The sequence below is a fragment of the Gracilinanus agilis genome, chromosome 4, assembly GCF_016433145.1.
Source record: "Gracilinanus agilis isolate LMUSP501 chromosome 4, AgileGrace, whole genome shotgun sequence".
Taxonomy (NCBI): domain Eukaryota; kingdom Metazoa; phylum Chordata; class Mammalia; order Didelphimorphia; family Didelphidae; genus Gracilinanus; species Gracilinanus agilis.
The window spans coordinates 125,933,086-126,005,174 of record NC_058133.1 but is presented as its reverse complement, the minus strand read 5'-3'; the positions used below and the strand labels follow the sequence as shown (position 1 = coordinate 126,005,174).

General features: G+C 35.2%; 1 protein-coding gene across 1 annotated transcript; it reads right to left on the bottom strand.

The window, feature by feature from the left end:
• Positions 1–12,532: 12,532 nt before the first annotated feature.
• On the bottom strand, positions 12,533–59,496 carry RRP15 (ribosomal RNA processing 15 homolog). Its single transcript, XM_044671670.1, has 5 exons — positions 59,298–59,496; positions 37,775–38,046; positions 34,573–34,670; positions 32,148–32,349; positions 12,533–13,235 (listed from the first exon to the last, which is right to left on the bottom strand). Exons 1-5 carry the CDS (start codon positions 59,464–59,466, stop codon positions 13,119–13,121), a joined length of 858 nt encoding a protein of 285 aa, XP_044527605.1. The 5' UTR covers positions 59,467–59,496; the 3' UTR covers positions 12,533–13,118.
• Between the last annotated feature and the right edge of the window lie 12,593 nt (positions 59,497–72,089).

Genomic DNA, 72,089 nt, shown 5'->3' with positions numbered 1-72,089 from the left:
AGCAATTGCATCTTATCAGCTGCAAGCTGACCTGCATGACTGGGAAGAAACCAGCCATTCACAGGGTTGGGGAAAACAGTTGATTCAAAGGAAGCTTAAATCATGCCACCTAGAGGAATAGAGTAATAAGTTCTTCAGTGTAACATTTAAAAAAAAAATCCACAAACTAGATTGCATGAATTTTGTCAATGCTAGTTTACAAAACACGTAACGTAAAAATTATTTCTATGTATTTGGTTTAGATCTGGGGCTTCCCTGGGGAAGAAAATTCCTTGTGTGAAAACCTCTTTAATTAAGGCAGCAACTCAAAAACTTCATGGGGTTATAAATGGGGGAGTCATAGATTCAGAGCTTGAAGGGAATACAGAGAAAATCCAGAGCGGGGCCAACGGAGATAAAGAGGAAGAGAGATATAGAAACAGATATGGATGACTGTATTTCAATATGATTGATTTCTTTTTGTGATCATGTGTATTTCACCAGATTGCTGAGGGGGTCCATCACACACACACACACACACACACACACACACACACACACACACACACCAAGAACTGCTGATTTAGTCCAACACAATTTTACAGATGAGTCAGCAAGTCAGTAAACATTTATTAAGCACCTACTATTTGTCAGAAATTGTGCTAAGTGATGGAGATACAAAAAAAAAGCAAAAGAGGGGGCAGCTGGGTAGCTAAGTAGATTGAGAGACAGGCCTAGAGACGGGAGATCCTAAGTTCAAATCCAGCCTCAGACACTTCCCAGCTATGTGACCCTGGGCAAGTCACTTGACCCCCATTGCCTACCCTTACCATTCTTCTGACTAGGAGCCAATACACAGAAGTTAAAGTTTAAAAAAAAAAAAAAAAGCAAAAGATCCTTCCCCCAAGAGGCTAACAATCTACTGGGAGAGACAACAAATATATGCAAACAAGATCTAAGCAGGATAAATAGTAAATAATTAAGAGGGAAGACACTAGAATTAAGGAGGGTTGTGAAAAGCTTCCAGTAGAAGACAGGGTTGTAGTTGGGGCTTAAAGGAAGTCAAAGGGAGCCAGGAGGAGGCGATGAGGAGGAAGAACATTCCAGTCACTGTGTATACAGCTAGTGAAAACACCTGGAGTCAAGAGATGGGAGTGTTACATTCCTGGAACAAGGATGCCAGTGTCACTGGATGGAGGAATATGTGGAGGGATGGATGCTTGGTTTAAGAAGACTTTAAAGGTTGCAGGGAGAGACAGCTAGTTTAATAGATCTTTGAACATCAAAGAGGGGATTTTGTGTTTGATTCTGGAGTTGATAGGGAGCTCCCGGAGGTCACTGAGTAGGGGAGGTGACAGAGGTTTCATCTTGAGCTTTAGGAAAACTATTTTGGTGGCTGAATGGAGGATTGGAGTAAGGAGAGATCTGAGGTAGGAGGCAGCCCTACCAACAGGCTATTGCAGTAGTCCAGGCATGAGGTAATAAAGGTCTTGTACCAGGGAGGTAAAAAGAAGGAGGTGTACTTGAGACATGTTGCAAGGGCAAAATTATCGGCCTGTGCTACAGATTCAACAGGGGAGGAGAAGATAGTAAAGAGGTGAGAATGTGAGAATGGCGTCTAGGTTGTAAGTCTGGGGGGCTGGAAGGACAATGGTGACCTCAATATTAATAAGGAAGTTTGAAGAGGTCTGAGGGTGGAGAATGAGCAAACTGAGAAGTGACTGGAGAAAGGCAACATAAGTAGCCAGAGGCAGAGCTGGAATTTGAACCCAGGTTCACTGACTCCATAGTTAGTATTCTTTTGATTTGACCACACTTAGAGAGCTCAACATGCTAAGATGCTATCTATCAAATCACACAACCTAATTTCCGTTGGTCAATAGGTAAAAACTCTTACAAAGAGGACAGGTCTGCCTTACCTATGCTATTTGAAAATTATATTTCAAAGAATTTCCAAATATTGAATATAGCTCCTATATTCAATATAACTCTAGCATGTTATTAGTAAAATGTGAAGAGTAAGGAGGAAATAGATCATTTTCTAAATTCTTACTGGCAAGGAATCTTATTATCTCAATCTATGTAGACAATTTGCAGGTCTTTAAATTCTAACCTAATTGCAATTTGTTTCATTTTAGTACTAAATGTAAGAATAACAGCTAACACTGGTCATTTTTCACTAAATAAATGTTGACCACTACAGTGGCTATAGCAATTATACTATGTCAGAACACTCTGAATGGACAGTTAGAAGGCAAAATGGATAGAATGCTGGATCTGGTGTCAGAAAGACATCTTTCTAAGTTCAAATCTTGCCTCAGACACTTTCTAGTTATGTGACTCTGGGAAAGTCATCCTCAGTTTCCTCATATGTAAAATGAGCTGGAGAAAGAAATGGCGATCCATTCCAGAATCTTTGCCAAGAAAACCCCAAATGGAGTCACACAATTGAAATGACTGAACACAGAAAGATAAGTGGATGTCTTCTTATTTACAAAGACTATCCTACTTGCTTATCCTCTTGTTTGCTTTTTCTGCTGGCCATAAACTCAGGTTCCATGAAGGGTGATCCAAAATGACAAGTATCGTATATGTGTTTCCATATGTGTGCACGCATCAGGGTAAGCAATGGAAACACCAGGTCTCTTTATTATTCACTAATACACAGAATTATTGACACTTTATATTTGAGGCTACTCTAAGGTTCATTACTTGAATCTCATTTTATATTTTTCAGATGAAGAAACGGGCTCAAAACATTCTGACTTGGCCATGGTTACATAGCTAGTAAGTGGCAGGAGCAGCATTCAAACCCAGGTCCTATTAACTCCAAATAAAACATACTTTCCTAATGGAGCTGTTGGGTAGAAATCTGGAAGCATCTGGAGCTCAAAAGAGAGTCTGGCATTGGTAAGAACAGCATTTGTTCTTTGGAATGCCAGTTTCCAACACTATTCAAAGTGTCCTACTATTCCCACAGTGTCCTCAGAAGTTATTATTATTATTTTACCATTCAAGTGGTAGTTCTGCTTTTTTTGTTCAAGAGCACTGGACTTGAGAGTCAGGAAGACCTGAGATCAAAACCTTTCTTAAATAGAAGATTTGTGACCTTGAGTAAATCACTCAAATCCTCACAATTTTCTCATCTGCAAAATGAGGGGCTTGGACATGAAAGGCTCCAAAATCTCCCCTAGCAATGATCATGATTTTGTCATCTGTCAGGATATCTCAGTGGAATCTTAAGGCCCCAGAATGTACCTTTCTCCCTATTCCGTTATTTCTCTCCGGTACTACCTCTCAGTAACCCATGATCAAAATTTTTGATTTAGAAGGCAAGAAAACATAATCAAATAAAACTCATTTTAGTTACCAAGTCCCATCCATTGTCTCTGCAATCTTTCAAATTCCTTCTCTTTTTATTTCTATTGCTACAAACCAGGTACCAAACTTCATTATTACTTTTCTGAATTACAAATCTGTACTTCTAGTCCCTTTCTTGTTCAATTTTTCCCTCATATTACCAACAGAATTCCTAATGAATAGATTTGTTTAGGTCAATCTGCTTAAAGCTCTTCAAACGCCCCCTTCTGCCTATCAAGTCAAAATTCTTTAGCCACATATTCAAGGCCATCCACAACCTGAAGCCCCTCTTCCTACCTTCCTAGCTGTCAGACACTCCAAATCACCATAGATGGCATCATCCTTCAGTCAATTTTAGATTACTAATCTTTATGTATATTAACTAAATTCAAATAATTATCAAACATTTGTGTTCAATACACTGCAAAGGATTATAGGACTATAAAGACAAAAAAAAAATGAAAGTTTTTGTGCCTAAGCTGTTATTGGGGGATACATGTATAGAAAATGAGGTAATTTAAGAGGAAAATAAGAGTACTCATAAGCAGTTGGGATTCAGTGATTAAGAGCACTGGGCATGGAGTCAGGAGGACCCGAGTTCAAACCCAATCTCAGGCAAGTTGCATAATCTCTGATTGCCTGATGAGAGAATCCACTGGAGAAGGAAATGGTGAACCACTACAGTGACCTTGCCAAGAAAACTATGAATAGCTGTGGTCTATGGGTTCACAGAGTCCAACACAACTGAACAATAACCGGGTACTAGATGGGATGGGGGGGAATCATTTGTAAAGGTTTCACAGGAGATACTTTGATTCTTGAATCTACACTGATTCTTGAAGAAAGTCAAGGATGCTGAAGGCAAGATCACTTTTCTGGCTCCCTCTTTGCTAATGCCATTCTCTACACCTAGAAAGTGCTTTCCTCTATCTCCACTTTAAATAATCCCATCCTTCAAGGCTCACCTCAAGTATCACATCTTTTGTGGTTATTTTCCAAAAGCTTAATATATATTTCCCCACTTTAATGGAAATATATTTGTCATTATGGTTGTTGTATTATACACCATTATATAAGTTATATGTAGGTTATATCCCCCTTTTTAAAACCATATCTTGTCTTAAAACTGATACTGTATAGGCAATGGGGGTTCAGTGACTTGCCCAGGGTCACACAGCTAAGAAGTGTCTGAGACCAAATTTGAACCCAAGATCATCCATCTCTAGTCACCTAGCTATTCCCAGGTCATATCCACTTAACAGACTGCCCACTCCATAAAACTGTAGGGACTAATGTCTTAATTATCTTTGGGTCTCCCCTAGGGTCTTATAGTACTTGTACATAGGTAATTTAAAAATGGCTGTCAAAAGAATGAATTTTCCTTTCCCATTTTTAATTACAAGTAATTATGCCAAGCATAAAACCAATATCTACCTACAAGCCAGTATCTGCTACTGTATCTCCATCTTATCAAGCACTAAGCATTGAAGGTGAAAAAAAAGTATATGTGATATTCAACTACCAAAAACAAAGTAAAGTCAAAAGCAGCTTTAATTAAATTGTCTTTTAGTTATTCAATTTAATGACTTAAGGAATCATATATGTATGTATGTATGTAACTATGTAACTATATCTATCTATCTATCTATCTATCTATCCATCCATCCATCCATCCATCCATCCATCCATCCATCCACACACGTTGTTTTTCCCTCCAAACCTTAGACTTGCCTTTTCAAGTTGACTGCTAAGTGGTCTCTTGTTCAGTCAGGAATTTCTTCCTTCTCTTATTACCCAACCATCCACATATTGACAAAAATATAAATTTAATACTGAATCTATAATTTATTTCACAACTAAATACATAAAATCAATTTCCCTCTTACTTAAAGGAAAATATTGGTGTGGTTAGTCTATCTAGTTACAAACCAAGGACAAAATTCACCCTGAATCCTAAGATGAGGATGCAATTTTACTTGCAACATATTAAGGGGTCAAATATTTATATTTGTAAATATTTATATTTATATTACAAATATTTATAAATATTATACAAAACCATATATCACTTAGAAAAGTTCCTGAAATTGTATTTGGTTTTATTCACTGCTTCAGCCACTGCTGTGTCTGGCTGTTTCACTGCAGTTTTGAGAGTTGAGGTCAATCCATTGCTTCTATCAATTCCACGCTGGGCGATGAATTGACTTAAGGCCAAATTCTGGTTCTGCAAGAGCAAAGAGGCAACCCCCAAGCAGCTCAAGGATGGATCAACAGCTGCAGAGGCCACCCACGCATTGGGACACAGCTTTCAGCTGTCTCTCCATTCAGAACTCCAGTTGGTCCTGACCCCATACAAATTTGGTGTTCCCGCTTTGATATTTATGAACCGATTACATTAGAAATGCAGTGTAATGATCCAGGGGTTAGAGAAAATGTTATTTATACAAATGTGGTTAACACCTCATCACTTTAAGCTGGATAAGTTAATATTGCTCATTGTGCTTCTTGTTTTCTGGGGTTTCTCTTGCCCCAATATGTAACCCACATTTGTATTCCCTGTATGATATAAAGTGTGATGGACAGAGTGGAGCTGTTAGACAACTTGAGACACATAACTGAGCCAGCCTCTCAAAAGACCTAAATAACTATCTGTTGGTTCATATTCAACATGGGAATCCAGTGGCTTGGAAGGTAGTCCAGAAATCAGAGTCCATTATTCTATTGTATGGTAGCTCCCATTTACATTGTTTCTAGGAATAATCTACCTTTTCTGATGGAATAGAGAATATTTTAAGTTTGCCAAAGTTTCCTGGAGGATGCAGAAGAAAGATAACATTTAAATAAACTTCTAAGGTTCTTCTGGCTCTAATCTGTACCACATAGAAACAATGAATCCTAAAGTCTGAAAATTAAAAAACAATTAGCAAAAATTTTACCCTCTCCTTTTGACATAAATGGTAGAAGAGACCATAAATGTTAATACAAATGATAAAAGTTGCACCATTTAAAAAAAAAATTTGTGTCCCGAAACTTCTTAAGGGTTAAAAATCTTAAGAGGCACAAAATCTTATGTTTTGCTACCTAAAAAAAGTTTCTAACTGTATTTTTTCCATCATTTTTTTTTAATAGATACATATTAACCCTGTGAAGTAAGCAGTACAAATAGTATCCTCAATTTGAAGTTGCAGAAACTACTTCAGAAAGGTTAGATTTTCTGCTTTGGGTAGTAGCATGTTGAGTAAAATGTTGAGGCCTGGTGTCTCATGTTCCTAAGTCTAGTGCTCGTTCCATCATTCAGAGCCTAAAATCAAAACTGTGTACATAAGCAAATAATTTAAATGTATTTTAGCGCCTTAAAACTTTGTAATTCCATTAAACTTACTCTGACTATATGGGATGAAAATCAAATTTAAGAAAAAAAAAAAGAACATATGCCACAGATAAGGTAAGTGAACATTCATGATGCTTATTGAGTTACTACATCAGGAGAAATTAAGTAGGGAAAGAGTGGCAAAAGATGGATGAATTGGATAAAAGAATTCCAACAAAGACAAAGCACAAAGAAAGCAATCCTTTGTATTCTGATTCAGTCTATATCCGATGAAGAAAAAGTATTTAAAAATATACTTTTATTTCTTGGTCTTTGGGTCAAGGACCACCTTGGAGTGTGGTCAGGAGGAAAAACCTCAACCGAAAAGTATAAAAAAGAAAAAATCTATTTTTTAAGAGTTTCTTTAAAGGTATTGTTCCTAACTGTTACCAATACCTGAATGCTTCACCAAATTGAATTGAATAGGAAAATCATTCAATCTCCAGAAAAAAACACAAGATGCCAACTACTGCCTCCTGCAGCAATGATTTACATAAAATGTGGAGTGAAGAGAGGCAGAGGAGATACAAGACTAGAAATAGGCCATAATTCACTGATAGAAGGCTGAGGTTAGAACTAAATGCAATGATTTTTTGTGATTTTAAGATAGAACAAATTCTCTAGTTTAAAAAAAAGTTAAATGTTTTATGCTGCTAAAACATATAATTCTCAATCTTACTGTCTTGCTTTACTTTAAGAAGCTAAAATATCATTCACTTAAGAATCTTCAGAACATTCGATTTCCAAAGCTGGCTGGAGACATGCCGATTCGAATTTTGACTTCAGAAAAGCTCAACTGTCTTGCAGCAAAATATAACAGATTTTAAGATCAAGAGTAAAACTCACAGGGCTTACCTTTGCCTTGAATAGTCAGTAAGATTCATCTACCCAGCTGGCCATAATTCAGACTCCTGTTTTCTTGGGGAGGGAATGAGAGAGCTTTTTGTAGGCACAGAATGGTTCTCTCTTCAGTTTCAAAATTTAGTCTTACTGCCAATTCACCTCAAATAGTCTCTCATAATATCTGCAGGCCCTAAACTATTCCTCTACCTATAACTGACATGCAATATAGGGACATGTGTCAATCATACTGACCATTAAAATAGGATGAAGCAGAAAGTGAATGCTATATGTTTAATTAAGAATATTCCCCAAAGTAAGGCTAACATATGTATAAAAGGTTGCTACATGTCATACTTAAGTCATTCTAGTCCATGACAATCTGCTGTCTCCTGGTAACCCTGGTTCAAGTATAGGGCAAACCCCATTATAACCAATATGATTCCAACAAAAATCTCCCTTAAAGAACAAAAAAAACTTTCCAAGTTCCATGAGATGGTCTGTTGTTTATTCCATGTAGTCTTTGACATAATGAACTGCAGTAGAAATTAAGACTTAGGTCAGGAGACTTTTTTTTTTTTAAAGCAATTTAAATTGTGGTTAATGACTGAAAAAGAAATGAAAAGGTTCATTTTGGTCTTTATACGAGCAGTATGATGTAGTGTAGAGAACATTAAACTTTGGGTCAGAGGGCCTGGATTGGCCTCCCTGCTCTGCCACCTAAAAACTGTGACCTTGGTTGGGCAAGTGACCTAATGTCTCTGGATCTGAGTTTCTTCATCTGTAAACTGAAAGAGTTAGAGAGATGCCCTCTGAGGTCTTTTCCAGTTCTAAATCTATGATCTTGTGAAAATAATTTTCTTTTCTTCATCAGCACAGAGAAGTCTTCATGAAGAAAATTCCTTCACCAGGACATTTCAGTAAGTGAACTGCACAGGGTCATGCTGCCAGGATGTGTTCACAGCTGAGTTTCTGAAGTCACATCTTTCTGACTTTGAGACCAAGGGCCTCTGAAAATACTAACATACCAGAATGTTACTAGACCCCTTCTATGATAAAAAAAAAAAATAGATTCACCTCTTAACTGTGCAGTGAAACATTTACATATGCTTCAAACAAGAGACTAGGAAAGACTGTGAGGGGCTGTACCTATGCCAACATTTAAAAGAGTGAAAAGTAATTTTTTTTTTTAAATTTTATTTTAAACCCTTAACTTCTGTGTATTGACTCATAGGTGGAAGAGTGGTAAGGGTAGGTAATGGGGGTCAAGTGACTTGCCCAGGGTCACACAGCTGGGAAGTGTCTGAGGCCGGATTTGAACCTAGGACCTCCCATCTCTAAGCCTGGCTCTCAATCCACTGAGCTACCTAGCTGCCCCTGTGAAAAGTAATTTTAAAAGCTTTGTGAAACAATGACTTTTCAGTAGGGTTAATTGATGCAAATATAGCAAATCATAATCAATGTTTTAAGTTTTCCATGCAAGAAATATTAATATTAAATATATTTTCTGGCCCATGTAGAATTAGAAAGAACTTAATTTAATGTTTGCTAATTAGAAATGTTATTATAGCCAATATTAAAGGTCAAACAGTTGACATTCAATGAAATTTTTAATTTGTATTTGGGAGGCTTCCATTTTCAGTGACAGATCCTGTTATAAGGTACCATTGAGGGTCTAGACGGTAATCTTAATATATTTATATAAATATATACATATATATAAAATACATATTACATATGCAGGCATATATATGTGTGTGTATGTATATACACACATACACATGCATATGTGTATTTCCCATTAACTTTTGCAAATGATCTGGGGGGAAGATTACCTCATTGAAGGTCTTATTTCCAAACTCCATCTGGGCTAGACTCCTATCTGTGAGTAGAGAACAATTACAATGCAAATTTGTTCTTACTTTCCACAAAGGGTGGATCAGTTAAGAGGATGAGTAGGGATCCAAATTAGCTAAGTCTTAGAAAATAAACCCAAGTCCATTTCACTCAAAACATGACTAAATTTCAACAAAATTCTTGGTACCAATATTTAGAAAGAAAAATTTCATAATGAGGAAATTAATATATAGAGGGTAAAAATACATATGATTAAAATATGTATTTAGGTTGGTCAATGCCTTTTCTGATTATCCATAAATTTTAGCCCAATCTTCTCAACTTAGATACTTAAATTTTTGATTAACTTTGGACATATGTACTAATCTGAGGAATCTGAAATTAAAATTCAGTAATCCAGTATTTCTAACTATTCTGTTAAGTTTATGTCTTGATGGGGAACTAGAGATGGTCCAAGACCTATACATTTAATCTATATAGAGATTTTCCAATATGGAAACTGTCTATTAATGAAACTAGGCAACTTATTAGTAACTCCAAGTCTTAGAGAGATGCTTAAGGCACTAGAAGTTAAGTGACTTGCCCAAAGTCACATAAGTAACTAGTTCCATAGCAGAGATAGGGTCACTATGCTATACTTCCTCTAAATCTATGACTAGACAGGCTGCCACACTAGACAGTCAAAATGACTTGCTTGAAACATATTTCATGTCCAAAAAAAGCATTATTATTACTTAGACTAAGGAGTTATTGCTCTACCAGTAAGCTAAAATCAGTCAACTAACACTGAATGCTGAGAATGTTTCCCTGTAAATATATAGGTAACAGAATAAGAATATACCTATCCTGAAAGTATGGTTACTATTTCCTCTTGCTTTGTAACAACAAAATGAATCAGCCTCTACCAACATATTGACCTAAACATATACATAGAACTTTTAGTTCTAATATTATGATATTAAGATGAATAAATGACAATGATAATCTGCCACTGAAATGCAAGAATTAAATTGGATTTATAAAAGGTATATAAAGCATTAGAGGTAACTTAAGTATATCCTATAGAAAAAAAGAAATGCTGCCATTCCACCTTTTCCTCCCAACCATGAATAATGACTGAACTGGAATTACTAGCAGATAAACTTTTGAGGCATGGATATAGATGGGAATACGTAAAAAAGTCTATAGCTTTCCATTCCATAACAGGTGATCTTTCTATTTAATCTAACAAATACAGAAAACTTTCAAGGTAAAAACTGCCTATATATTTCATGTGTGTTTCGCCCAAGAAAAGTCTATTTTACTTAGTAGAGTTTCTATTTAAGTAGCAGATCAATTCTCCATTTAAAAAGGTAATTAAGGGGCAGTAGGGTAGTATAGTAGATAAAGCACCTTGGTTTAGTGTTAGGAAGTCCTGGATTCAAATTTGATCTTAGATACTTTCTGTGTGATCCTGAGTAAATCACTTAACTCCAACTGCCCAGCCCTTACTGTTCCTCTGTCTTAGAATCAATACTTAGTATCAATTCTAATACAGAAAGTAAAGTTTAAAAAAGGTATTTAAGAACCTAGACAATCCCGACATCAAAGTAGAGTCTATCCTCCTCTAGATTTCCAAGGATTAAGATCTGCTTCAAATATGAAGGAACAAAATTTCCAAATAGTAATCCACTCCCCTGTTTATGGATTGCACAGCTTGTGTCACTTCTAAAAAGGGAACAAGTTCTCGAATAGGGACATATCCCTTCAAAACAGGTTTTTGTTGAACAAGAAATTAAAGCTCACCAGTTTCTGGCACGTTAATGTGGTTTTCAACAATACTTGCTAGGGCTGCGCTTACTGTAAGAACTTAATGGCAAGAGAAACTATGAACTTAAAAGAATTGAAACAGACTAATTAAAAATAAAAATAAAAACTTCTGGGTGTCACAAGGAATGTGACACATAATCAACTATATCATGTTAACTTTTAGTAGGACCTCATAATTTTGCTTATTGAATTCTAATTATATAATTATGACAGTATATTTGCTTATGCTACACTAACAAGATACCAGTTCAACAATTTAATGATATATTAAGTGATCAGAAGTTAGGATTAATGAATTTTGAGCTTTGCTAGTTTAGCCACTTGAATTCTGGGTGTGTATGTTACTTTATGATAATAAATATCAAGACAAGTGCTAATGTGTCTTTAGATATCTAATATCTTTAACACTCAAATGAGCTTGAAAAAGTAAACATTTCTGCTATTAGCTCTGAGGTTTGTTTTTTTTTTTTTTTTTGAAAGATTAGGCTACAGTATATGCCAGATGCAAGTATGTGTTATAGATAACAAAGGAACTATTCTTAGTGGGCAATGATAGAGAATGGGATAGATCTTAAAAACTTGACCAAAGTTGTTAAGTATTTCATTAAGGAATTTTGAATCCTGTGACTTAATTTCTTTTTTTTAAAAAGTTGGTTGTGATGGTAAACAAACCATCACAAACTCTCAAACCATTCATGAAGTTCAATCTTCCATAAAAGCTAATAATGCAGAAGAGTAATTACTGCAAATTACACTCATGTATTGTGCTGTTTATCAAAAAGGAAAGTTATGAGCTTTAATTTTAATAATTTAGCATTACTATCCTATTTTAGCCCTACATTTGTTACCTATAAGTCAATTTCATATATTTTCAAACCACATAGATCAAGCCTTACTTAACATCTTCCATCACTGATAAATACCTGATAGTTAATATCAACCAAATTACTAATTTTTGCAGGTAATTACACCAACATTCTAGTTTTATATACATATAAAACTAGAATAAATGTACACTTTATAAGCCAAATCTACCCTCCCTTCCTCCAAAACCAAACCAGATTAAGGTAAAAAAAAAAAAAGAGCAGCATTACCAATACCCAAACCAAAAACCACCACCTACTCCCTACCCTTCAAAACATTATGTGATTTTTTTTTTTGAAAAATGAAACAATGGGAGTCCTGTCTCCAAACTGATTTCATGTTTAAAATAAACCTACAAAATAATATGAAAAAGAATCTCTGACTTGCAGGTTTGTAATTTTTTTTTTAATTAAATTTCCATGGCTCTCAAATTGAATCACTCAAAGCCAGAACCACAGTTCTAACTTTATGTTTTATTACCTATATTTTTTTCTTAGTTCTTCTAAAAGAAAAATGATACTGAATCTAAAAGGCATCTATAAATCAAAATAAGCATAGACATACTAAATTTTTACAATCACAGAATTTATGTAGTAAATATTTTTTTGAATAACATATACAATTAAATATTGGTCATCTTCATTACCAAAAAGTAGTGATATTTTTAGATGAATTATTAATTTAAAATTCAAGAATAACAAATTAACATTAAAACTTATCATGAACTTGGCAAAATATGCCAAGAGGCACAGTTTTGTTTTTAATATATAAAATGTTTTGGGGAAATGCTAAAAAGTTAATAATGGTTTTGGAAAATAGTTTTGGATTTTGATGTAGACTTAAAAAAAAAAGTCAAAGGACAATTTTAAAGTTGGTGAAAAATAAAGGCAGTCTGTTGTTTTCTCTTCAAACTAACAACTGCATTACCACCTCCATATAACAAAGCTCATTTAGATGATGAACAATTTACTCTGGAAAAATAAATTTATCAAGTATTCCAATTTCTAAATGTTGTTATTTATCAGTCACTTCTGGAGTTTCATTCTGTGTTATCAGGTCCATCACTCTCCTTGTCCCAGTCTTTCATTGTTGCTCCCATCATAAAATCATCACGCAATATGTTCCAGCCTGAGCCTTGCTCTGATTTCTCGTTAGCCTAAAAAGAAAAAAAGAATCAGAACTAAAAATGCAATTAAACCCAAACCACAAAACAAACTCTACTCTACCTTAGTTTTTACAACAGAAGTATAACGAAGACAAATTGTTGAAATTTACTTTATTTGTATCCTCTGATCACATGTGAAAAGAATAAAAAGAAGCTATATCCTAGTAAAACTTATTTTAATAATCCAATAAAAGACAGATGGAAACAAAACTCTTATTTTTCATGAATTAAAGAGTCAGACCTAGTAATGGCATCCTTTATTAGACTCTTTTTTGGCAACCAAAAGAGACTCATGATATCATTTATTAACCCTCTGGGTGCTAATTCACTAAAAAAAAAAAATTGCTGGCACATTATTTAAACAGAAGTATGAAGTTAATAAAGTCTTTTTAAATCTACTCCACATTAAACATTTTACATATTTTTTTGACTTATGAATTACATCTCCTTTTGTAAATTATAACCTTCACTACCTGAGCCAAACATATAACTATATGAAACAAAGCTGTTTTTAAAGGGATTTGGGGGGAGGTGTCACATTTTTAAAAAAATATTCAGCACCTCAATATTGGTATATCTCAAACTTGTTTCTGCTCAATGCTGAACTCTGAAATTACATCAATCTGAGATGAATGACAATATATGAAATAAGGACAATTTCTCATTTTCTTTCTACCATTCAAATGATACCTTATTACAGAGGCCAAGAAATCAGAAGAGGGACCATTTCATGATACAACAGTACCACCTTGTGGTGCTATTTATGAAATACAATTTATCAAGAATTTGGTAAAAAGAAAGCTATATAGGTTATGCTATATTAGGTACAAATTTGAAAGATTTTTCTAGGAATGTAAATATATATATATATTAGATATGGAGAGAGAGAGAAAGAGTGCTCTCTTAATTGGTACAACTTTTTACCCAAAGAAGTTAGTAAACAATTTTTTTCCAGGCAATTATATAAATGGGGTTTCACATGTACTAACATGTTTAATTTTAAATTTGTAAATGTAGGAGATGCCATTTGACATCTGACAAAAATAAAGAAGAGACAATGGTAAATAAGAAAAAACCCAGATTAACTCTTTTACATACTCTTCCTATGTCAAAGTCAAAGATACACATCAATGAAGTAGAACATTAAATGATTTAAAAGAGATATTTGTTTTTCCAAATACAAATTTTCTGAAACCAAATATGAAAATACCGAATGGCAGATAGACATTCCTGTAATCAAAGTGGTAGAGAGGGCAAGCCTTAAGAGTTTAAGAAGGTCTGGATTCAACAAACATGGTGGCTCACTGAGCAACTCATAACTTTTCACAGTGTCTACATGCAATTTTCTGAAAACAAATTTCATAAATCAGTACTGTAAAGAGTTTCCTTCTGGATTTGGAACTCCAGAAACTGATAAAAATCTTCAATTTGGTTCCTTCCCCCCACATTTCAATTTTGTATTTCCTTCAATTTATACTTGACTTAAAAAAAAAACTACTTCTACTCATTCTAAATACATAAATCCATGTTTTACTGGATTTCCACATTTCTAAGAATTGAGACTTGTGTATAGTGAGGCCAAACACTATAATGATATCTTGACAATTTATATTTAGTAACCATAGATACTAAAAAAAATATCAGAGAACAACTAGGCATTTAAGCGAGGCTATACAATTCAACAAATACAGAAACAAAAAAGCCACTGTACCTGTATCAGAAGAGGTTCATGACATAAATGAAGACTAAAATAGCAAAGCTCTCACATTTTACCTAGCACTGTGGAAAGAATACTTGAAGTCCAAAGACCTGAGTCTGAGTGTGGGCTCTGCACCTTATTATATATGGCAGATAATGAGGAATTCAAGTTCTTTTGGAAGGTAAATGAGAGGATAGACTTGATGGCTTCCAAGGTACCTTCTGAGGTTTAAGTTTTGTAAGCTTATGACTCATTTTCTCTCTTTAGGTTACATGATTTAGCTAATATTCAGATCAGATTCCAGTTCTCTTTACTACATAATTACAACAGCAAAAAATATCTTGTATTCAATATTTGAAGATACTTCATCCATAGTTAGTTGAGAGACAGGAAGTGTGTGGGTTCAGGTAGTATAAGGAAATGCATGAGAAATTCAAGTAAGGTGAATAAAGAGATGACATCTGAAAGGCTGTGTCAAGTGATAGGTACTACAGTTTAGGAAAAACATTAAGAAGCTAAAGAACTCTTAAGAGTAGGGCAACCAAAAAGACAAAAGTCCTTGAGTCTATTTAGATAGATCAATTAAAGAAACTGTAAATGTATAGCTGGGAGATGATATAGTCCTTGATGGGCAGGGCTGTCACAAGAAAGAGGAATTTAGCATTTTCTGTTTGGGCCCAATAGAAGCAAGCTAATAGAAGCAAGGGTAAAAATTGCAAAGAAGCTAATTTAGGCTTGGTGTCAGGAAAATTTTCCTATTAATTAGAGCTATCTAAAAGAGGAATGCGCTGCTGCCTCAGAAAATAGTAATTTTTCCATGATAGGGAGTTTTTCAAAGAGAGGCTGGAAGACTATTTATTGAGTATATTATAATTGGGATTCTTTTTTGGTGATGTTTATACTATGTCTCTGCTAAGATCTTTTCTAGGAATAAAATCTTGTAATTCTGTATTTCTAAGTCAGAGTAGGAGGAAAATGTACTGTACAATGACTAAAAAGTAATAAAGACTAATGTCATTTGACTGATAAACTCTAAAGAAATTTCTAAAGAAATATTTGTTTTCATTTTCTGCAGGACAATATGTACACTAACAGCCAAGGCAATGTAACTTCTGGCAAATGTAACATCAATTTAAACCATATGAGGCATATCAACATAGATAAATTAAGAAGTATACAAATTAATTGGCATCAGGCACATATGAACTTCAGATAGAAAGGGACCTTAGTAGACATCTATACAGCCTATACCAAAGAAATCCCCATACTCAACAAGAGTTATTCAATCTTTTCTTAAAGGGCTCCAAAGAGAGGTAAATCACTATCCAAAGGTAGTTCATTCCACTTTAGAATAGCTCTAACTGTTCAGAAATTTCATGACCTTAAGCATAAGTTTGCCTTTTCTGCAAAGTAAGTTACTACTAAGTTCTGCTATCTGGAACCAAATGAATTCCTCTTATAGAACATACAACAAATAGCCTTCAAAAATACTCATCTTTCCTTTTCCAAGCTAAGCAATTTCAATTCATTAAACTAATCCTTGTAGAGAAAACAGGTTGAGATCTATTGCCTAACATCATATCAGTAGTAAATAGAAGATCTGGCATTTTAACAAGTCTTCTAATTTTAAATCTATCAAGAGTCAAGATCCTTAATCATTTTGTTTCTCTTTCACTAGACCAGTGATGGAGAACCTTTTAGAGACCGAGTAACCAAACTGCAACCTTCACTTATACATGTGAGCCACTCCCTTACCCCAGACAGAGGAGGGAGGAAATACTCCCACTGGACTGCTGAGCAGAGGAGTGGATGATATGAGAAATGTCCTCAGGTGCAGTGGACAGGGAGAGGGGAGCAGCCCCCTCTGGCACGTGTGTCATAAGTTCTCCAATAGGGCTATAAACAGTTTCAAAGTTATCAATAACTTAACTGTGAATCCCAGAACTAAACACCATATTCCAGATGAGATCGGTCTATGCCAAGGTAGAAAGAATAAAAGAACCATTTATTAAGTGCCTACTACAAACCAGGAACTATGAAACTATTAACCAAATTCATTTGATCCCTATTTTAGAGCTGAGGAAACTGAGGGAGACTTCAGGTTAAGTGACTTGATACTAAATCTTATAATTATCTTGTCTGAGGGTAACCACAAGCACTCTTCTCTGCCTTGGAACTGTGACTAGGGTCACCAGGCTTCCCTATGGCTGCAAGTACTGGTGTGTGTTCTCCTTCTTCCCCTAAAAGCATGTTCCAGGATTGCTTCCTGGTTCTGCATATGGACAGTGTAACAAGAGTCCTAAACCTAGAACGAGCAAAGGGACCCCCACAAAATCTTTCTGAGCAGCTGTCAGATCTACCATATCATCTGTGGCTGAGAGTTCCAAAAGTCTTGCTGGGCTTCAGCTGTACCAAAGCCCATTACTGCTGCCTCACCTCAGAGTACTAGATCCCTTGGGATGGCCTTCTAAGTTTTTCTGGTCTGAAAAATTACTTCACCTCATTTTTTTGTAGGTTATGTGCCCCAGAATTCATTCTGAGGCTTTATAGCATTGGTCCCCAAATTTTTTGGCCTACCGCCCCCTTTTCAGAAAAAAATACTACTTAGCCCCCTGGAAATTAATTTTTTTTTAAATTTTAATAGCAATTAATAGGAAAGATAAATGCACCTGTGGCCATCACCACCCCCGGATCGCTGCAGCACCCACCAGGGGGCAATAGTACCCACTTTGGGAATCACTGCTTTATAGCATAGTTTTTTGGAAAATAATTTGGAAGAAATCAGCTAGATTCATGTACCTTCTCCACCATCTTGACTCCGCCTCTCCACAAAGTCTTGACAAGCAAGTTATGTATGAAAGCTACATGTATATCTTATTATAGTCTTAAAAAGAAAAGCAATCTAAACATTTTAGATTTTTCTAGTACAATCTTATTTTTGTGTTCTCCTAAGTATATGCAAAAAATTCATTCTATTTGGCATTTATAATAAAAAAGAATTTAAAAAATGTCAAGAGCCATAGATAAAATCATAATTTAACTGTTAAGTTGCTGTCCCCTTGATTAAATCAATTTACATATAAATTTAAAAAAGCTTATGTAGATAACTAATATGATATCTGATGGTTATTTTAACTAAAAAATTGATCAGCTCAGGAATATGGTCAGGACCACAATATCCAATTCATATCAATTTCCATGGGGGAAAAAAATAAATTTGACATATAGCAACATTTCCAGGAATCTAACTCCCCAAAAGAATAAGGATTGCTTAGGAAAAAAATACACCAGGGACAGACAGATGGCTTAGCTAAGTATAAAGAGCCTATTTCCTCCCCTGTTATATGTTGAAAAATATATGGGCATATCTTATACCACAAAAGGTTCACAGAGAGTGATGTAATAAAAAAAAGATGTTGTAATACTATAAAATTTGGTGAGAATTTCTTTTATCCTTCTATCCCTCATTTTTAAAGGAAAGGTTAATGTTAAAGGTAGGACCTAAAAGAATTAAGATTATTATATGACTGGCTACTGGCCTAGGAATTCTAAGAAAAATGACAATACTAAGAGCTTAAACCACATTGATATATGCTGCCATCACATTATTAACTAAGAGTAGATGGTTATGACGAAAACTTAGGAAGCCCAATAAGCTATGCTTAAAAAAAAACTACAATAATTCTCATTGACTTCAAGCAACCAATATGACTCTGGTGTAACATCAACTGAAAGGCAAACCCAGGCAGGACTTAAATGAAAGCCAGATGCTATAGGACTACAAAATAATAATGCTTCCCCTGGCCCTGCTTTATAAAAGTATTTAATTAAATTAATACAAATACTTTATATCTATTAAAAAGATGAAACTTTCCCTTCTTAAAAAAACTGTTCACCAAAGATACCCAGAATAATATTTTTTTACTTAATAATATAAAAGATTCTTATTTATATACCTAAATTTTGGCAAAGAAAACTCAAAACACAAATTTGTGCTTACCTTATTACTATTGTGAAGGGAGAAATAAAATTAAATGCTAGACAACAAGCAATAAATCCACTCCCATATCTAGCAATTGGCATGAGTTAAAATTTCATTATGTTTTCACTCTACAAAAAATGTTCATGCTTTTCACTTTTTAAAGTATAATCCAGTTTGTTTTAAATTAAAAAAAAAAACTACTTAATACTTGCTAAATCAGCTTTAGTACACTTTATAAGATTTTATTAAGTACTTTACTGCTACTGTCAAATTTAGCATCAGAATTTGAAGCCTGCTCTGAAAAGTCCCCTTGAGAAATTAGGAATATGGTACCCACTTTATTAACTACACTCATTTAAAAATGGCAAGTACACCTATATTCAAAAACATGATTATCAAACAATACAAAATCTCATTAGTTTAAAATGTGTAGGAGAAGTGTATCTGAATTACGAGAGAAAGCTGGGGGGGGGGCTTTTTTTGTTTCTATGATGCATGAAGATCTTATGTTTATTCAGATTCAGTAAAATGTTTCTATTGGAGTTCTCTGTGATGGTTTTCCAGTTGTGTTAGTCTTTTTCCTGTCTTTTTCTCCTTCTGTCTACTTTTAATTTTTGCCCTCTTGTTGCACTTAGCTGGCTTTCTGGGCAATAAGCCCATTCTGGCTTCATTTTTGTTTACTGTTTGTATAGCTTCCCAGATTCTATTTTAAGTTGACTAAGGTACCAAAAAAGATACAAAAGACTTCAGTAGATGACACCCTGTTGGGGACAGGGAAAGAAGGCCATGGTGCAGGTTAGAATGAGAAACATATTTTCAAATTATATCAATATTAACAGTACTTTAAAATATGTCTAAAAATAAAAATATAAGATGATGAAGTAGAAATTTCATGGAACTACAAATCAGGAGATTTGTAGTCATGGCCATGCTACTCTGCTTTCTAACTCTGGTTTAGTCACTGTCTCTCTGAAGCTTGGTTTCCTCATTTGTAAACTGAGGAAGTTAAACTAGAAGAGGTATGTTCCAGTTCTAAAATCTTGTGATCTTGAATTCTTAATATATATATTGCATTCATAGAAACTACCTACATTGTTCAGAATTCAGTACAACTGAAAAACTTTAAAAAAAATATGGATACAAATAAGAAAAATGACCAATTTCCACTGCTGTCTTTTCCTTCCTTTCTTAAAAAAAAGGGTGACAATCTAGGTTGTCATTGTGTGGATCATAAGTTACTGCTTCTCATAGGCACAGGTTCCCAAAGCTGACTTTCAGAAAACATCACCTCAATCCACTACTGATGATATTTTCTTAATAAGAATCACTACAGGTTGAAATGATCGAAATACCTTTCCAAAGTTATGTGAAATAGCTTTTGGGACAAGTCAAATATAATGCCAACTAAAACTTTTAAATGCCATAAATGTTTTGTCAATCTTAAAATTTGATGCAGAGTTTGATGTTGATAATACATTCTTTATCAGCCTCCTATAGTGGTTCTTTCATCCAAAAATGTGGAAGGATTGCTAGAAAGGAAGCACTTTCCAGGATAGTCTTCTTTTCCTTTGCTTTCCCTTTGTCTTTTTGCTGGTATTCCCAACTCATGATACTTGGATAAACTGGGCATCACCAACTTCAAGCCTTTCAGTAAATAGAAGTTTACCAGGCCTTATAATTACTGTGTCCTTATGTCCTCTAGATTCCTGGAAACAGTCATTTAACTTGCTAATACACCCTGAGGATTTATGGGCCTTTTCCTCTACCTTGCAGCTGAATTATTCACCCCCACCATTTTATTAATTTTCTCTTCTGTTATTCAATTTAATAAACATTTATTGAATAATTCCTACATGCCAGGCACTATGCAAGGCACTGGAGATATAAAGATAAAAAAAATAACCTTCGAAGAAGCTTACATTCAAGTAAAGAATACAGCGTGTACACATGTAAATATGAGATAATTTGAGGAGAGGGAAAATACTAAGATGCAACAAAAGCATTACTTTATGCCTTGTTTTAAGAAAACCTAATATTTAAAAATCCATATTTGCCAAACATAAATCAGCAGAGAACTACCCCTGCCCCCCCACTTAAAAGAGAATCTCTAATCTTATTAAGATATTATTCTGAAGAGTTTTCTCCACTAGAGTTAAATATGTGTTTTTTGAATAGAAACAAAGGATCATTATGGATACCTGTCACTTAGAGAAACAAAAGTCAACACGCACCTCAGAGAATACATAAAACACCTGGTAGTTAAAGAATCCTATCTTTAATATCCTCAATAAGAAGCTACCAAGTGGTCTCCAGTAAGAGGGTGGTTCCTTAAGATAGCTCCTTCCATGTTTGGCCTTCCAACAGGAGAGTCAAATATCCTCAGTCAGTTCAACTCACTGAAATGCATTCTCTCTCTTACCAATTTTTCGATCTTTTTTTCTCCCTTCCATACCCAAACTTTTTGGAATTAAGTTGTTTATATCTAAAGCCATCTTCTTCACAATTCATTGATACAATTAAAACTGAAGAGGACAGCAAAGTTGATTAGAAAGCTTTCAAAAAAAACCACACCTGAAATATTAAGACTCAGAGTTAAAATGATGTCTAGAGAAAAAATCTATTATACTTTAGCTGAAGTAATAAAGGGAAAAATGTATTTCAGACAATAAACATAGAAATTACATTTTATCAAAAGGTATCAAGAGAATGAACATCAATATTAAACACATATGCACTGAATGACATAGCATATAAATACTTAAAGGGAAAACAAAAATACTTAAAAGAAAAAATAAATGCGGTATATAGAGAAATATGGCAGTAAACCATAATAGTAGGTAGAGGACATTAATGTCTTCCTTTCAACCCTAGGTAAACCTATATGCAAATCCTCCCTCTCCCTAGATTGTAATTTATCATTCTAATCCTTACAAATTTGTAAGACAATTAAATCCTCAAACACCCTCAGAATCTAGGAATGTACAGTGCTTTCTAAATTATATATTTTTAAAATTCCCCTCTTCTTATTTTTAAAAAGGCAGTTTTGTTTTCCTTTCCTTCTAATTTTATTGAAAACTGAATTTCAAAATCAGTATAGTATAAGAAAAAGCATTTGGCCTTGGGGTCATATCTGATTTTAATTCTAGTTTGATGATTCCTTACTAGTTAGGTAAAGAAATGAGTACTTAACTTGAAATTAGGGGACCTGAGTTTGAATTTCAGCTCTGATATAGACTGTTTGGTAATAGGCAAATAACAATCTCTGAGTCTTGGAAAAATGAGGATATTTATATTACCAACCTCACGGTAATTGTTACAAAGTGCTTTTTAAAAACACTTACACTTTAGTAACATTATACTGTTGTTCAGCTGTGTCCAAAATCTTTGTAACCCCATCTGTGGTTTTCTTGGCAAAGATAATTGAAGTAGTTTGCCATTTCCTTCTTCAACTCATTTAACAGATGAGAAAACTGAGGTAAATGGAAGTGACTTGTCCAAGGTATCTGAGGCCAAATTTGAACTTGGGAAGATGAATCTTTCTGACTTGGGACACAGGTACTCTATCCAATGCCTTACCTACTTGCTCAATGCTCAACTGGTCTAGAATAACAGATTACCATAAAATACAACTCATCTGATTCTCTTTCTTCATTTGCATTATGGTAACAACAACTACACAACTAATCTCCCTAAGGCATGAAGAAAGCACTACATTAACAGCAAATGGAAGGATAGTTAACATACCATATCTCCTTCATACTGTACCCTTAAAAAAAGATCATACTTAAGTGTAATGTAATACCAACATTTTTGAATGACCTAGAGTCTAATGGAAACCTAGAAGAAGCTGAATATCAGTTAAAAGTATATTAAAAATCTAATATATAGTCATTTCCCAATCAGTGTGATTGGGTTGACTAAACAAGAACTACAAAACACCTCCTTAGATAAAGCATTACAAGGATAGTTAATTAACACATAGGAGTAATTTCATAAGGAAGAACTATATTAGATATAAGTGGAAAGAAACATTGTTCAGATATCAGGTAAACCAACAGGAACTGTAACCAAGGCAATGAAGGGCAAGGGGATAACAAAGATGAGACTGGAAAAAAAGTAAAAAATTAGGAGTTCTGACCCAAAGGGGTTAAGATGAACCTAGAGGTGAGAGTAGTAGCCTTCAGAAAGAAGAAAAAAGGAGTGTTTGTAAAAGAATGCGACTGAAATATGTGAAGCAGCATCTAAGTGGGCAGGCTTAGTCAGAGAAGTCATAGACAAAGGAAGATGCAATAAATGTTGAACAGAGTCAAGCAAGCCCTTACTAAATGGCCTGGGGGAAACCTGTGCAGGTTTTTGCATTATTAAAGTGCTTAAAATGAATTAATACTGCAACAAGATAATGATGAACTTAGGAAATTTCATGCAGAGTATGAATATACTTCTCTAATAAACATTTTTCCCTTCTTAATCAAAAGAAATCTTCCTTTCTTCAATTTTTCTCAATGGTACTTGTTTACTATCACTGGGAAGCTGGTACTATTTCTTGATTGAAGTCCTTAGGCTAGGAAGAAGGGGAGGAAAAGATGTGGAAAGTGGAAAGTAGGAAAAGTCAAGATGTGTAGAGTAAAAGGATGCAATGCAACTGAGCCTTAGTTCACAACTTTTCCAAACAGATACATAAAATGCACCAGATTTAATCCTGACAGAGAAATACAGAAAAAGTCATACTGAATAGTACTGAGTCCTTTGTCTGGCCTGGATTGGCCAGAGAGATAAAGACGTTTGCAAAAACTGGGACTGGGAACAGAGTAAAAGCAGAAGCACGCAACCCATGGGGAACTATATAGGTCAGAGAACAACTAGAAATCAGGAAAAAAAAAAAAAGGAGGTTCCAGACATATATTGAGGCACCTCCAGACCCATACTGAGGAAATGCAATGAGGATGGGTACCAAATGTTAGCTTTGTTGCCTACTAGTCAATCCTGTGGTGTTGCCTTACTTAGGAAGAGAGGCGTTAGGCAGTATATTAAAAAAAGAGGAAGTTTAGAAGCCAGCAGTAGCAGTGGTGTGGCTCAGACCCCAAGTTCACAGCAGGGTCACTTCTACCATCTAGTCTAGGCAGCAGAGGAATAGCCAAGGCAGGAAATCCAAACCCAAGAGGAGCCACTTTGAACCAACGGAGTTCTCCAGCAGGCTGAGAGAGGTTGAGTCTATCAGAACTCAATGAGTGAACAGACTTAAACCCTAGTCAGGAACTTCCAGAGGTCAGACCAGGGAAGCAGCAATCAGATTTTGCTCTGGATCATACCCCTTTGGGAGCACCAAAAGTATGCAAATCCCTAGCCTATCCCTGAAATCATGGAATAACAAAATACTAAATACTGTAAGAAAATAGCAATAGGGCCATCCCATACCGTCAAGCCTCCAGAGAGATTCCGCAGTGCCCAGCACTAACATCAAGTCCAAAATCAATAAGTGTACTAAAAAGTTCGGCAAACAAAAAAAGAACCCCGTAATGAGCAATGGCAGAGACTCTCAAGACAAAAACGTGGAAGAAGAGGATGACTTCAAAACACATATAGGCAATTCTCAGAGAAAAACATAGCTTGGGCACAAATTCAACTAGCATTCCCAGAAGATATGAAGCAAGAATTAAAAAAATAATTGTTCAGTAATATTTTTATAGGGCAGCAAAGGGGCTCAGTGGATTGAAAGATGGGCCTAGAAATGGGAGGTCCTGGGTTCAAATATGACCTCAGACACTTCTTATGTGACCATGGCCAAGACACTCAACTCCAATTGCCTTCCCTTGCCACTCTTCTACCTTCAAAGCAATACTTAGTATTGATTCTAAAACATAAGGTAAGGGTAATAGTAATAGTAATAGTAATAGTAATAGTAATAGTAATAGTAATAGTAATCGTAATCGTAATAATAATAATAATGCTTTTAAATGGAATAAGTACCTAAGTAAAAAAAAAGGAAAAAATGTTTATTGCTTGGGCAAGAATCTGAAAACCCTTGGAAAATATAGGAATAGAAGGTCCTTTCCTAAAAATAATAAACAGTACATATCTTAAACCATCAACAACCATAATATGCAATGGGGATAAATTAGAAGCCTTCCCAATAAGATCAGGAGTAAAACAAGGATGCCCAATTATCACCTCTACTATTTAACATTGTACTAGAAACACTAGCAGTAGCAATTAGAGAAGAAAAAGAAATTGAAGGTATTAAAATAGGCAATGAGACTAAGCTATCACTCTTTGCAGATGATATGATGGTCTACTTAAAAAATCCTAGAGAATCAACTAAAAAGCTAGTAGAAATAATCAACAACTTTAGCAAAGTTGCAGGATACAAAATAAATGCACATAAATCATCAGCATTTCTATATATTTCCAACACATCACAGCAGCAAGAAGAAGAAAGAGAAACACCATTTAAAATCACCCTAGACAATATAAAATACTTAGGAATCTATCTACCAAAACAAACACAGGAATTATACAAACATAACTACAAAACACTTTCCAAACAATTAAAACTAGACCTACACCAGGGGTCGGCAACATATGGCTCTTTCTGCAGGAGCCATAAAGTCAATTTTTTTTCAGGCACTGTTACAGGAGCGCTACTGTGAGCACTGTATGGTTCTCACGAAATTACATTTTAAAATGTGGCATTTATGGCTCTCACAGTCAAAAAGGTTGCTGATCCCTGATCTAAAGAACTGGAAAAACATTGAGTGCTCATGGGTAGGACGAGCTAACAAAATAAAAATGACCATTCTACCCAAATTAATTTACTTATTTAGAGCCATACCTATCAAACTACCAAAAACCTTTTTTACTGCATTAGAAAAAAATATAACAAAGTTTATTTGGAAGAACAAAAGTTCAAGAATATCAAGGGAAATAATGAAAAATAACGTGAAGGAAGGTGGCTTAGCAGTACCAAATATTAAGTTATACTATAAAGCAGCAGTCATCAAAACAATATGGTACTGGCTAAGAGATAGAAGGAACAGACTTGAGGTAAGTGATGTCAGCAAAACAGTGTATGATAAACCTAAAAAAAAAAAAAAATCGATGAATGAAAAAACTCCAAAATGAAAATTTCCGTGAATCAAAATCCAGAGCTTCCACGAAAGAGAGGAAAAAAAGCTTTTCCAAAAGAAAAATACTTTAAGCAGCCAAAAAAAAGAATTCAAGTACTGAAGAGAAAAAGTCAAGATCATACATATTTCAGCAAATGTTACTATCAAGCAAAGTCCACTATCACTTTTTTAAAGGCAAGAGGGATGGCCTTAAAGCAAAGAATAACAGCAGTAAAACCAAGTATAATTGTACAGGGAAAGAAAACTGACTAATAATTAATTAACTTAATAAAAATAGAGGACATCCAATCATTCCCAATGAACGGACAAGAGCAAAAGAGAAATTTCAAAGTTCAAACACAGGAGTAAAGCATAAAAAGGCAAATGAATAAAAAGCGATAAATAACTAAACACCTCACTCTCATTCTCATCTAAATTTGTCAAAAGGAACACAGATGAACAAAAGTCATTTCACTTACTCCAGGAAAATAGAAAACAGGAAGAAGAAAACTGAATGAGAAAAGAGAGATTAAGAGAGATTAAAGAGAGGATGAGTCCTCAACAAAACACACTCTGGTTATGCAAAATTATGTATAGCTTTTTCTGAGATGGTAAAAGAAGGGAATCTGAAGCTATACTATAGCTAAGTAAGCTATAGTATATCAATATGATGGAATGCAATTGTGCTGAACTACGACCAACATAATGAGCAACAACTATTCAAGAAGACTCATGATGGAGACATTGTATTGAGATGAAGTGAAGTAATAATGTCATTTTGCTCTTAGCAATTTAGTCAATCTGATGGGTGCAACATATCATTTTAGAATTCTTTTGGTTTTCATTTCCCTAATAAATGTGATTTAAAGCATTATTTCATATGCTTATATATGGCTTTGATTTCTTCATCAGAAAAATACCTGTTCATTTCTTCTACCGACTTATCAATTGGGGGATGGCTCTTATTCTCATAAATTTGACAAAGTTCTCTATATATTTTAGGTGAGACCTCTAATTTAAATATGAAAATTTTAGTCTGAAAAATTTCTCCAATTTTCTGCTTTCCTTTTAATATTGGAAATATTTGTTTTATTTATACAAAAAGTTGTCAACTTAATGTACTCAAAATTATTCATTTTATACTTCAGAACGCTTTCCATCTTGTTTCCTCATAAATTCCTCTCCTATCCTTATAGCTGATGAATAATATGTTCCCTGTTCTTCTAATCAGCTTATTATATCTCCTTTTATATCTAGATCTTATATTCATTTTGAACTAATATTTGGGGAATGATGTAAGATATTGATCTCTACCCAGTTTCTGCCAAACTATTTTCCAGTTGTCCCAGTAATTTTAACCATCTGCTCTTTTCCACTGACGTAGTATTTTTCTATTTTGTAGCCAATACCATATTTTTGATAATTACTGACTTACAATACAATTTAAAATCTGGTACTACTAAATCTCCTTCCTTTAAATTTTGGTTTTATCAATTCCTTTGATTTGTTGTTCTCATTATTTTTTCTAGCCTAATAATGCAAAATTTTTTTGGGTAATTTGGTTGGAATGGCAGGGAATAAATAGTTTTAGTTTAGGCAGAATTGTCATTTTAATTATATTGGCTCTACCCACCCATGAACAATTAATATTTCTTTAATTATTTATATCTGATTTTATTTGTGCAACAAATGTTTTATAATTATGTTCCTGGGTTTGTTTTGGCAGATATACTCCCAGGTATTTTATTCTATCTGTAGTTATTTTAAATGAAATGTATCTTTCTATCTCTTCTTGCAGGACTTTATTAGCAATATATAAAAATGATGATGATTTATGTGGGTTTATTTTACATCTTGCTACTTTGCTAAAATTATTGATGGTTTCAACTAACCTTTTACTTGAATCTCTAGGATTTCCCACATAAATCATTATGTAATCTGCAAAAAGAAAGTTTTATTACCTCTTTATCCATTCTGATTTCTTAAATTTCTTTTTCTTTTCTTATTGCTATTGCTAGCATTTCTAGTAGTATGTTAAATAGTATTTGTGATAATGAGCATCCTTGTTTCACTTCTGTTCTTACTGGAAAAGCTTCTAGCTTAACTCTGTTACAAATAACACGTGCTGATGATTTTAGGTATATGCTTTGTATCATTTTAATAAAAATTCCATTTACACTTATGCTTTCCAGTGTTATAGAAATGAGTGTTGTATTTTATTAAAGGTTTTCTGCATCTATTGAAATAATCATGCTTTTTATTACTTTTGTTATTAATGCAATCAATTATGCTGATAGTTTTCCTTATATTAAACCATTCCTGCATTGCTGGCATAAATTCTGTTTGGTCACAATGTATAATTTTTGTAATGTATTGCTGTAGTCTCCTACCTAGTATTTTATTTAGGATTTGTGCATCCACATTCATTAAGAAATTGTTTTATAATTTTCTTTGTTTTTACTTTTCCTGATTTAGTATTAGTACCATTTTTTTTTCATAAAAGTTTAGTAATACTGCTTCTTTACCTATTATTTCAAATAATTTACTTGACATTGGAATTAGTTGATCTTTAAACACCTGACAGAATTCAGTTGTGAATGCATCTGGTCCTGATGTTTTTTTCTAAAGAAGTTCATTTATGGTCTGTTCAATTTCTTTTTCTAAAATAAGTTATTTAGATAGTCTATTTCCTCCTCTGATTGTCTAGGCAGTTTATATTTTTGTAATTATTTTTCCATTTCTCTTACAATGTTAAATTTGTTAGTATGTAACTGAGCAAAAGAATTCCTAATAATTGCTTTAATTTTAAGTGCATTGGTAGTATGTGCACCCTTTTCATTCTGTTTTATTGGTGAATTCCTTCCATTCATGTTTAAAGTTATAATGATCAATTATGTATTTTGTTCTAATCTATTTTTCCTCAGTTTGTCCTTCTCTTCTTCTCCTTGGGGACATGTCCCTACTCATATGTTCAATTCTTCTATCCACTATCTCTCCAATTGGCACCCTTTATTAGAACCCCTTATTTTTTTAATTGGGGGTCAGAGGGAATGTGTAAATGGGGGGGTGGGAATAGGTCATACCAGTGTTTTCATGCCATATATATTGCCATACTCTTCATGCCAAAGGCATTTATCACAAGACACAATAAAAAATAGAAGATGGTACTGATTTTAAGATGAAAGGTAAAGGTTTTTAAAAAATCATCTAATCCAACCTTTCGCACTTTACAGATGGGGAAACTGAGGTCCAGAGAGGGAAAGTTATTTCAGTCATATGGATATAATGAGACCCCTGAGTCTCCCCTCACTATACCAAATAATGTACATCTAGGGTACACAGTGTTAGGGGGAGAGAGAGGAATTCCAAGGTTACTAAATATTAAATCAGAGTTTTTCAATCCTTTTCATTAAATAACATAGGTGTGAACCTTCTAAAACATACAGAGACACAAGGGTAGCAACATCAGGCTGTGAAGAATATGAGACTAAAGATAGAGAATTTGGATTTAAACTCCAGCTCTGCCACTTACTTTAGCTAGGTGACCTTGGGTGAGTCACCGAAATCCTCAGAGCCTCAGTTTCCTCATCCATAAAAAAGGGGATTTGACTTCATAAGGTCCCTTCCAGCTTTAAATCCACAATCCTTTAAAAGATATTCCTCCCTCTCCTTCCATCCAGTGTTGCACTTGGATTGAGAAGTCCTGGGTTCAAAAAATGGCTCTGATACCATAGAATCAAGGCAAATTGCCTCTCTCTTATCCTTAGTTTCTTTCAATGTAAAGTGGGAATGGTAATATTAACACTACCTATTTCTCAAAAGTTAATGTGGGGAGCTTTTCTTTGTAACGTATATTGTGCTGGATAAATGTGACTTTGTTATGATTTCAAAAAAAAAAGAAGATGGTAAACTTTGATTTGCAAATGTGACTCCAACAGTACCTTCTTTGGCTGTGGATAGCATTATTCATCATGGATCTCTTGTGGCTATCTTGGGAACTTGCTTTACTAATAATATCTTAGTTCTTCAGTTCATAATCACATAATATTTTTGATACCATGTATCAGACACTCCTGGTTCTGCTCACTTCACTTTGCATTAGTTCATATTAGTCTTTCCATTTTTCTAAATTCATCCCTTTTGTAATTTCTTATGGTGCAAAAGTATTCCATTACAAGCATATACCACAATTTGTCCATTCATTAACCTCTGCCCTCCCTAATTTGTTAATATATGTACTCAGTGATATAAATTTTCCCCTTAGAACTGCATCAAGTGATGGACAACCTCTCAATTTCCAGTTCTTTGCCACTACAAAAAGAGCTGCTAAAAATATTTTTGCACGGGTAGTTTCTTTTCCATTATCTCTGATCTCTTTGGGATACAGGCCCAGGAGGGGTATTGCTGGGTCAAAAAGTATGCAAAGAAATGAATTCTTTCAATGAATACTGTGATACGGTCACACAAATACTCCTGTTTTTAAAAATGTGATAAAGAAAACATAAGTAAAACCAGCAAGAATGAATTTGGTTTCTACTTCATGGATTAAATCAGAATAAAGTATCTGAGGAAGAAATGAAGGAAAAACTAGAAAAAGATGACCCTTTCAGCACAAAGCCAATATGCCTTGTTCTCAATTTTGTCCTGATCCTTGATACATTCCATACCATATTATACTTGTGATAATTTGGGGGAAAATATAAAGTAGATATTAAGGGAGGTATGCCCAAATATCCATGGCATAGTAGAACACAAAACAGTTGCTAGAGGCAAATCTATATTTTATAGCTTATAAAAAAACAAAACAAAACAAAATGGGGCAACTGGGTGGCTGTGTGGATTGAGAGTCAGGCCCAGAGATGGGAGGTCCTGGGTTCACTTCCTAGCTGTGTGACCCTGGGCATACAATTTTGTTCTTTTGAAATAAAAAAGATTGACAAGACTTTAAAAGCTGGGAAATAGATGCCAAAATTGTCAAATGGTAATTTAATCAAAGAACTTTAAAAACACTTCAACACTATGTGTGCATGAAATTCCTAAATGATCTTTGTGCCACATAGTGTTTCAGCATGCTCCACCAAAACATAAACAAAAACACGCATGACAAAAATACACAACAATGTCTGGACTGATTAAAGTACTTCTTACTGACATTAGACAGAACTTAGCTCACAGCAGTAGATTAGTGACAAGAGAACCATTTCACTATTACCAAACATATCAAGGTCAGAGTGAATGTAAATGTAAATATGTATAAAAAATGTACTAAAGCATTCATTTTATATAACTTACAAAGCAAATTACTAGGAATCAAATATTTTAAAATAATCAAAATTATATGTATTATGCCTTTTTTCCAACAAATCTTCACAATTCATATTGTAATTTTATGGCAAATGGATAAAAACTAACACTTTTCCCTCTGATCAAAAATCAGTGAAAATGCCTTATCCTATAAACTGATAAACAATATAGAACAACTTCTCAACTCCTCTTATTTTTCTAAGCTTTACATCAGGTTATTTGGTAAGATATTAGAAAATAAGACTCTACCTGGCCAAATGAACAAACTGCATAAGTCCATAATGTTGTCACTTAGCTTTTAAAATAGTGGTGAGAAATCAAATTGCCCTGCAATTCACAGATCTAAAGTCAGCTAAATGTCACTAGCTACTTCTACATAATTCTGACTAACTGCAGAAAAATAATCTCTCTAAAATGCAAATAAAAAAGTTTGCAATTTATTATGTAATCAGAAATACAAAAACTGAGTAGTCTCATTCTTTATAGTTTCTGATTATCAGTGATAACTGCTAGCATAGGTATTATGAATTCGCACTAACCTAAGGAAGAAAAGAGAGGCTTTAAAAATCAGATGCTGTATATGTTCCATAGTTTTCTCTACCATGCACTTTAGTACACATAGTTGAGAAGATAGTAATCATCAGAGTATTAATGATGACAATAAGATTATGTTTTCAATTGTTATTGAACTCACATTTATTAACAACATTCATCTCTCCAGGCTACCTGTATATATTAAAGGTGCTACTAAAAAAGAGGATCAAACTTATTCATTAGTATACAAGTGTTCAAATTAGGAAATAAGCTCTTCTTACCTGTTTGTCTTTTGAATTCTGGCCTGTGGGATTCTTGCTCTCTTTGCTTCCGTCCACTCCTCTGAGAACACTAATGAAATCTTTCTTGGTGACAGTTGACATCAACTTTGCACGTTTTCTCACAGAGCCTCCAACTTCTTTCATTTTTTCATCAACATTCTTCTGGTGCTTCCGAACAGCATTGAATAACTGTACCACACCCCTGCAAATTAGGTAATGTTCCCACCCCACCCCCCAATTCTTATTAAGTAATAATAAAAAGCAATTATAATCAGAAAACTATACTGGGTGCTTTTTTTTTTAATTCTAGCTACTATCTTTTCCAAGTCTAAATTTGGTACATTTCTGGTCTCAGACACTTCCCAGTTGTACAACCCTGAGCAAGTCACTTAACCTCAACTGCCTAGCTCTTAAGGCTCTTATGCCTTGAAAAACAAAAAGAGTTTTCTCTCATCTAACTAGATATGCTCCTATCCCCTTTGATGGGAGGACAATGTAAATAAACTCTTGATTGGTCCTTTGTAACTAGAACTATCCTGAAGATGATTGGCAACTGAAAGTCAAGATGGCCAGACAATTATCAGAGGAACCTCTTCCCTCTGTGGCTTCTAAATGACTTAACCTTTTGGACATGACCCATTTTATGTTCTTTACAGTTCTGTCATCTTTTTCACTCTCTTAAAATTGGGTTTAAGGAATCTAAACTCTTGTGATGATATCTTAGCAATGTCTCACAATATTTCTTGGCAGATTCCTGGTCCTCCCCTAAACACCTTTTTACTGTTCTTAGTGTGAAAAGATACAATCTGTCAATTTTCTCTGCAATGTTTTGCCAAAAAAAGTTAGCCTGTAAATTTGAATTGACCTGCCATGTGTGTCTGTTTGGCAAGAAAATATGTTTGCTGCCTGAAACAGTTAACAGTTTCTGAAAATAGCCTCCTTACAGTGATTTCTATATGCCATTGTTAAATTTCTCTAAGAAACTATGATTGGTGCAATGTAATAAAATTTTATGATGCTATCATTATCTCATCTTTATCCTTTTTCTGTTTTGCTACTGATTTTGAATTATGCTTTAATAGTTAGTTTGCATACATGGACAGCTAATTCTGAAACTATTCCTATCTGAGTAACCAGACATCTCTTGTTACTTTTACTTTTTTCATAATTTCGTTGCTTAGCTTCTCAGAATATTCTTCAAGAAAGCATTCATGTCAAAATATACTCTTGCTTCCGGGTAGTCTCCAAGTCTTTTGGTCTCTTTCACTTTTTTTATCCTAAAAATTGTGTTTTATAAACGTATCTTATACTATCCTCCCCTAGTCCCTACCTTCACAATGAAGTTACCAAGTATCAAATTAATGATAACTTAAGTTTGGAGAATCTTATCAAGTTCTTAATAGGATTTCTCCACTTAACTTCTGGTGTATGTTACAATTACATTCATGTCCTCTGTTTTAACTCTTCATTAGCTCTGCATGAGAAGGGCAATGTAATGTGTCACTGAGAACAGGGCTGAGTCAGTACACTAAGGATTTGATTCACAGTCCTGACACTTATTAGCTATGTACTTCATCTATAAAAATGAAGTTAATAATTTGTTATTTTCCAAGCAGCTAAGCAGGGTTGTTTGAAGAAAAATACTTTGTAATTTTGTAAACCTAAAAGTGCTGAACTATTATTTCAAGGTAAAATGACAAAGAAATTACTCTATTAAAAGGTGCTTCTTTTCCTTTCTGGATACACAATAAAACCAACTTTGTCAATCCAGTTGCCTATCCAAGAAGAAACTGTGAGTTGTCTTTCAATTTAGTTGCAACTTTAAGTCTTCTGGTTTCATTTATAACAAGTGTCAATGTGGACATGTTCTGCACACAATGTAAGTTGAGCCGTGGCTCTCCTGCTAACCTTAAACAAGTTGCTGACACTTCCTGGGCCTCAGCTTTCTTTAGTTATAAAATGAAAGGTTGAAAGGGATGAACTCTAAGGTCCCAACCATTTTTAAGGGGCTTATGAGAAAGATGGCTTTCACTGGTACAAAAATAATTGTCATTATACCCACAATAAAAGCAGTGTAGTATGTGCTTACTGTGAACATAATCCACAGAAAATAGTTAAGTAGTATGGGTTTTAGGGGAACTATTTCAAGGAAAATACAAAAACATGCTAAAAGGTAAAGAAGTGTTTATGTGAGTAATATTAAGCAAATTATATATTCTTCTCTAAACTCTTAATATTTTCATAAGACATAAGAAATCTTTGGTTAAATCTAGTACTAAATAAACAGACTGATGTATAAATCATTTAACTCCTAGTAGTCACTTGTTAAGAGTTAAAATTAATTAGAAACAGGTTATTTGCCCTAATTTATATATATATATATATATATATATATTTTTTAAAAAGCACAAAAACATTTTCTTACCTTGTAGCAATTCTCTGTAGATTTCTTTCTATTTCTTTGTCTTTGACAACATCTGGCTTCACTCTGCACATCATTTCCCACTCCCGCTTCTTATCAAGCTGTGTTATAAATATTGTTATGTGAAAGAACATTAGACATTTTTGAAAGTATAGCATACTTTGATATAATACTCTGAAAAAGGACAAAGGTAATAAATCACTTTGGTACAGTTTGTTGTTAGGGCTTTAAAAAACTGCATTTTTAGGAGTTCAGCTCACAGGGTCTGTGGTTAGCATTCAGCTGTGTCATACAAAGATCCCAAGTGAGTTTCTGTCAGGGCCTTTGCTTCTTTGGACAACAGGATCCTGGAGGACTGCCAGTATATTCAGCCATGCAAGGCTGAGTAGGGTGTGAGCTAAGTATCCACATCAACTCAGAAGCCTTCTGAATTGATCTGGGAACAGGACAGATAGGCCTACTGGAAGATCAAAGGCTATATATTCTTTTGTCAAAGTTTTAAAATAAAATAACATGATCAAGAGTATGTATAGAAAGGGCTTAAGATAGGGATCCTTAAATACTATGTATATGAGTTGGCTTAGCTCTCTACTTCTCATACTTTGATAGTTGTATTTTAATATTATTGGTTTCCTTTATATTTTATATTTTATTGTATGCATTTAAAAACATTATTTTGAGGAGTCCATAGTTTTTACCAGATACCCAAGAAGTTCATAACAGTTAATGAATAAGAACCCCAGACTAGACATTATCGAAATTCAACATTATAAATACTTAATGACACTGAAAACTGAAGTGATCTATTACTTCTCTGACTTGGAAGTTCCTGTCAACAATTAAAACTACACTCTATCCATGCCAGCTCATCATATGGGACTTCTGTCCTATAAGTTTACCACAGGGAGGTCCTTCAGTGTTCCGGAGACCTTTATCAATTCCTTCTGACATTACAAAGGTACCATTGGAAATTTCTGATTGTCTAGCTGTTCTCTCTTGCAAGAGGAAAGTCAATCTTCTCTTCCTATCATACATTTCCTTAATGTTGTTGTTTGCTCCTCTTCTTCAGTGATTATGTTTCAGCTTGCTCACCTCTCCATAGTCCTATGTAAACCTACCAAATCCTATGCATTATTGTCATATAGCAGGGACAGCTAGAATACTGCCATTAAACAGATGGGATCTTGTCTCCAAGGAAATTTGGGTTCGATAAAGGACTCTGCAATTTCCCAGAGGCAACTAAGCCTTCTGATCAACTCTGGCTGCACCTTGTTGTCATATCTGTACTGTCAGTTATCCATATATATATATATAGATCAAGCTCTATAAGTTGCCCATCCAAATATATGTGATGTGGGCAATAAAAATAATTAAAATTCTTCATCCACTAGGCCTTTTTTTATGTGGATAGTGAGGCCCAATTCTTTTGAACAGTTACACATTTCTTCCAGGAAAACAGCATTCCAGTTGATGTAACCAGCATAAGGTTACTCACAAAAAGGAAAAAATCCAGAGCAAAATCCTTTTCAACTTTGATTCTGCACTACACCTCCCTATCTGCCTGACCTCTCTGAAGTAGTGCACACCAACGCTCCACTCCCCCTTCTCAAAAAAAAAAAAATCACATTATTATCCATCTTAAGTGACATAGCATTCTGTGAATCTCCCTAACAGATTTGGTCTTAAAATCCTGTTATATTTAACAACCAAATTTCAATGTGTGCCTTAATAAAGGGATTAAAAAACTGTAAGTGTCAAAAATAAAATGTATTTTACTTTGCAGTGTTTTTCAAATGAGTAAAATTCTGTAAATTTGAGATACTTTACATTTAATAATTAAGTCATGTTACATTTAAAAAGCAAGCCACTCTTTACAAATAAAACTAAGAAAAAAACAGAAAACACTTTTCAGTTTCTTCAACCTGTCCCCAATTTTGGAAATCTATTCTTTTATTTCCATGATGAGAATAAACAAATTTTTTAGATTAATACAAAGCACATGGCAAAAACAGGGTTGTCCCTCATCCCTTTAACTTTGAAAACTTTCAAGTTGTTCTCACCCTCAACAGGATTTGAGGTAATAATGGATTCTGATAAACAAAACAAAGAAACCACCACGATGTTCTTCCAGCTGACAAGCAAAAAAAGATTCAGATTCTATTCCCATCACCAAGAACATAAAAGCAAAATTTGTTTAAAAAAAAAAAGCTACAGTGAAGACAATGAGCCAACAGTCATGTCTAAGAGAATAAGAAATTCAGATGGAAAATTTCTGCCACTTACACAGTCTTAAGTAACAGCAAACAGTATTATGAACAAAATATGGCAAAGGGCCTGATGCTTTATTGTGGCATGGAGGTCCTGAGTGATTCGTGAGCTTTCTAGTTTTCTTTTTTCTTTAAAATACACAGGGTTTTTTTTGGAATAGCTTTTTATATTACCATAGGGGACTCCACAAAATTCCAATGCAATTGTACAAAGCTGCCTTTCCCCAGCATAAAGGTAGTAGCATCTTTTGGAAAACTCAACATTTTACATAGTCAACTTTCATCATCAAGTATGAAAGAGATTTTTAAAAACCTTCATAAAAGTACAGTGTATTTGTAATAGCCACCAGAATATAAATTCATGAGTTTATGACCTAGTTTTGGCCTCTAATCAAAGAACTACATTTTTTAACCTTCTACTGGCATTGATGTTATGAAAGGCAGACTGTTCAAATTTATCTAGCAGTGAACAAGTCAAGTTTACAAAATTGCAAGCCACCTCTGATTTGTGGTACCCCACATATTAATCTTACAAAATACATTTTCAACTTAAAGAGTATCAACCTGCTTTTTTCCTTAGAATACAAAGTGTGTTCAAAAGGCCATTTTAAAATTGAGTTCAGGAAACATACGCACAACTCAATGAATAACTTATTTATTGCCAGATATAAAAATTTTAGTTCTAAACTAAGTCATTCATACTTTTATAAACTTAAAACTGATAAGTGTCAAGTTTCCTTGGGGTTTAATTTTTTGAATCTTGAAGGCAATTAAAGAAATCAATATAATCAATACAGTAATTTAGTTATGTTCAAATTTGTGTTCACTAAATAATAGAAAACTATGTTAACTGGAAAAACACTGCAAGAAATACTTGGGCATTGATAAGAAATAAAGTAGACCAAATGTAATCTACAAGATATCTCTGTAAGACTTACCTGTTTTCTTTTCTCCATTCTCTCTTGTTTTTCTTTCTCTTTTTCCTTCTCCAGCTCTTTGTTTTTGATGAGAATAGTAGGTTTACTTTTAGGAGTCTTTTTGTTAAGAATTTTAGCCATGGCATCTGCCCAACCAGCATTAGTCCCAACATTGGATTCTGTTGCACTTTCATTTTCTTTGTCATAAGCTATAGCATCATCTTCATTATCACCTTCATTTGCTTCATCAGAAGAAAAATTGTCTTTGGCACCTCCCCAGCTTGCTACAGAACCTTAAAAAAGAAGAAAACATACTAAACATTGATGTCCTATATGAAGATTGAGGGAATATAGCCTATGAAGAAAGAAAATGGAAGTAAACAGTTTGAGTTCAAGATCAGGAGTAGATGTAGCCAGTCTTTGTAGCTTAATTACTCTTTGAAGTTGTCCTACAGAGATACTTAGTAGTAATAGTTGAAAATGATAAAGTACAACTGGCAACAATGAGATATTATATTTCTTAGAGGAAGAGACTGCATTTCTGACCAGAAAATGAAAATACTTTCAAGGAAACACATTTTGCCATGTATGTTTGAATTTGCTGGTTTATACTAGGCTATTCTCATCATGTTTGTAAAAAATGAAGGTAGTTAGACATACTTTTGAACTTATTATTTACTGCTCTGTAATTGGTATGAAAGGGAAAGGGAAAGGGAAAGGGAAAGGGAAAGGGAAAGGGAAAGGGAAAGGGAAAGGGAAAGGGAAGGGAAGGGAAGGAAAGGAAAGGAAAGGAAAGGAAAGGAAAGGAAAGGAAAGGAAAGGAAAGGAAAGGAAAGGAAAGGAAAGGAAAGGAAAGGAAAGGAAAGGAAAGGAAAGGAAAGGAAAGGAAAGGAAAGGAAAGGAAAGGAAAGGAAAGGAAAGGAAAGGCTTTTCTGCCTCTTAATCAGCAAGGTCAAGTGATCCATTAAGAGATCAGGTCTATTATTTAAGGTACATTCTAGTGCCGGAAAGCAAAAAATCTCTGGCAAAAGTTAAAACTGCAACACTGACACCTAGTGTTTTGTCCTGATCAATTCACAAATGGACTCCAATAAAACTAGTCTTTTCCAGGTATAAGGCAAAAGCTGCTAAATATGTAATATCACTGACTGCTTAATTATTCTCTCCTCTCCTCCATCCTTTCCCCCCATTCCCCATTTTCTTTTCCTCTTCCAAATGAAAGCTATTTAACCTTGGGACATTGTGTATGGCATACCCCCACATGTTTGCATATTATATCCAAAAATTATGTTTTCTCAATAGATGTGAAGATAATAATAGCAGTTAGCATTTATATAGTGCTTACATGTACCAGACACTGTGCTAAAAACTTGACAATATTATTTCATTTGATCCTCAACATAAACTTGGGATGCTGATATATTATTTTTCCAATTTTAACAAAGAAATAGGCAAGGAGAAGTTAGGTGATTTGCCCAGGGCCACATAGTGAGGCTGAATTTGGAGTCTTGCAGACTCCAAGCCTAGTATTCTATGTATTGTGCCACATAGCTGCCCAATATATCTATAAACTAAAGTCATACTCTGAGGCTATAAAGTTAGAAAGGTATCAAGTATAGGCCTAGAAAAAGAAATATGTCAATCATCTAATAGCCAGTATAGTTATATTTGGAGAAGTCACCACTCAATAGTTGAAAACTTTATAACTGATTTTTTTCTACCACTGCAACTCAGCCTACAAAGACATAGAAGATTTACAATTTGTGTTAGTAAATACGCTTACATAAAAAAAATTATAGATCCTTGAAATATTTCAGTATTTTCAAAAGTCCAATTTGTAATTCCATTGCTCCATACTCCAATGTATACAATAACTAAACTATCATTTAGTCACAGTATACTTTGTATACAAACAGTAATTATTGCAAACAGTGACTAAATTATTGTTTCCTAAAGATTTGTTTTCCCAAAAAATGTGTTAGACATAAATAGTAGCCTCTTGCCATCCATTCTGGAGGACACAAGGAAATTCCCCCTATAAAAAGCTAGGTGTACTTCAAATGGGGTGGGAGTGGAGGGAATCAAAGAAGAGGGAGGTTATAAATTAGAAAAGAAAATGCTTATCTTAAAACTTAAACTCACTTCTCAAAAATGTATTTGTATAACATTTGTTGCATCTAGACTCTGAGCATTACTGAAAATAGGAAAAAAAAACTGAAGAGTTTATGCTTTGTTTTTTATTTGTTTGTTTAATGAGGTAAGTTCCCCATAGCCCTGCTCTTAATTTATATGGGTGCTGAGGAAAATTTTAAGCTCCTTCTGGAATTGAATAGCAAGGGGAAGGAGAGAGAAAAATAAGTCCAAACAAATGATCAGAAGGGAAGACATTGAAATTTTCTCCATGGAGAAAACAATTCAGCAAGCAACATAAAGTTTCATTCTGCTTTTCTCTGAAATTATATCATGGACATCTTCACTAAAAATCAGAGTCAGATGAGCAACTAATACCTAAACTAAGATTAAATGTTTTGCTAGTTTATATAACTTTTTAAATACCAGTTTTAAAAGTTGTTAACTTAAAAATAGTTTTGTATAACTAAACTAGAAAAACTAAACATAAAGACCTTCTACTGTACGCTAAGAACCGGATTTCAAAGAAACTGAAATGTTTGGAAAAGACCTTAGAGATCAATGAGTTCAATCCATACCTAATCAGGAATCCTGTCTATAATACCCCTAATTAAGTGATAACCAACATCTACCCAATGATCTGTTTAATCACCTCCCAATGTAGCCCATTCTACTTTTGGACAGCTCTATAAAGAGGTTTTTCTTTATAGGAGCCAAAAATCTGCTTCTCTTTAATTTTTTTACAGTTTGCTCACTGCTCTGGCCTCTGGGGCCAAACATAACAAGTTTAATCTTTCATCTAAGTGACAGGCCTTAAAACAGAAATGATACTGTTTAACAGTGGAAAGGCTTCAGATTTGAATGCTACTATTTAAAACATCGATGTATCTTAGGTAAGTTAACTAGAGTCAGTGCTTCAATTTCCTCATTTGTAAAGGGAGGAAGTCTATACTACCTCCACATTCACTTCTAGCTCTAAATTTAAGTGTTGAGCCACTATCAGTGACCCTTGAAAGCCCACAGAAACTAACCTGTACATACCCTCTAACTCGGTATTACTTTAGGTTTATACCTCAAATAAGTCAAAATGAATGCGAAAGGGCCCTCATATAATATTTATAGCAGTGATTTTTATTGTAGCAGAGAAATGATAAAAAGAAAATGAGTCTCCATTAAGTGAAAGAAGGGTAACTAACTTTGAACACTGGAATGTAATGTGCCATAAGAAACAACAAATATAAAGAATGACTCAGAAAGTTGGGAATATTTGTATAAACTAACGTAGAATGAGGTGAGTAAAACCAAGTGAATAACTTACCTGAAAGACAACAATAATGTAAAGGAAAAAAACAAATCTGAAAGACTTCAGAACTTTAAACAAGGCAATGACCAATCTTGACCCAAAAAAAAAACAACCCCAAAACTTTTAAAAGTTCTGAAGAGCACATAAACAGAGAACCTTTGGCAGTTCTTGGATTCATATGCAATCCTTTTTTATTCTTTTCATATTATTGTAAGAGTCAACACAAAAAAAGATAATTCAATTACTAAAAAAGACTACCATGTAACCCTGCCCTAATCCTCCCAAAAGATCACAGACAATAAGAGAGGTACTAAAGGACTGGAAAAGAGTAAAGGCTCCAGGTTTCTTCCCCAAATTAAATAAAGGTATGAGAGATATTGAGATCACTAACAGCTAAGAGGATCAGGAAAATTTTCATGGAAAAGGCAAAATATGAGCAGAACTTTGAAGGACAAAAAGGATTCTAACAGGCGAAGGTGAAGTTGTGCACTCTAAGCCCCAGGAAAGGAGATAGAGATCTGCAGGATGAGCAAAACGATCAATTTTGATAGAACACAGAATCCAGGAAGTGGAATAATGGGTAACATGGTAAAAAAGAAAGATGGGACTCAGTTGCGAAGGACTTTAGAAGCCAGAATTGTTTATATTTGATAGTAAAGACAAAAAGGAGCCACTCAAGTTTGCTGAGGAAGGGAATGATTTTGGTCACACCTACACTTTTAGCAAACTACTTCATCAGCTATCTATAGGGTAGACTGGAAAGGGCAAAGCCTGACAGGGATATCAATTAGGAGGCTCTTTCAAGAGTCAAGAAGAGAAATAATGAAGGTCTGAATTGGGGTGCTTTGGTGAGTAGAAAAACGGGAATAAATATAAAAGAGAGGTTGGAAATAAAGAAAACAAAATTAGTCAACTGATTTCATATTTGCTTCAGAGTAGGGACACAAGAATAAAGGCAAGCAGAAGAATCTAGGAACCTAGATGGAGTATCCTGGACAGAGTTCAATTTAAGACATCTTAAATTTAAGTTGTCCTTAGGATATGCAGTTAAATAAGTAACTGGAGACAAGCAAGGAACTCAGGAGTTAGGGCAGGACATAGAGACATAGGAGGCAATTGCATTGAGATAATTATCAGAATGCCAAATCAAAAAGTATAAGGAAAGAGCAGAAAAGAGAAAGACAGAGCACTGGTTGACAGACACCTACTGCTATGGGTATCTTTCTCAAATTTACGACACAAAACAGGGTGTAGGGGTGTGGGGTGTATGTGATTAATCCTTTGAATGATAAAATCACTTTAAAATATCCTGCCAGGCTAAAACACTGAACTAAAGTTAATATTATTAAATTTAATGAGGACAAATATAAAAAAAAATTTTTTTTTAATTCACAAGCTAAGGGAAGCATAATAAAAGTTAAGGCAAAAAAATCTGGGGGAATATAAATTCAATGAGTCAATAGTGTGAAATGGCAGTCAAGAAAAGCCTTCTTAGGTTGCTTCAAGAGAGAAATAATGTCCAGGAATGAAGTTATACTCTGTCCCCAAAACACCACCTCTAAAACCTTTTGCCCAGTTCTTAGCACATTTTAAAAAAGCTAATAAACTGAAAAGCATACTGCAGGGCCATAAGAACTGCGAAAGGCTACAAGTTCATGCCATATAAAGACTGATTTTTAATTAAACAGGAATGCTTAGTCTAAGAGAAGAAAATAAGTGTATATGATGGAGGTGTTCAAGGATTTGAAGAGTTATCAAAGAGTTAACTTTCCCACAGATAGCAAAACTAGGAAATGGATTAATTCATCTCCTCATACCCATTCTCCAATATGCTCTCCACAAAGCTTCCAAATGTAATTCCTAAAGACAGATCTGGACATGATACTTCTCTGCTCAAGAACTTCAAGCGGCTCCCTCTTACCTCTCAGATAAAAATATGAACTGGCCTGTTTGCTATTTCATATATACAATATTCCATCTCCAGTCGAGTTTTGGCTCAGGATGTCCGCTCAACTCTAGAACGTACTCTCTATTCACATTCTCTTCGGAGAGTGTTAAGTTTCCTTCAAAGATCAGTTCCAGTGCTATTTTGCCCAGGCTATTTATTCTGATTTCCACTAAGCTATGAGTGCCAGGCACATAGTAAATGTTTAATAAACGCTTATCAATCTCTTGCCCTCCTCTCCTCTTCCTGCACCTGCTATTGCCCTCACATCAGGATTACTTGATATATAATTTCTATTTTATTTTCAGTATTTATGTAGTTCTAGCCCTACCCCTCTAGTTCCCAAAAAGGGCTGTAACCTTCAAATCAAAAAGGGATTACTTCATGTCTTTATACTCCTAACACCTAGCACAATGCCTGGGGAAGAGCAGGCACTAATAAAATGCGTTAAATGTTTCAAACAGGCAAATTTAGATTTGATTTAAAGACAAAAAATGCTCACAATTAGAAATATCTCAAACTAGAATGGGCTGCCTTAGGAGGTAAGTATCTCCAGGAGGCTAGGTGGCTCAGTGAATAAAGTGCTGGACCTGGTGTCAAAAAGCCCTGAGTTTAAATCATCCTGCCTCCAACACTAACTAGCTTCATGGCACTGAGCAAATCATTTAAAACCTGCTTACCTCAGTTTCCCTATCTGAATAACAGTATTGTATTTACATCTCAGGTTGTTATGATTTGATCATCTTTCAAATGAGATATTATGTGTAAAAGGTTTTACAAGCCTTAAAATTATTAAATGCTAGCTATTATAGAGATTATCATTCCTGGGTTTTTAAGCAAGGCTATTTGACTTTCTTTAGGGGATTCCTCTTCTGTTAGATGTCTCTGAGGACTCTTCCAACCCAAGATTCTATGATGCTCAAATAATGGGATCATAGCTCTAATTCTATAAAAGACCAGGAAATAGGCTGAAAGAGGTTAGAGAAACTTGTTCAGGGTGACACCTAGTAACTATTTGACAGAGAATTCAAATTCAGTTCATCCTGACTCCAAGTCCAGCACTTTACCACTTGAGTCAACAAGCTCCAAGTTTAGCACTCATTTCACTACTAAAAGGGATCAGATCTCACTGCTCACAACTGGAACTAGAACTGAGAGCAGAGAACTTTTGCCACTGCATCTCACTACTACTTTCTATTTCTAAACAGAGTTCTCAGCAACCTTTTAGGTTTGATATACAAGGTATATATGAGATTGCAGGCAGAAAGTTAAACTTTTTTTCCCATTAGGAGCTGTAACTAAGTCAGAAATAACCAATTCTTCTTAGCAGTAGTCTTCTTTTTTTCTCTCTGCATGCAAAAGAAATGCCCTTAATAATTGCTTTGGATAATTAAGAGTACAATATGAAAGTATTTGTCATGGAGGAATGAAGGGAAAAAAGTTGGAGAAGGAGGCACAGATCGGAACATAGTAAAATGTCAAGAACACTGTGGATTTTTAAACTTCGTCTTGGGGACAATAGCAACAACTACCAAGTAACAAAATTTAGTGTTGTTGCCTTATCCTTTGCATTCTATACCAATCATTCCATATTTTGTACAGGGTGTGTCAGTAGTATTCATGACAATACTGAAGCATTGCAAGACTAATTCATTAAAGATTCAATTATTTCACTATATTTTATTTATTGTCAGATAAGTTTATCAAACCTTTAAAAAGGGTTTAAAAAATCTTCAGTTAAAGAATTCAATTCATCAAGATAATCTTGATATCAAAATAATTTCATCAACATCACTCCATGTCTATTCTAATTAATATTTTGCAATATTGATACTTGCAAGTATCTAGAGTTGTAACTATGATACTCTAATCTTCTACTACCATCACAGTAGCAAATTGTTCTGCTCTTGTCACATGGTCTCTTGTACTAATGACCACTAAATTTGGGATATTTAAAACTGAGGACTTCTTTTAAATTCAACTTTTCTTTTGAAAGGCATGAAAGTGCTCCCATAGGATAGCTGTTAAATTCAGAAGTCATTACATATGTTGTCTGAGCAGAGCTACAGAAGATATAGCATAAGTAATCTTGTTTCCAGGAGCCTGTCCTACAAACCTCTAAATCTTTCAAGTAGGATGGTAATATACTTCATTTCTTGGGCAATGTTTCTCGCTATTTTAAGCAACAAAAAACATGAAAGACTCTGTAAGCTACAGTTAAATGAAAAGCACATTTATCTGCTAATATTTTACATCCTAAAGACAGCTTTGTAATTTATCAAAAATGAAGAAATGCCCAACAGGACCCGGTTAAATTGGATGATTATCATGTAATATGTCAATAGCACTAAATTATACTTTTATGTACACCCAGAACAATTCAGTCTTTTAATTACCCAGAGAACATGGAATTTGTACTGTTCAATTTTTCCACATAAGTTATAGTTATGATTAGAGATAATCACGGCTTGATATTATCCACTATTTTAGCTCACCTGGATTGATTTAGTAACAGTGACATTTTTGTTTCTTCCTGAATAGGGTACTCAAAGTTGCTATCTGTACCTTAAGAAATATACCAACTCACTACAGTGAGACATAAATTACTTCATAACTCAGAAATATCAACTTTATAATGAAACACTTCTAGCTACATTCTAATTAAGTCTACTATTGAACTCTTCATATTTGCTTTTCAGATCAATAACTTTTGATTTGACTGATTTTAACCAAATTTGTGTATATATCTAAATTGATGTATTATGTAGGTGAATTTACTATGATAAAACCCAAGCTTTCATATTTGCCTACTAATCATTACAAAGCATCTCAAAAGGGCAGAAATCAAAATTGGATGACTAAAGGAGCTCTCCCACTGGACGCAGCCTTAAAGGTAGGCAGTGTTTTGGGGATTTCCATGCTATAAGAAGGAAAAACTACACTTATCAAAGTGCAAGCTGAGCACCCCTCTCCCACACCACCTACTACACCAGAGTCAGAGTGAGGGCTGGGACAATCTCTAAATTCCCTGGGACTGGCTGAGGGCACCACAGACTTACCCCTGAGGGTGGTGCAAGGCCTTGGCAGAGAAACATGAGACTCGAGACTGAGGAACGCAGAGCCTGGGCAGCAGAGCATGGAACTTGGGCAGAAGAGAGTTGGCCACAGATGAGGCAGCAGGGGCTAGAAAAATAGCCTCAGAGCAAAATGCTTTAAAGCCGAAAGAACATCACAGATTTGCCTGCCCTCATTCGGACTTCTGACTGGGAAGAGAAGATACTACAAGGCAAAGTCCTATAAGGCAGAAGCTAAGAAAACAATCAACATGCAGGAACCCCAGGCCACTAGTGACCAAAGAAATAAGCAGCAGCAAAAAAAAGCTCTTCACTCTGGATAATTTCTATGGAGAAAAAAAGCAGAGTACAGAAAGGACAGCAGAGTGACAAACAAGCAAATACATCCAAACGTTCCCCCCAAAATGGAAAATGGTCATAAGTTCTTAAGGAACTCAAAAAGGAGTTCCAAGAACCAATTAAGATAGAAGAAAAATGGAAAGAAAAGTGGGGAAAAGAAATGAAAGTAATACAAAAAGAAAATAGCTTAAAAGACAGAAAGAAGAAAGGGCAGGAGTAAGAGAGAAACTCAAAATGATGGGGAATACACATGTGGTAATCATAAATCTGAATGTGAATGGGATGAACTTACCCATAAAACAGAAGCAGATAGCAAAGTGGATTAAAAACCAATATCCTACCATATGTTATCTACAAGAAACACACATGAGGCAGGTAGACACACACAGGGTAAAGGTAAGAGGCTGGAGCAGAATTTATTGGGCATCAATTAAGAAAAAGAAGGCAAGTTACAATCATGATATCTGACAGAGTCAAAGTAAAAATTGATCTGATTAAAAGAGATAAGGAAGGTAAATAAAGAAAATGAAGAAATAGCAGTACTTAATATGTATGCACCAAATGGTATAACATACAGATTTTTAAAGGAGAAACTATTGGAGCTTAAAGAGGAAATAGATAGTAAAACTATACTAGTGGGAGTCCTCAACCTTCCTCTATCATATCAAGATAAATCAAATAAAAAAATAAGAAAGAAGATTTGTGAATGAAATCTTAGAAAAATTAGAGTTAATAGATATATAGAGAAAAGTAAATAAGGATAAAAAGGAATATACCTTCTTTTCAGCAGCACATGGTAGATTCACAAAGACTGACCATGTAGTAGGGCATAAAAACATTGCAAATAGATGCAGAAAAGCAGATATAATAAATGCAACTTTTTCAGGTCACAAGACAATAAAAATTATAATTAGTAAGGGTACATAGAGAGGCAAATCAAAAATTAATTGGAAATTAAATAATCTGATTCTCTAAAACTGGTTGGTTAAAGAAAAAATCATAGAAACAATCAACAATTTCATTTAAGAGAATGACAATGAGGAAACAACATATCAAAATTTTTGTGATACAGCAAAAGCAGTACTCAGGGGAAATTTTACATCACTGCATGCCCATATTAACCCAAAAGAGAAAGGGGAGATTAACAAATTGGGCATGCTTCTAAAAAAATTAGAAAAAGAACAAATTAAAAACCCTCAGATAAAGACGAAATTGGAAATCCTAAAAATCAAAGGAGAAATTAATAAAATTTAAAGTAAAAGAACTATTGAACTAATAAATAAGACGAGGAGCTGGTATTTTGAAAAAAACAAATAAAATAGATAAAGCATTGGTTATTCTAATTGAGAAAAAGAAGAAAACCAAATTTATACTATCATGAATGAAAAGAGTGATCTCACCACTAATGAAGAGGAAATTAAAGTAATTATTAAGAACTATTTTGCCCAACTGTATGGCAATATATATGACAATCTAGGTGAAAGAGGTGAATAGTTACAAAAATATACATTGCCTAGATTAACAGAAGAAATAGAATGCTTAAATAATCCCATATCAGAAAAAGAAATTGAACAAGCCATCAAAGTAATCCCTAAGAAAAAATCCCCAGGGCCAGATGGATTCACAAGTGAATTCTATCAAACATTTAAAGATCAATTAATCCCATTACTTTACAAACTATTTGACAAAATAGGCAAAGGAGGAGTCTTACCAAATTCTTTTTATGATACAAATATGGTACTGATTCCCAAGCCAGGAAGACCAAAAACAGAAAAGGAAAATTATAGACCAATATCCTTAATGAACAAAGATGCAAAAATATTAAATAAAATACTAGCTGAAAGGCTACAATAAATTATCACAAGGATTAATCCCTATGACCAGATGGGATTTATACCAGGAATGCAAGGATGGTTTACTATTAAGAAAACCATCAACACAATTACACATATCAACAAAGAGACTAATAGAAATCACAATATCTCAACAGATGCATAAAAAGCCTCTAACAAAATATAACACCTATCCCTATGTGATAATGAGATTAAATCTATCCTGCCCATCTTTAGATTTAATCACCAAGGGTGAAAATATCTCCACTTAACTTACAAGTTGAGAGGTCTGTAACCCACATGTGCTAGAGTGAGTGGCAAATCAGAATTTACTGACTGCCTCCTGGGAAGTCCTAAGAAAAGTCTGTTGTGATTGGACAAGTAAACTAAGAGGAAGGCACAGGAAGTGACACAAAAAAAGGCCCCTTTAAAAAGAGAGTTGAGTAAGCTCAGCTTCTCTTCTGGTTCTTGCTTGGATGTGAAAGATTCCTTGACTTGGGACCCTGAGACCTTTGGAATTCCACATGGTGAGTATAAAGACTAACTCTTCCTGAACTTCCCTTAAGGAACTTCCCTTTCAAAAGAGATACTGTGACTGAAGCTTTTGCTTCATACGCCTCCAGGGCCTTCAGCCCTCAGCTCAAGGCTTGTCCTTTATCCAACTGAGGACTAGTTAGATCTGCTTGGGTTAAACCAGGGATCTAAGCGAATTATTTAGTTTGTCAGATTAATTATCTTACCTTATCCTCTCTCTACATTTCTTACTCTCTCTCTTCTCATTTGTAAATAAACTTCCATAAAAGTCATTTTGACTTGAGGTTATTCTTTAATTGGGAATTGATAATTATTTAATTCCTTGGAGACCTAACATTTTAATATATTCAACCAAAAGTCCCCTTTCCCCCCTTACACCTATTGAAAACTCTAGAAAGTATAGGAATAGAAAGGCCTTTCCTCAAAATAATAAACAGTACTTATTTAAAACCATTAGCAAGTATGTTTCCTATGTTTCCAACAAAACCCTGCAGCAAGTTAAAATGAGAAACTCCATTTAAAATTACTCTAGACAACATAAAATACCTGAAAATCTACTTGCAAAGACAAATTCAGAAATTATATGAACATAACTACAAAACACACTTCACACAAATAAAACTAGAACTAAACAATTGGAAAACATCAATTGCTCATGGGTAGGATGAGCTAATATAATAAAAATATAATAAAAATGACAAAAATAAAAAATCCTACCTAAATTAATTTACTTATTCAGTGCTATCCTATCAAACTACCAAAACACTTTTTTATAGAATTGGAAAAAATTATTACAAAGTTCATCTTGAAGAACAAAAGATCAAGAAAAATCAAGGGAAATGAAAAAAATGTGTAGGATGGAGGCCTAGCTTTACCAGATCTCAAACTATACTATAAAGCAGTGATCCTCAAAACTATATGGTATTGGCTTAGAGATAGCAGGTGGATCAGTGAAATAGACTTGGGATAAATGACAGTAGCAAGATAGTGTTAGATAAACCCAAAGACCCTAGATTTTTGGACAAGAACCCACTATTTGACAAAAACTTGAGAGAATTAGAAAACAGTATGGGAGAAATCAGGCTTAGTTTAACATCTTATACTCTATACCAAGATTAACTCAGAGTGGGTAAATGACTTAAATATAAAGAGGGAAATCATAAACAAATTAGGTGAACACAGAATAGTATATTTGTCAGATCTAAGGGAAAGGAAGGAATTTAAGACTAAGCAGGAGATAGAGAACACTACAAAATGTAAAATGAATAATTTTGATTATATTAAATTTAAAAGTTTCTGTACAAACAAAACCAATGCAACCAAAATTAGAAGGGAAGCAACAAATTAGGAAAAAAATTGTATAACAAAAACCTCTTGACAAAGGTCTCACTTCTCAAATTTATAAGGAGCTAAGTCAATTTTACAAAAAAAAAAAAAAATCAAGCCATTCCCCAACTGATAAATGGTTAAGGGACAAGAATAGGCAGTTTTCAGATAAAGAAATCCGAACTATCAATAAGCAAATGAAAAAGCATTCTAAATCTCTCATAATTAGAGAAATGCAAATCAAAACAACGCTGAGGTACCACTTCACACCTAGCAGATTGGCCAATATGACAGTAAAGGAAAATAATAAATGTTGGAGGGAATGTGGCAAAATTGGGACACTAATGCATTACTGGTGAAATTGTGAATTAATTCAGCCATTTTGGAAGACAATTTGGAATTATGCCTAAAGGGCTTTAAAAGACTGCCTGCCCTTTGATCCAGCAATACCCTTCTGGGATTGTACCCCACAGAGATAATAGGGAAAAATATATGTACAAAAATATTCATAGTCATGCCCTTTGTGGTGGCAAAAAATTGGAAAATGAGGTGCCCCTCAATTGGGGAATGGCTGAACAAACTGTGGTATATGATGGTGATGGAATACTATTGTACTGTAAGGACTGACAATCTGGAGGCTTTCCTTATGAACTGGGAGAATCTCAATGAACTGATGCAGAGTGAAATGAGCAGAACCAGAACATCGTATACAGAAAGTAAAATATTGAGGAAAAATCAAATGTAATGGAATTTGCTACTAGTAGCAATGCAAAAAGCTAGGACACTCCTGAAGGACTTATTTAAAAGAATGCTATCCACATTGAGAGAAAGAACTATGGGAGTAGAAATGCAAAAGTAAAACATATGACATCACTTATCACATGTATATTTATTTGGGTATGTTATTTGGGGTTTAGGATTTAAAAATAAAATCACTCTATAGCATCGATGAATAATATGGAAATAGGTATCAAGTGACAACATTTATAAAACCCAGTGGAATTGCTTGTTGACTCTGGGAGGGGGGAGGGAAGTGCGAAGGGAAAGAAAATGAATCATGGAAACATAGAAAAATATCTAAAAATTAATTAACTAATTAATTTTAAAATAAACAAGTTAATTTGGAGGATATCTGCTTCAGGAAGGCTGGAACATGATGGGGTAAATGTCATTTAACCTGAGGGTTATATACTAGGTTTAAGGGGATCATAGCACATTTAGCTAGAGGGGAGCAATGCTTGTGTCCCTCTCCTCTCCCCTCTCCCCAAGGCTGACTACATCACTCGCCTAGCCCTTACCACTCTTCTGCCATGGAACAAATACAAAGTATTAATTCCAAGATGGAAGGTAAGGGTTTAAAAAATAAAATAGAGATTAATACCAAAAAAAAACTACAAAGGGAGGCAGGCAGTCAGTCAACAAGCATTTATAAAGTACTTCCTTATGTGCTACAAATAAAGGCAAAAGTCAATCTTTGACCTCAAGAAGTTCATATTCTAATGGGGGAGACAACATGTAAATAACTAGTTCCATACAAAATATATACAGAAGAGAGAGGAGATAATTTCAGAGAAGTCACTGGCTACTGTGGGGAGAGGATGATAAGTAAAGGCCTCTTTCAAAAGGTGTGATTTGAACTTACGAGTTGGAAAAAAAAAAAAAAACTAAAGAGGCAAAAATGAGTGTTTAGAAAATAGTAGGCAAAGAGGACAACCAAAAGCATGGAGTCAAGAGATTAAGTATTGTGTTCAAGAAAAAGCAAGTAGGTCTCTGTAGCTAAATCACTGTATGTAGCGGGAAGTAAAATGTAAGAAGACTGTTTATAGATTATGAAGAGTCAGTGTGACACACTGAATAGATTGTTGGACTTGGAGTCAGAAAGATGGGTAAAAATCTTGCCTTTTGCACTTACTGAGCATATGCTCAAATCCTAGTTAACTAACTTTTCTTAGCATGAAGTAATTTCTTTTTTATCTTTCATTTTCAAAGAGGACCAATGACATTATGGGGATGATTTGGATTTAAGTAAGGCAGTTGCACAAAGTCATCAGCTTCACTCTTTCCAGAATCACTTAAGTCTAGTGGCAAGACAAGTCAGTACAACTGATGATGACCATGGATGCAGTGGTCATCCTTTGGCCTCCTTCACTGAAAAAAACTGTTCTAATCTACTCATTCCAGTGGAGGAAGTCTTCACATGGTTGGTGTGGGAATCCCCCTTATTCACTAACTGGCTGAAGGCCTGTCAGTTCCCTCAGCCTGGTTTAGCCAATCAGCCAGGTCAGTTTTACAGGAGTGTGGCTGCTGCTCATGCTATAGCTTCTTGAAGCTATAGGTGAGAAATGAATGACAGATAGATACCAAAGGTGGATAAGTAGCTCTGAAAGGGGCTTGGCAAGTCCTCACACCAGAGGTACTAGTCCTCCCTGCACACCAAACCCCAGGCAGATTTCTATGACTTTAAATTATAATCAGTAGTGGGACCTCCCAATGTCAACAGTCTTTTTCTTAGACTCATTTCTCTGGTCCAACCATACCATTCCAGAAAAACACAGTACCCTTGCACTAAGTGCTAGCTACCAATTTCAAAACCAAAGAGAAATAAACATCTGCAACTTCCTGTTTCTGGTTATTGACTAAGTTTATTAATTTCATATTAGACCTTCAGGGTTCACAAAAGATGAATACAAGAATATCAAGCCAAGGAGCTTTTACATATCTTTTATAAAACCATACTAGCAGATAGTGTTTACTCTGTTCTCATCATTCATACAAGGGTTTACACAATATAATCTTCTTTGAATTTGGTTCTGGAAAAATTTTGTCTTTGCAAGTCAACAAATAACATTATACAACTTAAAGGGTGCCACTTTTTGCCTTTCCCAAGAAATTTAAAAAGCAAATTCAGTACTCAACAATTGCAATTAACTCATAGCAAGAGTGTAGTAAGTTATTCTCCATGTCCTCCTTATATAGTTTTTGTTCTAGTTCTATTCTTAATTGTCCTTTCATACATTATTTTAATTCTTGTTAAGTTGTCAGAAACTCCTCTGAAAATATATCTCTTGTGAAAAAATTAAACAGAAAACAAAAATTAAGATAAGTTTTCTTTAATACTACTATTCTCAGAAAAGCACATTTTAATTATAGGAGCAGGAAAAAATGTTATTAATTTTTTGTGGAGATCCTGAAGAACATGTAGGCTTTGGAGGTTAATAACATGTTATAAAATGCTAACCTGATAGGCCATTTAACAGCAAAATATTATGTTATATGTTATCTGAAAATTGAAGCAAACACAAAAGCAGATATAACTGGAGCCATCAGTTCACCAGAAAGAAAAAGGTGCCCAGTCATCCTAGGACCAGTGAACTGAACACCAAAAGAAGTACAAAGACACAGTTAAAATAACAGGCTCAGACAATAAAGGAGTCAGATACCTAGTCTCCTGGTCCAATCAACAAACATAATGGAAACATTAAGAAAGGCATATGTGGTCTAAATCTTCAGAGAGCCCACATTTTAAAGGGGAAATATCACTCTCTCCCTTTCCTTCCCTCTCTCTTCCCCTCACTTTAAATGGGAAGTAATCTCAGAGGGAAAGCACTAGAATTAAATGGAACCAGGAAAAAACTTCATGCAAGAGGTAAATTTAAGGTGAACCTTAAAGGAAGCCAGGAGGGGAAGAAGAAGAGGGAGGGCATTCCAGGCAACAGCCAATGAAAAGGGACTGAGTCGGAATTTAGGAGATGGGATATCATGTACAAAAAAAAGGATGGTCAGTGTCTCTAGATTGTAGAATACACTGAAAAGAATAATGTATGATAACACTAGAAATGTAGGAAGGGGAATAGTTGTAATAAAAGATTTTAAATGTATTTTATATTTGCTCCTGGAGGTAAGAGGGAACCACTGGAGTTTACTGAGTAGGTGGGTGGCATTGTTAGACCAACACTTTAGGAAGATAATTTGGCAACTAAGTAGGAAATGGACTAGAGTAGGGAAGAGATTTGAAACAGGGAGACCAACCAGAAGATTAATGCAAAAATCCAGACAAGTTGATAAGGATCTATACCAATATGGCAGCTATGTCAAAAAAGAAGAAATATACATGAGAGATGTTTTGAAGGTAGAATCTTTAGAACTTGGCAACAGAGAGGATAGATGGGATGAGAGAATGAGGGCAATATCTACATTTTGAGCCAGTGGTTTTTATAATAGGGAATTTTGGACAAGGGAAAAGTTTGTAGAGAAAAATTAAGAGTTCTTTTTTGGACATGTTGGGTATAGAGTCACGTGGCTCCTAAAGAAGAGTCTTTTAAATCCAAGACAATACAGGTGAAGACACTTCACCAAGAAAGCCCAGAAACAATTTCTAAGAACAAGCATTATAATTTCCCTAAAAGCACATATCTTTATATCACATCCATCACTGAACAGTGTATACCACTAACTCTGCTCTTATTAGGTTCTTAAAAAATACATATTACTTATCCAAGAGAAGATGCCATAGGCTATTTTCTTGGTTTTCAGACAATAGTAGAATTCTTAGGAGGCCAGGAAGTAAAGGTGACAGACAATACGATTCAAAGGACAGAATGTTAGATTCAAATCCTATCTCACTCTGAGCTTCAATTTCTTTGTAAAAATGGAGATGATAAAAATAGTAGTATCACAGAGTTGTTGTAATGCTCAAATAAATAATGCATAAAGCATTTCATATACCTTGTTGTATCTGTATCTAGAATCTTCGAATAATACTAGATATTGGTACTACTGGTATTACTGTCCTCATTTTTAGATTAAGAAACTAAGGTTCAGTGAGATTAAATATCAGAGGTCAGACAGGAACCTAGACCTTTCTAACTCCCAAATCTGGCACTCCAGACATGAGAAACAGAGAGACATATTCATGTATATCCACATACATATGTCAGTTATTATTCTTCTCGGGAGAATACTAAGAAGTAGTCACAAAGAAATCAGAGTAGCATACTGAAGGTAATAGACTTCTACACTCAGAGGTAGAGAGGGATTTTTTTATTTTGCCAAAATGAATTCATCAGAAACAAAAATTAAAGTAAATTAGCATCTAACTCAGACTAGAATGAACTAGCTGATAACAGAAAAGCTCTAGAAGAAAAAAATAGAATTTAAGAAGAACAAGGTCTAGTTTCCTGTGATTGATATGAGACCAGGATCACTTGTCTTTATAACACATAAATTATTCTCTTTGCTATAGTATGTATTTGCAAAACTTAAAAAACAAAAGCTCTAAAGAAGGGTAACATGCCATTTGCTGAAACATAGCAAGAAATAATCTTAACTCAAAAGATGGGGCTCAGGACAGAGGAAATAGGGAATCACCCAAAAAAAAAAAATCTAGTTGGTCATGCTGAGACAAGTAGTCTGAGACTCAGTAGTAGTAAAATACAGTCAGAAAAAAAAATGAAGGGATGAATGAGAAGTCATTTTAGGACAGCAATAAAGCTTAATATAATTCTTAATGATTTGGAGTTTTGATCCTCAAACAGATTCTCCAAAATTTATTTCTCCAAATTTTCTAAAGACCTCATGCATATCTTAATTATGAATTCTGTTCACAAGGGAGGTTGGTAGGAGGGGGAAAAGCCTCACCTCTGCTACCTCTTCTTACTTCAACATTTCAGTTATTCGAGGTTTTGTCAATGCAGAACTCCCTCTAGTAACACAAATTGCAAGCCCAATACAGCTTAGGAGAAGGTCTTCAAGAGTTGGTGTGGCTGAAAATTTTATCTCTCTCCAGTCAACCTTGTGATAAGCCTCTTCAAATTTAGCTAGGCTGGTCCTAGAAAAACAGAAATGCAGTCATCACTGGGCCTGTACCGGAAAACTTCCCAGTTAGATGGAATTGTCAGAGCTAGAGCTTCACTGGAGAAATCAGCTTTAAGAATTCAGGGTCACCTATACAACCAGCATTAACAATTTCCTCTTATTCTCAATAAATATTTGTTAACTGAATGCAAAATTTCACAAGAGAAAAGAGGAAAGATCAGAAGGTGGAAAGTCAGAAAACCTGGAAATAACCTAGATTTGGATTATTCCAAATTTAACATCTGGCATATACTAAAAATGAAAATACAGTGAAAATCGATTTTGCTTCCTCTCTTATTTGTTTAAATTCTAGGTGATCTGTCTATTCTCTATATTTTGAAAAATGCAACTAAATAAGCATTACACATAACATTCAAGTAAGACATGTAACAAATTGAAGATTCACATTCTTTTAATTTAAATAAGTAAACCTATTGAGAAATTAAATAATTTCTTCAAGTTCACAGGTAACAATAGAAGTATTCAATCAATAAATATTTATTAAGTACTGTGAGTCAGACACTGTTAGGTTCTGGGGATAACAAAGACAAAAAGTGATATAGTCCCTTGCTCTCAAGCAGATTAAATTCCTTTTTAAAAAATGTTATTGATATCTTTTGTTTTGTATTATCTACATTGCCCTCCCCATCTAATCCAGAATTATCCCTTAAAATAAAAAATTGTTTGTTTTTAAACTTAGCAGAACTGATCAATATATTGAAAAAATTTGACATAATATACAATGTTCCAGCCTCATCAATCTTCTGTCATCATAAAGAAGCAAGGGAAGATAAGATGCCTTTTCAACTTTGTTTTAAGTTCATTCAGTTCCTGAATTAAGTGTTGCTCTTCCATTACATTGTTAAGGGTCATTGTATATAAAGTTTTACAGTTCTCCTTAATTTACTTTGCATATGTTCATATAAGTCTTTTCATCCTCCATATTCATATTTATTATTTCTTATAGCATAGAAATATTACATTATATTCAAGTAACAACTTGTTTAGCCATTCCCTAATCAACAGGCACCTATTTTTTTGTTCCTAGTTTTTTGCCATATATTACAAAAAGTGCTGCTGTCAATATTCTGGCTATATGAGGCCTTTTTGTCACTGACTTCTGTAGAAATGAGAAATTTACATACTAAGGAAGGTATACAACATGCACACCCACATATAAATGATATCAAATATTTTGTATATAAAGTAATTTTAGGAAGAAAAAGGCACTAATGGGATGGGGGGGGGAACAGAAGTGGGGAGGCCAATAGGAAAGGGAAAGGTCTCATGAAGAAGTTGGCACTTGAGTCGAGTCTTGAAGGATGCCAGGGATTCCAAGAGGCTAAGCAAGGAGAAGAGTATATTACAGGCACCAGGGGAAAGCAACCTGTGCAAACATGGCAGCTGGAGTATCAAGTCAGGAACAGCAACAAGGCCAGTTTAACTGGACTGAAATATTTAACTGACTGAAGTGAATTTCCCCCAGGAGATGTCATTTCTTTATTCTTTCTGATCACTAGTATGTATAGCTAGGTGGCATAGAGATAGGGTGCTAAATTTGGAACCAGAAAACCCTAAATTCAAATTCTATCCCAGACATTTACTATGTGATCCTACTTTTCAACTAACTTTGTGACCATGGGTAAGTCACATTATTTCTGAATCTGTTTCATCATCTATAAAATGAGGTTTTACTAGATGACCTGTCAAATTGCTTCCAGATCTAAATTCCATAAAACCTATTGAATTAGCATCCTGGAGGTAGAATTAAGAGTTAAAAAAGGACCCCCACCATCATTTAGATAAAAGCTCTCATTTTACATATGAAAAATCCATGGTTCAGAATATGTGAGCAATTTGTATCAGGGTTTAAATTTATACCTGGCTTTTTTAAAAAAAGACAAATTTTGAAGCATCTGAATGATAAAGTTGAGTGGAATTTAGTCTCCTTAAGAAAATCTAGGCTGAATGCCTATTATATGCAGAGACTTGACTTCAGAATTAGAGGGAAAAATTGTTACAGTCGGGGAGAATGGTTCTCCCAAGTTGTGCACACTAGAAGTAGGTGAAATAAGAAGGTGAAAAAAGTAAATATTTATACCTCAAGTACATCAAAGAGGAAAAAAACCGAACTCTTTGAGCAAAGCTACAAGGATATATGGGTATATGTAGAAGCTCATATGGTTCCCAAATCTGCCTTGGATATCCTTTCATTCTTCCCTATATATGTGCTATTTAAAGTAGAATCAAATTCTTGCAGTCATCCTTTATATTGCTTGTGACAGGGAAGGAGTCGGATGAATGTTGTGGTTTAACCTCTAACATTTATATAAGACTTGAAGGTTTTCAAAGCACTTTATGTATATTATCAATCAACATTATACACTATATTCTAGGCACTGTGCAAGGAAAGTGCTTACACTTCCACAGAATAAAACATCTGCTAGATTACATTTTAATGTAGAAAGGGGTGAGAACATACAGAACTATATATAAGTGAAATACAATTTTATATGTTCCCAGTCCCACTAGAATGCAATAGTTATATAAATATGAAATTAAGAAATACATACATACGTAGAAAACAATACAAAATAGTTTGGGAGGAAGGTAACAGACAAGTAGGAAGAAACCAAAAAAATCTTCACGTATAAAATAATGCCTGTGAGACTTACATTAAAGGAGAGAAACTCTGTGAGATGGTAATAAGTATATAGTACAATCCAGTGACAAGAGGTATTATTATTAACCCCCACTTTAAAGATGAGGAAGCAGAGAGTGAAGGGGTTAAGCAACTCGCCTAGCGCCACCTGGCAAGTGTCTGAGATTGGACTTGAACTCGGGTCTTCACTATACGAAGTCCAGCGCGTTGCCAACTGCTGTCACGTAACTATCACAGCTATCGATATAACTGGTGGGTTTAAGGCCAGAACCCTTTTTTTTCCTTTGGAACCCCCAAGCGCTCGCACGGCAGGAGTCTGGAAACCATCACATTAAACACCTGGCCCCACCCCCGGTCTTTCCTTTCTCCCTCTCCCTTCTTCATCTCTCCCTCCCAGCCTGGGGTGGGGGAGATTTTGACCACGCGGCCGCCCCCACCTCCCTCGTACCATCTCTCCAGGGCTCCGAGGCCGGGCCCTTGCCCCCGAAATCCTTTAGGGCCTGAGGAACCCAGTGCCCGCCTCCCTCCCGACCTCCAGGCCGTTACCGCGGTCTCCCTGGAGATTGTCTTCCTCCTGCTCCAGCTCTGAGTCTGACGATGAAGCCGCCGCCGCCGCCGCCGCCGCCGCCGCTATCATCTTCATCTTTTTCCTCTTCCGTAACTTTTTCTGCTTCTTTCCAAGGCCAACACGTGAGTCTGAAAGGGCCGCAGCCATTTTTTGGCCAAACGGAAGTTCCCTGATAAATTAGTCTCCCCCGGCGGAAGTGAGCGCCTTCAATTTTTTTTTTTTTTTTTTTTTTTTTAAATTTCCGGACAGTGTGGAGCCTTATGCTCCCGCACTTAGGTTCCGGAGGTGGTGGTGAGCAGGCTGGAGGAAGACGCGGCTGCGCAGTGTTACTCATGACTGGTTTTAATTTAACGTAAAGGCTTAGGGTTCGAGCAGGGTAAACAAAGATATATCCTCTGCCTTCCGTTATTCTCGTCTCTGTCCCCAAGCTGTACATTCATTCCACCAAATCATACCCCTATTATCGCACCAATTCTTCTCTATTTTGACCCAGTCCAGGAGGCTTTTTCTTGTCTCTTCTCTTCCCCAACTAACATTTATTAAACCAAATAACATTAAGTCAACTAAGTTTATTAATCATAATTTATTAAACAATTAAATTTTATTTATAAATTATTTTGGCCCTTTTTGACTTCACTAAACCTGCCCACTACTTTTTAGGTTTCCTTTGTGTATTTTCTTTCATTAAATGGTAAGTTCCTTCAGGGCAAGTACTTTCTTTTTTATATTTGTAATCTCTGTTTATCACAATGCTTGTCACAAAGTAAGTAGTTAACAAATACTGACTGCCCTATTATGTGCTAGGCACTGGGCAAAGTGCAGAGAGTACAAAAAAAAAAAAGACAAAAGAAAAGAAAAGCCTGGCTCTGCTCTCACAGTTGAATGAGGGAAGCAACAAATAAGATCTAATAAATAGATTGGAGATAATCAGCTGAGGGAAGGCACTAGCTTTAAGAAGGTTGAAGAAGGGTCCCTCTAGTGTCTTCCCTTTGGGATTACTTTCCATTTACACTATGTATCTTGTAGGTACAATGTTATTTGCATATTTTCTCCAAAGTTGGATTATAAAGTCTTCGAAGGCAGAAAATGTTTTGCTTTGTTTTGTTTTGGTTTTAACTTTCTTTGTATCCTCAGCAGAGGGTCTAGGCTTGCTGTTGTTCCTCATGTCTGACTTTTCCTAATCTGTGGACCAGTAATACTTTTCTTGGCAAAAATAATAAAGTGGTTTGCCATTTCATTCTTAAATGGATTAAGATAAACAGAGGTTAAGCAACTTGCCCAGAATCACAAAGCCAGTGAATGTCTAAGACCAAGTTTTAATTCTGGTCTTCCTGACTCCAAGGCTAGTGCTCTTTCGACTGAGCAATCTCGCTGCCTCCTAGCTCATAGAAAGTACTTTTGAATGACTGACTGTTCTTGGCTTTTCTTTCCCTGACTTTTTCATTTAACTACCTATCTCACTGAGATAAAAAGTGCTTTGCAAACCTTAAAGTGCTATAAAAATGCTAGCTATTATTATTATTCCGTTCTTCCTCCTTACCATTCATCTTCTCCCAGTCTTCTTAGTCACTTCTCAATCCCTACTCTTCTCCTCCTTACTTCACTCTATTCTTATCTCTTCTGCTATTCCCTGCTTATTTTCTTAGTCTCCCATTTCTATTTTCTTCCTATCCCATCTCCTTTATTACATTTGATCATTTTTCATTGACTCTCCTCTGCCCCTCATAATCATACTTTTATAATAATAGTGTTTATATAGCTCTTTAGTAAGGTTTGCAAAACATGTTACAATAACATGTCAATTGATCCACAGAGCAACTCTCTAAAGTAGATGCTATTAATGAAGGATCACACATACTTAGGATCTAGTTAAAGTGTTTTGGAGCATATTAGAACTCAGTTCTTCTTACCTCCAAATTTAGGTGATTTAGAAATAAAGGGTAGCTCCATCAACATATTAGGGGAACATAATATAGTTTACTTGCCAGATCCATGGATAAAGGAAGAATTAAGATCAAAACAAGACAAAAAGAACATTATGAGATATAAAATAAATAATTGCATTAAATTAAAAAGATTCTGCACAAAGAAAGCAATGCAACAAAGATTAAAAGACAAACTGGGAAAAAAGTCTTTATATGAAGTCTTTCTGGAAAAGGCTCCATTTCTCAAACATGAAGAGAACTGAATCAAATTTATGAGACTATAAAGAATTTCTCAACAAAAAAAAATTGTCAAAGGATACAAACAGACAAATTCTCAGATGAAATTAAAATTGTCTTTAGTCATATGAAAAAATGCTCCAAATCACTATTGATTACAGAAAAGAAAATTAAAACAACTCTGAAATACCACCTCACACCTATCAGACTGGCTAACATGACAGAAAAAGAAAATGATAAATTTTGGAAAAGATGAGGAAAAATTGGCACACTAATACACTACTTACTGATGGAGCTGCAAACTGATATAACCATTCTGGAGAGCAATCTAGAACCATGTCCAAAGACCCATCAAACTACCCATAGTGTTTGACCAAGCAAGTATCCCAAAGAGATTAAAGATGGACGAAAAGAACCTACATGTACAAAAATATTTATAGCAGCAATTTTTGTGGTGGCAAGGGGATGTCTATCAATTGGGAAATGGCTGAGTAAATTGTGGCATATGCTTGTAATTGAATGCTATTGTGCCATAAGAAATGCCAAACCAGATGATCATAAAAAAAAAAAAAATTGGAAAGAATAATGTGAAATGATGCAAAGTAAAGTCATAGAACCAGGACAATGTTGTACGATGTATGATGATCAACTATAAATGGCAACTATTATCAACATGAGAAAGATCCAGGACAGTTACAAGAGTTTCATGCCCAAAAGGAAAAAGGATATCCACCACCATAACTGGAATAGCCAGAGTCTGAAAGCAAATTGAAACATATCATTCTTTACTTTATTTCCTCCATGAATTTTTCTCTAATGAAAACAATTCATGTCTTCTTTCACAACATGCAAACATGGAAATGTGTATTATATGATAATATATGTACAACCTATATCAGGGAGAGCAAACCTTTTAGAGATGGAATGCTGGGCCCCGCCCCCATCTCACACCCCTCCCCCCACCAGGTGCTGTGCCCTCCCCCCCAAGATGGCGTGCTATCTCCCTACCATGGAGTGTCGGGTGTGCCCTGCCCCCACCCTTACCCCACATAGGAGAGGAAGGAAGAGCTCCCATTGGGCTGCTTGGCGGAGGGGTCGAGGAGCAGGGGAGTGGCAGAGTATTTGGCTCCCATTCAGCTCTGCCCCCTGTAAGACACCCACCTTACCCTCTGGGTGTTCCTGTTGGGCTGCTGCACAGAGGGGCGGGTGAAAAATGTCATCCTGCATGATGGAGAGGAAGAAGGAAGCAGCTCCACCTGAAACTCTCTCCCTTTCTAGGAATTAACTCTCCTGGGGTGGGGTGGGGTGGGGGGGGGTGGGGTAGGGGAGACGGTGGTCACATGCCCACAGAGAGCGCTCTTTGGCATCTGTGCCATAGGTTCTCCAATGCGGACCTATATTCATACTACTTGCCTTTTTGGATAGAGGAGAGGGGTTAGAGGAAGAGAATTGCATGAATTGCAAAATATCAAAAATAAATATTGAAAAATGGTATCGATATATAACGTGAAAAATTAAATTTTATTATAATGAAAAAGAAGAAAGAAAAGAAAGAACACTATTGTCAAATAGTTCACAGTCTAATGGTGGAGTCAAGTGTCCCTGACAATGTCTGGGGTCCTGAAGGCGGTCCTTCTTGACCTTTCTGCAGCTTTTGACACTATTTACTCACCACGTCCCTCACCAGACCTCAAATGTACACCCACATCCTTCTCCTGTTCTCCTACCTTTCTTCTTTGCTGGATCATCTCACCCTTTTAGGTGTTTTCCAAGCTGTTTTGGACTTTCTTCTCTTTGTTCTATATCCTCTCCCTTAGTAATTTTGTCTTTTTCCATGGTTTTAATTGTTAGCTTTAAAGATTAATGTATCCAGATTAATGTATCCAGAATCAGACTTTCTCCTGAACTTGTCTCATGACAAGTACCATCCATCTAGGCATTTGAGACATCTTACGCAATCAACATGTATAAATTCAGAACTTATCATCTTCCATTAGCAAGCCTTTTCTTCTTATTTTCTTATTCCTGTTGAGAGCAACACCCCCTTCTCAGTTATCCAAGTTCATAACCTCAGAATCATATGTTATTCTTCCTTCCCATCAGTTTCCTTATCTAATCCATTCCCAATCTGGACAATGTATCTCCCCAACATCTTCCATATCGGTCACCTACATAGTACTCATAAGGCAAATACTGTAGTATAGATCCTTCACATCATTCAATTGGACCACTGAAATAGCTTCCATATTTCTCTCCTCTCCTTCTTTCTCTTTTCCAATCCATCTGCCATACCCTAACCAAAATAATCTTCCTAAGGCCATATTGCTTCTCTGCTCAAAAAACATTTAGTGACTCACTATCGCTTCTAGGGTAAAGTACAGACTGTCCAACTTGTCATGTAAATCTCTCCACAACATGGTTCTAGCTTTTATTTCTAGACTTATTTCTTATCAATTCCCTTCACACTTTACATCATAGCCAAGCTACACTATTAGCTATTCCTCAAACTTGACATGTATGTCCCACATCCATTAATTCACACAGGTTACCCTCTATTCTTTTAATAAACTCACTCCTTAGGAAAGGTATTCAGAATATTTATCATTATTCCAGGCTCAGTTCAGGCACCACTTCCTCCATGAAGCCTTCCTCTAGGTCAGTGATGGACAAACTTTTTAAAGAGGGGACCAAAGGAAAATAAATGCTCATCTGTCAGTCTGTTTCTAAGGCAACTCTTTTGAAATTTCACTGTATTGTATCCTACTCATTGTGTTGGTCAGATTAGGAATAACATCCCCTAGCTGGATAGAACATTTCAGGGGGCCCACATATGGCCAGGGGCAGTAGTTTGCCTATCACTGCTCTAGGTGATGGTGTTTTCTCCTTTCTCAAATTCACTTGTTGGGGACAGCTGGGTAACTCAGTGGATTGAGAGCCAGGCCTAGAGAGGGAGGTCCTAGGTTCAAATCTGGTCTCAGACACTTCCTAGCTGTGTGACCCTGGGCAAGTCACTTAACCCCCATTGCCTACCCTTACCACTCTTCTGCCTTGGAGCCAATACACAGTATTGACTCCAAGATGGAAGGTAAGGGTTTAAAAAAAAAAAAATCAAATTCACTTGTATTTACTGATCTGTGTACTTGTTGATCTCTTTAGCAAAATGTAAGCTTCTTAAGAGTTAAGACTAACTTCTGGCAAGGTTCTAAGTAGCCCCCAACACCTAAGAGAGTGTCTGGAAAACAATAGGTTAACACCTAATCAATGGCTTCCTGAACTTGATTTTGAACCATGCAGGAAAAAAAATTAAAGCATTAAACATTAATTTCAAAAATTAAAATTAATTAATTAATTTTAATTTAATTTAATTTAATTTAAATTTTGTCTTTGTAGGTAACACTTAACTCTTAAGAATATGGAGCCTTTGGGGGCAGCTGGGTAGCTCAATGGAGTGAGAGTCAGGCCTAGAGACAGGAGGTCCTAGGTTCAAACCCCGCCTCAGCCACTTCCCAGCTGTGTGACCCTGGGCAAGTCACTTGACCCCCATTGCCCACCCTTACCAATCTTCCATCTATAAGACAATACACCGAAGTACAAGGGTTTAAAAAAAAAAAAAAGAAAGAAAGAATATGGAGCCTTCTTGCTAAGGATTCTAAAGTACTCTGACTGACAGGAGTAGGATGAACACCTTATTTTTTTTATATTTAGAAAACTCCTAACATTTAAAATTAGACTTGAAAATCCTTAAGCAAGTTACCAAAATAGCCTAGTACAAATACTAGTAATAGCATAAATAAAAGAGAAGGCAGAAACTGAGCAATTTAAGAAAGGCAGTCAATAAAAGGAAAAATTGATTGTCTTAGAAAAAAAGGTTGATTTAGAACTTAGTGTTCTGTTCAATAGCAGTTTAAAACTTATAAATAGCAATATTGCTTATGAAGTAATATTCATCAGAAAGCCTCAGTACATTTAAGTCCTATTTCACTAAGAAATGCTATACAATATAATATAATACAATAGCCATTTGGCAGATGAGAATAATAAAGCAAACTTTCCAAAGCAAGCTATTTATTCCCAATAAGGTAGCAAAGGAGGATTCAGGAAAAACTTTAAGAAAGGATAAGGGGATATAAAAGGAAATTCTTTGTTCTTTTTGAGTTTTCAGTTGTGAAAGGGAATCCTTTATTCTCTTTGCCAAGTTGGAGCTAACACTTTGGTTAACAATAACTTAAGTACCCCTACTTAGTACCTCACTAGATTGTGAAGACAGGATTAACTCTCCTTTGTCTACCTTTTGACTGAATCAACAAAAGCTTGAACTAGGTGGAGGAGCTCTGCAAACCACTTAGAGAATTCACACACTCAGAAATTCAATCAACCAGGAATCTATGAACCCTTTTGATGAGTATTCACTGCTCCAGAGAACTGGTTCCTACAGACACTGCCCCCTGGGCAGTGCTAGACAATTTGGAAGCTGTGATTGGCCCCTGTGAAAAGGGGAAGAGACAAGAACCCACTAAAAAGGCCCTAAATTTCTTGGGCTAGAGAAGGAAGTCAACTCCAAGAAGGAAGTTGGCTTCAAGAAGGAGTTGGACTTCAAGAGGGAAGTCAGCTTCAGGAAGAAGGTTGGTTCAGGGAAGAGAGTTGTCCTCAAGAATCACCTTCATCTCGAGTCATTGTCTTGACCTGCCTCTTGGAGGGAATTTGGGTGAGTAGATAGCTGGCTTTCCCTTCCTGTCTCCTGGAGAGAGTTGAATGTCAATAAGTCTTGCCTGAGTCGAGCACCAGAGCAATATTTAGTTAGAGAGGCTAATGTCTTCTCTATCCCTTTATATTTCTCTGCTTTCACTCTTTCTACCTCTTTTGTAAATAAAAGTTATTAAAGTCATTTCAACTTTGAGCAATAATACTTTGTTTTTTTTTTTTTTAAATTTTAAACCCTTAACTTCTGTGTATTGACTTATAGGTGGAAGAGTGGTAAGGGTAGGCAATGGGGGTCAAGTGACTTGCCAAGGGTCACACAGCTGGGAAGTGTCTGAGGCCGGATTTGAACCTAGGACCTCCTGTCTCTAGGCCTGGCTCTCAATCCACTGAGCTACCCAGCTGCCCCCAGCAATAATACTTTGAATTGGCAACCACCACTATTATTTATGATCTTCATATATTTTAGCCAAACCATTAAAATTCAGTGCTTATAGGGGCAATTGGAATTTGGGGGCAGGGAACAAAGCTAAAGGCTCACTTTCCCACTCACACATTTATTCACAATAAACTGAGAAAAAAATTAAAAACCTCATGGACTAAAGGTCTTAGACTTAGAGGTGAAAATGTCTTTAAAGGTCATGTATCCCAATTCTCTTCTTTTACACATAAGAAGCTAAGGTTCACCGAGGAGTTACCTGACTTGCCCAAAGTCATATAAAAGTAAATGGTAGAGCCAGAAGCTAAATTCAGATTCTCTGACTCCAAATCCAGGGCTTTTCTCAATATCTATCCACACTGCTTTCCACTTGTTCTTCTAGTGCATCTCTCTATTTTCTTGCATATTGCTGAACTCCCTTTCTCTAAAGTCATCATCTGAAAACATTTAATGTTATAGAAGGCACTCTGACATGTCAGAAGTTAATCTAGAGGAGGACATGTTCATGCAGGTTCTATAAAACAGGAAAACACTGTCATCTGAGAACTTAAATTCAGAGAAGCTTATTTTGAGATTGGTTGTAGGTTCACTCAATCAATCAGTAAACAGTTATCAAGTGTTGATTCTGTGCCAGGCACAGTGCAAAGTCCTGGGATACAAAAAAAAAATCAAAAGATAAATAGTCCCTGTTGTCAAGAAGCTTATAATTTAATGGGTGGAGACAACATGCAAATAAGCAAGCTATATACAGGATAAATGGGATAATGAGTACTTTTGGCCATATTAGCCCTCAAAGACTGTACTGAGATTGTTGTTTTTCCTTCCTTTTTGAAGAGGACCAATGACATCACTATGTCATAGTAAAATAGTGGATGATGCACTGGGAGAAGTGGGGAGAGATAGAATAGGATGAATTATCTCACATAAAATAGGTGAGAAAAACCTTTCACAGTAAAGGGAAAAATGGGAGGTGTGGTAAGTAAGTGGTCAGTGCTTGAACCTCACTCTCATCAGAATTGGCTTAAAGAGAGAATAACCTATACATTCAGTTAGGCATAGAAATCTATATTACCCTACATGGAAGTAAGAAAATTGGGGGGAAGGGGAGGCTGATAGGAGGAATTGTGGTGGTGGTGGTCAGATGTAAAACACTTTTGAAGAAGGACAAGGGGAAAGGAGAGAAGAAGGATAAATGGGAGGAGGGGAAAGTGGGTGGAGGGAAATACTCAGTAACCATAACTCAATGTGGATGAGATAAATATACCAATAAAATGGAAGTAGCTAACAGAGTGAATTACATGATTTAAACATTAAGGTTAATATCATAAACAAATTAGGGAAACATGGAATAGCTTACCTGTCATCTTTTGCATAAGAGAATCACTTATTATTAAACAAGAGATAGAAAGCATTATAGAATATAAATGAATAATTTTCATTACATTAAGTTAAAAATCTTTTGTACAAACAAAATCAATGCAGCCAAGATTAGAAAGAGCAGAAAACTGGAGGGAAACAGTTTACAGTAAGTTTCTTTGATAAAAGCCTCTTTTAAATATATAGAGAACTGAGTAAAATTTTTAAGAATACAGGTCATTCTCCAGTGATAAATGGCAAAGGATATGTACAGGGAGTTTTCAGAAGAAGAATTCAAAGCAATCTATAGTTATATGAAAAAAGGTCTAAATCCATATTAGAGAAATAGAAATTAAAAAACTCTGAAGTACCACCTTATACTATCAGATTGGACAATATGGCAGAAAAGGCAAATGATAAATGCTGGAAAGGATGTAGGAAAATTAAGACATTAATGCACTGTTGGTAGAATTTCAAACTGATCCAACCATTCTGGATTGCAATTTTCGAACTATGTTCAAAGGATTAGAAAGCTATGCATACCCTTTGACCCAGCAATACCACTGCTAGGTGTAGATGCCCATCAATTAGTGGAGAATGAATAAGTTGTGACATGTGATTTTTTTTTAAACCCTTGTACTTCGGTGTATTGTCTCATAGGTGGAAGATTGGTAAGGGTGGGCAATGGGGGGTCAAGTGACTTGCCCAGGGTCACACAGCTGGGAAGTGGCTGAGGCCGGGTTTAAACCTAGGACCTCCTGTCTCTAGGCCTGCCTCTCACTCCACTGAGCTACCCAGCTGCCCCGTGACATATGATTTTGATGAAATACTATTGTGCTATAAGAAATAATGAGCAGGGTCATTTCAGAAAAACCTAGAAAGAGTTACATGAAATGACACAAAATGAAGGAGTAGGACCAGGAGAACATTGTACATATTGCATAATGATCAACTGTTAACGACTCAACTATTTTCAGTAATACAATAATCTAAGACAATTCAAAAGGACATGATGAAAAATGCTATCGACCTTCAAAGAAAAGAAAACTGATGGAATCTGAATGCAGATAGAAACATACTTAAAAAAAACATTTATTTTCCTTGTTTGTTTGGGTTTTTGTGGGGAGGGTCTTTGTTTTCTTTTATAAAATGACTAACACGGAAATGTTTTGCCTGACTGCACATATATAACCTATGTCAAATTGTTTGCTTCTCAATAAGAAAGGGGAGAGAGAGGGAGAGAATTTGGCAGTCAAAAATTTAAAAAAGAAATGAACAATTTTTTTACTTGCAACTAGGAAAAAATAAAATAAATACAAAAAAACAAACTTTGTCTAGATAATACAGCTCTGAACTCAGTAAATAACCTTTCTTAGAAGAAACAAGAGCTTATGGGATTTTGACACACTCTATGGTGTCCTGTGTCTCCTCTGGATATTAACCCTTAGGACAGAAGAAATTGCTTATAATAATCTTTCATGTGTGTCACCTAAAGGCTTTTGAGATCCATTAAGACTCAAGTCACTAGAAAGTCATTTTCTTACAGACAAGGTAATTTTGTATGCTGAAGGAAAGTGTAAAACCTACAAGAGGAAAAATGCCTTAGTCCTTTTTGTAAGATTCCCCTGAATTTTGGGGAGCTTTCATTGGACCAAACCTCTTAGTCTTTTCAGAACAGTCCTTAAGAAAGCAGCTTTTCTAACTTCAACCTTAGCCTCTTTTACAGGGCTTTGGTCTTGTTTCCTTTATAATTAAAATCCAGATAGTATACTCATTATCCCAGTCCAGACTGTACCCTTTTGAACTAACCACAGTTCCTAGGTTTTATTGTTTCTTTGAAACGGAAAACATCCCTATAAACAAGAAAGATACAGATTACATCATCTACCTGGTGTTAAGCAAAGGAGCAGATGAATACTGGCAAGACTAATAGGCTTTATTTCATTTGAACAAATTACTTTTGGACTCCTGGTCTCAGAGCCTACATTAGTGAGATAGGTACTATCATGCATCAAGGAGACATATTCCACCTTGCATAAAACCTTTCCATTTAGAAACTCACCTCACTCTGGGACTTAAAAGTCTCTTAGGTAGAATTCATCAAGGATGACAGGATTTTCCCAGCTCTTCAGAAAGATCAAGCAAACAAAAAGAAAAGAGAAGTAACTCGATCCAGCCAAACTCACATTTGTGCTCTGGGAGAACAAGTTTCCTTAGCTATCCATGATTGATTCACCACCACCAGCCCTCCTTTTATGGTAGTTCAATAAGTCTTCCCAAACTTACATATTTACCAAAGGGCCAGATTTTGAGAAGTGGAAAGAATCTCAAGAGGTTATTAGTTCTAGAGTCTTTTCTTCAGGTAGGTGAATCATACAAACATGACTCTCTGTCTTAAGTGAAGGTCAAACAATGTCCGCTGTTGGTTCTGAGACTGATTTATTAATAATAATGGCTAGCAATTATATGGTACTTTAAGGTTTAAAAGGACTGGCAGGTGGATACTATTATAACCCCCATTTTACAGATGAGGAAACTGAAGCAGAAAGAGGTTAAGTGACTTGCCCAGGATCACATAGCTAGTAAGTGACTGTGGCTAGATAGATTTGAACTCACATCTTCTTGACTCCAGGTTCAGCACCCTGTCTGCTATGCCATCGAACTCTCAAACACTTATATGTTGGAATTTCATCCTTTCTCAATTCATATACTTTCACCTGAGTTCTATAGGATGTAATGAATTGACAGTTAGTCTTGGAGTTAGGAAGATCAAATTGCATTCCCTACCTCTGATATATGCTGGTTGTTTAACCCTGGAGGAAATTACTTAATCTATCAATATCCCAAAGCAATTCTTTTGTTTGTTTGTTTGTTTGTTTAACCCTTACCTTCTGTCTCAGAATCAATACTATGTATTGGTTACAAAGCAGAAGAGCAGCAAGGGCTAGGCAATGGAGGTTAAGTGACTTGTCCAGGGTCACACAGCTAAGAAGTGTCTGATGCCATATTTGAAAGTAGGATCTCCCATCTTCGAGGCTTGGCTCTCAGCCTACTGAAATATCTAGCTGTACTCCCCGCCCCCCCCAAGCCATTTTTTAAGACCATTGATTTCTTTGGTAGAAGTTCCTTACTTGAAATCTGTACACCAATGAAATTTACATTTCTGAGTTGTTTGGGTTTTTTAAATAAATTTGTAATTTATTTTCATTTTCATCAGGCACGTTGCTTCCATGGCCTCAGATAATGTTCAGGGAGTCTTGAAAAGAATCATCTGCTAAAAACTTTTCTATAGAACAATATGTATTCATGTTAAGTCTAGTGAGTAAGCATATTTTAAGTATTTACTATGCACCAGGCATTTACTAAACCCTGGGAAATAGCATTTTTGTAAATGCTTTTAGAGTTTCAAAGTACTTTACAAGTATTATCCCATTTTAGCCTCTCAATAATCTTGGGGGTAGGTGGTATTATTATTCCCATTTCACTGAGGAGAAAACTGAGATAGTCAGAAGTTAAGTGATTTGATAATAGTTTCATAGTGTCAGAGGTTGGATTAGAATTCAAGCCTTCTTGACTTAAGGTCTAGCACCCTGTCCCTTGTACCACCCAGAATCCTCTAATATAAACATTATAATATGTAACATGGAGTCCCCTTATTATGTGGACAGAAGAAAACTTCCCAGATTCAAGGCATCCTGTGAGATAGCATCTTCTCAAAATCAAAACACCTCCAGTGATATGTTCATTTTTAACAGCCAATCAGAGCACACATCATTTCAAAACAAGAGACATTTTATCCAAAAAACATAGCAAATTAAACTACAAGAAAAGTTTTCCCATGCACACAAATGGTACTCTTCCACAATTTACTATACTACAAGTGGAGGAGGGCATAAACCATCATTGTGCTTGGCAATCTTTTTCTGCCTTCTGTTGGTGATCATGAACCATCTCAAGATTGTTGAGTTCCACTCTGATATTTTCTTGTCTTCAGCCTCTTGGTCATTTGCTACTCTTTTCTCCTATCTTCCAGGGATATAGTGACTAGTAAGGCTGGCAATGGAGAATGAGTTCTATTACTGCATTTCTGAGGCTTGTGAGTCTCCAGGGAAGCA

Bases quoted from the DNA above. Each gene is read 5' to 3' on its own strand.
- RRP15 (XM_044671670.1), bottom strand. From the start codon at position 59,466: ATGGCTGCGGCCCTTTCAGACTCACGTGTTGGCCTTGGAAAGAAGCAG. The intron at 38,047-59,297 runs GTAACGGCCTGG...TTCTTTTTTAAG, and splicing joins CAATCTCCAGGGAGACCGCG to GTTCTGTAGCAAGCTGGGGA. The intron at 34,671-37,774 runs GTAAGTCTTACA...TTTATAACACAG, and splicing joins GAATGGAGAAAAGAAAACAG to CTTGATAAGAAGCGGGAGTG.